General features: G+C 53.1%; 11 protein-coding genes across 11 annotated transcripts; 5 read left to right on the top strand and 6 right to left on the bottom strand.

The window, feature by feature from the left end:
• Positions 1-14,098: 14,098 nt before the first annotated feature.
• On the bottom strand, positions 14,099-15,330 carry MIND_00401400 (uncharacterized protein; the record flags this gene model as incomplete). Its single annotated transcript, XM_037360839.1, has 5 exons — positions 14,099-14,398; positions 14,446-14,633; positions 14,680-14,817; positions 14,871-15,084; positions 15,139-15,330. The coding sequence occupies 5 exons, from the start codon at positions 15,328-15,330 to the stop codon at positions 14,099-14,101; spliced, it is 1,032 nt and encodes a 343-aa protein (XP_037223724.1).
• A 1,535-nt stretch (positions 15,331-16,865) lies between these two features.
• On the bottom strand, positions 16,866-18,608 carry MIND_00401300 (MFS domain-containing protein; the record flags this gene model as incomplete). Its single annotated transcript, XM_037360838.1, has 5 exons — positions 16,866-17,702; positions 17,751-17,944; positions 17,999-18,125; positions 18,173-18,313; positions 18,411-18,608. The coding sequence occupies 5 exons, from the start codon at positions 18,606-18,608 to the stop codon at positions 16,866-16,868; spliced, it is 1,497 nt and encodes a 498-aa protein (XP_037223723.1).
• Positions 18,609-18,709: 101 nt separating this feature from the next.
• On the bottom strand, positions 18,710-19,794 carry MIND_00401200 (uncharacterized protein; the record flags this gene model as incomplete). Its single annotated transcript, XM_037360837.1, has 3 exons — positions 18,710-19,014; positions 19,072-19,533; positions 19,572-19,794. 3 exons carry the CDS (start codon positions 19,792-19,794, stop codon positions 18,710-18,712), a joined length of 990 nt encoding a protein of 329 aa, XP_037223722.1.
• Positions 19,795-26,806: 7,012 nt separating this feature from the next.
• MIND_00401100 (uncharacterized protein) lies at positions 26,807-27,181 on the top strand (the record flags this gene model as incomplete). Its single annotated transcript, XM_037360836.1, has 2 exons — positions 26,807-26,962; positions 27,014-27,181. The coding sequence occupies 2 exons, from the start codon at positions 26,807-26,809 to the stop codon at positions 27,179-27,181; spliced, it is 324 nt and encodes a 107-aa protein (XP_037223721.1).
• Positions 27,182-41,902: 14,721 nt separating this feature from the next.
• MIND_00400900 (uncharacterized protein) lies at positions 41,903-43,306 on the top strand (the record flags this gene model as incomplete). The annotated part of the gene is made up of 5 exons (XM_037360835.1): positions 41,903-42,003; positions 42,052-42,324; positions 42,376-42,405; positions 42,453-42,573; positions 42,620-43,306. 5 exons carry the CDS (start codon positions 41,903-41,905, stop codon positions 43,304-43,306), a joined length of 1,212 nt encoding a protein of 403 aa, XP_037223720.1.
• A 4,654-nt stretch (positions 43,307-47,960) lies between these two features.
• Positions 47,961-49,226, bottom strand: MIND_00400800 (Short-chain dehydrogenase/reductase family protein; the record flags this gene model as incomplete). Its single annotated transcript, XM_037360834.1, has 7 exons — positions 47,961-48,023; positions 48,071-48,176; positions 48,224-48,353; positions 48,401-48,755; positions 48,802-48,937; positions 48,988-49,090; positions 49,142-49,226. The coding sequence occupies 7 exons, from the start codon at positions 49,224-49,226 to the stop codon at positions 47,961-47,963; spliced, it is 978 nt and encodes a 325-aa protein (XP_037223719.1).
• Positions 49,227-50,039: 813 nt separating this feature from the next.
• Positions 50,040-50,708, top strand: MIND_00400700 (Rad60-SLD domain-containing protein; the record flags this gene model as incomplete). The annotated part of the gene is made up of 6 exons (XM_037360833.1): positions 50,040-50,139; positions 50,195-50,253; positions 50,309-50,330; positions 50,386-50,444; positions 50,480-50,617; positions 50,673-50,708. Exons 1-6 carry the CDS (start codon positions 50,055-50,057, stop codon positions 50,706-50,708), a joined length of 399 nt encoding a protein of 132 aa, XP_037223718.1. The 5' UTR covers positions 50,040-50,054.
• A 639-nt stretch (positions 50,709-51,347) lies between these two features.
• On the top strand, positions 51,348-52,413 carry MIND_00400600 (uncharacterized protein; the record flags this gene model as incomplete). The annotated part of the gene is made up of 5 exons (XM_037360832.1): positions 51,348-51,416; positions 51,464-51,540; positions 51,595-51,660; positions 51,710-52,280; positions 52,333-52,413. Exons 1-5 carry the CDS (start codon positions 51,366-51,368, stop codon positions 52,411-52,413), a joined length of 846 nt encoding a protein of 281 aa, XP_037223717.1. The 5' UTR covers positions 51,348-51,365.
• Positions 52,414-54,769: 2,356 nt separating this feature from the next.
• Positions 54,770-56,019, bottom strand: MIND_00400500 (uncharacterized protein; the record flags this gene model as incomplete). The annotated part of the gene is made up of 5 exons (XM_037360831.1): positions 54,770-54,890; positions 54,941-55,180; positions 55,227-55,457; positions 55,505-55,762; positions 55,814-56,019. The coding sequence occupies 5 exons, from the start codon at positions 56,017-56,019 to the stop codon at positions 54,770-54,772; spliced, it is 1,056 nt and encodes a 351-aa protein (XP_037223716.1).
• A 780-nt stretch (positions 56,020-56,799) lies between these two features.
• On the top strand, positions 56,800-59,467 carry MIND_00400400 (Amidohydro-3 domain-containing protein; the record flags this gene model as incomplete). The annotated part of the gene is made up of 13 exons (XM_037360830.1): positions 56,800-57,082; positions 57,132-57,206; positions 57,260-57,331; positions 57,398-57,522; positions 57,801-57,975; positions 58,028-58,215; positions 58,291-58,414; positions 58,465-58,490; positions 58,538-58,805; positions 58,856-58,883; positions 58,931-58,964; positions 59,017-59,189; positions 59,242-59,467. 13 exons carry the CDS (start codon positions 56,800-56,802, stop codon positions 59,465-59,467), a joined length of 1,797 nt encoding a protein of 598 aa, XP_037223715.1.
• A 4,625-nt stretch (positions 59,468-64,092) lies between these two features.
• MIND_00400300 (uncharacterized protein) lies at positions 64,093-65,394 on the bottom strand (the record flags this gene model as incomplete). The annotated part of the gene is made up of 8 exons (XM_037360829.1): positions 65,125-65,394; positions 65,030-65,077; positions 64,860-64,942; positions 64,740-64,798; positions 64,577-64,703; positions 64,424-64,507; positions 64,154-64,379; positions 64,093-64,105 (listed from the first exon to the last, which is right to left on the bottom strand). Exons 1-8 carry the CDS (start codon positions 65,148-65,150, stop codon positions 64,093-64,095), a joined length of 666 nt encoding a protein of 221 aa, XP_037223714.1. The 5' UTR covers positions 65,151-65,394.
• Between the last annotated feature and the right edge of the window lie 3,983 nt (positions 65,395-69,377).

Genomic DNA, 69,377 nt, shown 5'->3' with positions numbered 1-69,377 from the left:
GCACTATCTTAACTGAGTTACAGATCGTCCAGCCGGTGATAAGTACACTATGAAGCAGGTCAAGGCGATGGTGCGCGAGGATCCCGAGTTGCTGTCCGATATCACCCCGGAGCAACTCTCGGAGGCTATCGATGCGATTGAGGCGAAACGAGAGAACGAGAGAAGTGGGGTCCATGGTGACAACATCTCGGCAGCTTCAGATGCTACTTCGACAATCAAGAATATTGGCGAAGCAGTAAGTACTTGCTGTCGATGACTGCTCAGTAACTTATACAAGTTCCACAGATGGTCGAACTCGAGAAGCGGACCGGGATTATTGGCGCGGCCTTCTTTACCCGTGGCCATATGAACGACACGGTTTCACCCGTCGCGCTCGAATCTGGTGGCGCACTACGATTCTTTTTGGAGATATTCAAGAAGGACGAGGCTCAATTATGTGCCTTGTTGGAGCTTTGGGCAGTGGCGAAACGGAAAGGTAGGCAATCTCTACTTTTCTATTTCAGTGTTGCTGACCGACATTGTTCTAGGCTCTATTGCTGCGCCAACGGTGTCGGAAATGAAGGTCAAGGCATCGGAACTTATCCAGGCAGGGCTAGGTATATTCTCTCAGTCAAGATATCTGTCATCTGATGTTTACTTGCAGAGGATGTCGTCGGGAAACGGGTTCGTATGAACTTCGAGAATTACGCGGAGAAGATCGTCGCTGGTCATAACGTTGCATTACGCTGGCCTGATGCGCCGTTCAAGCGCATGTCGCTCCAGAACAACACCGATACCCGCCTCATCTACCGCGCACTGAAGGACAAAACCTGTAAATGGGAGAAGCTTACCGATGATGGAGTCGAGGAGGAGCTCAAGCGTTTGAAGGAGCTTCAAAAACGAGGGGAAATACCAGCTCCGAAGACGAGAAAGCCGCGGAACGACAAGGGGTACGACGCGGAAACGCAGGGTTGCGGGAAATGAATCCGACTCAGAAGATGACGACCACAATGACGACGAGCACCAAGAAGATAGAGATGGTGGTTCCAGGAGCTCTATCGAGCAGAAACGGAAGATGCTCACCACCCTTTCGCGGGCAGCCGCTGCTCGAAAGACTGCGAAGGCTTCAACATCCAAACCCCGACCCAAGCCTGCACAGAGGCCATCTCGCCGCGACACGACAAGCAAGCCGACGCCGCAAAAAGACAGCGAATCGATGACGACAGCGGGAATAGCACTGATGAAGGTGCACAAGAGAGACACCTTCGCAAGCGTAAACGGGATCATTCCGAGGAGGAGGAGGAGGAGGGTCAGCGGGGCAATAAACGGAAACGTCAGAGGAAGGGTAAGGAGAATAGAAAGGATGATGGAGGGAATGCGCTCAGACGGTTGCAAGAACGTATGGGAAAGGGCTCTAAAGCACCAGCTGGCCCTCGTCCGCACCCTCTATGGCTAGATCTATGCATAAAATGCTGGTGAGGTCCACAGAAAGCTATCCATAAGATATGGGTGTTTCACCAGAGACCTATAACTGAGACTTGTGACAGGAATTGTGACAGGAGATCAAAACTGATATTACACAACAGGATTAACAGATATCACTTATGTAATATCATATATAATATCCTTAAGTCCTATTTCTTCAGGCCGATGACCCGGTATGTAGTTAGGGGGACTGTGTGATAGGGAAAAGAGATTATCATCCTAATTGGGATGAAATTGATGGATCTCTATATAGCCATCAGAATCACTGATGCCAATCAAAAATGGTTCCACATCAAGGTATATATCTAGATGCCATCACTCCATCACTGATAACCCTCTCAGGTAGTCTAATAATAATAAATTCAAGGGCTGTTATATATTACAAATAGCTGGACCCATATCTTATGCATAATATTCCCTGGACACCACCCATATCTTATGCATAGATCTGACTATAGGAGCTGTCGTCCGAAACCTCGGCCTGCATTTGGAAGTCACAGGGTCAATGAAGATACCGAGAGTCGCGCATTTGTCAAGGGCAAAAAGAGACAAGGCCCGCCTGGTCAGAGAGAATAGTAGTTTACATTGTTGACAAGCCTAGACATACCATACTTACTTGATTTTTCTACCCTAATTACTTTGTTTAGACTCTGAATTGAATGTTTGTCTTGTTTTTGTGAGCACCTGTTAATCCCATATACCCTCACATATTAGAAGTGTCGACCCATCTGATCACTGATGGGATCAAAATATGCTGATTTGCTTCTTCTTACTACAATAATATGAGCACATTTCTTTTTCTTAGTTGAATCTAGGATTGATGGGATTGATGGGATCAACATGCATTGATTTGGTTCAGAAGAGGATAAAACCTGATATCTACTGAAATTTCTTGAGCTGAGTCTTATTTCCTTATATAGCAATATGGCTGATCGCATCAAATAAGTTGATATGCCACCAGATATGCACTTAACACTCAAAACAGGTCTCAAGCTGCAGAATTATTGCAGATTTTTCCCCCCAAATATCACAGCATAGGCTCCTAAGACACTTCCTTTCATGCAAGAGAGGTCACCCAGATGGGTCGACACTTCTAATATGTGAGGGTATATGGGATTAACAGGTGGGCTTACCACCCGCAAACCGACGGACAAACCGAACATGTTAACCAAGAGCTCGAGCAGTACATCCGGATCTTCACTAACTACCAACAAGACGACTGGGACGAGCTCATCCCTGCCGCTGAGTTTGCCTATAACAACCACATTCACTCCTCCACTCAACAGGTAATGGTCATTCTAATTGGAGAGGATATGTGGAATCCACAGGTGTGTCAGGGGAACCCCCCGCTTCGGCCTCCTTCGGACCCTCCGAGCGCATCCGAGGTGCATCCGACCGGCGCCCCCCTCGGACGCTCCGACCCACCCCGACCATCGTCCACGGCCTCCTTCGCCCGCACAATCACCGATCCGTCAAGACCCTCCCAACGATCACCTTGGGACAGAGCCTGCGACGCCGCTCAGGCCTTCTGCGCTCTACGTCGGCAGTTACGGACGACCAGTATATAGTTGGCGCCCTAGCAGGCGGACCCTTAGAGTTTCTTCTCTTTGGATCCTCCCCTGCTAGGTCGGTCCCTCCGTGTATTTCCCGTAGCTTTTATTCACGCTTTGGATCCTCCCCTGCTAGGCTTTCGTCGGAGTCTCCAGGGTTGCCCTTACAATAGTTCGCTTGCGCGTTCCCAGCTGTTCCAGCTCCTCCACCCTTGCTATACCAATCCAGCACTCGTTGGTAACGCGACACGCCAGACACCATTAGGCAACTCCTCTAACGAGATAATCACAATCTATCGTCGAGTTGTTAGGTTGAACGGTTACGGTTTAAGGTCGCCGCAATCTGCAGCCAAGCCCTCGTTTCCACTGAGTCATGTTTCCCGTTTAACCGCACCTCCACATGTCCTTGTCCTTGCATAAGTTCCGAAACTGTGTTCCAATACTGTCAGGGACTGATCTGTTCGCAGCCTGGTTGAACCTTCATTGGAGCATTCTGAGTTCGAGTCCCAACGCGTGCCAGACCAAATATGCCTTTTAGTTTACACTCCCTTTTGGTATATATATATATCTGCTGTTGTTTTTGGTTGTTGTAAGAGTCGTTCTGAACGGCCAGTTGCTGTCAACAACGGTTGAGTCAAAACGTCTCCTCGCAGATATCTCCCTAACTGGCCCTTCGGGACTCATGCCAGCTCTTAGACGTGCGCTGTACCCATGAAACGAACAAAAACAGTGGTTTTCTGTGTGTGTTCCAAAATGCGGCTTATCAACGTTGCAACCTGTGACTTGTGCTGCTGTACCATAGCACTCCGGAGACTGCCCCACAGAGAGCTTCACCCTACGGAAACGCCTCCAGAGCGCTGCCATACCGTCTCTGTTGACTTCATTGTAAAGCTCCCTGGGGCTCATGGGTACGATGTGATCATGGTCGTTGTCGACACTCTCGGAAAGTGCGCCCACTTCTCGGAGTGTCACACCACGGCAAACCGGACACACCCTTCTAAGTCCCTCCTACATGTCCCAAGAAGAAGAAGGACGGGGAACTATGCCCCGTAGTGATGCACCAAAGGCCTTAATAAATGGCCTTGATATATGGGAAGGCCTTAGCATTTAGCTTAAGGCTTAGCCCTTTAGCATCCCCAAAGGAAATTTTCAGTGCAACAAAATAAATATACTTTACAGTTGGTAAACCTTTTTATTGTCCATTTTGATTGAACTGTTATCAAGTGTATTATCCTCTGCATCCATCAATGCGACAGCCAATTGTCAGCACCACTACCATGGACACAACACATATCAAGTCTGTCTTGGACATTCTTGAGGACGACACTATCCTTCCATATGACCCTGATGGGGCTTCCTACTCTGCTGCATCCCTCTACCTCTCTCGCAACTCTCTTGAAGCACATACATTCATCAATGCCAAGACCACTGTTTGCTGCAAAGCAATTCTGCAAACAATTTTCGAAGCATCACATCTTGTCGTTCCATGGGATTACATTATCCAGCCTATACCACCGCCGCAGTGGTAACTATACTGTCCTTCTTTGTTCACTCACTCGCTCGCATACTCCTGTTCTTGTCGATGGCATGTCACACATTCATAAATTCAATTGTACCAAATGCAATAAAATGCTTAAGCCAAGTCTGCATGATCTACAACATACATATCCCAAAGGGCACGACGAGCATCCGCACACTGCTTCTCTGTTGCATTGATTGCTTGAGGCTCCGGAACAGTGTATTCAGCTCGTTGACCAAGATATGGGTGGCCTTCTACATCAAACTCGGCATCTTCGTCCATGTTGTTCATCAGCTCATGCAGGTGGAGAAAGTTGTGGAGGGCTGATGCGGCACCAACCATCAATGCTTGCTGATGGTATCCCATCTCGGGGCAGAAGACAAGAACACGAAATTGCCGTTTGACAACGCCCGAATACATGCTCAATGGCACTGCGCAGCTGGGCATATTGTAAATTGAATAATTCTTCATGATTCAGTGGTCTGTTGCAGATGAAAATATAGACAAGGGGAGTGATTACTTCGTACCTTTGATTTCCATGCTTCCACTCTTTGAGGTGATATCGAACTCCACGGTATGGTGTCATGAGCAAGTTGCAGTTGGTGTCAGGGGAACCCCCGCTTCGGCCTCCTTCGGACCCTCCGAACGCATCCGAGGCGCATCCGACCGGCGCCCCCTCGGACGCTCCGACCCACCCCGACCATCGTCCCACGGCCTCCTTCGCCCGCACAATCACCGATCCGTCAAGACCCTCCCAACGATCACCTTGGGACAGAGCCTGCGACGCCGCTCAGGCCTTCTGCGCTCTCGTCGGCAGTTACGGACGACCAGTATATAGTTGGCGCCCTAGCAGGCGGACCCTTAGAGTTTCTTCTCTTTGGATCCTCCCCTGCTAGGTCGGTCCCTCCGTGTATTTCCCGTAGCTTTTATTCACGCTTTGGATCCTCCCCTGCTAGGCTTTCGTCGGAGTCTCCAGGGTTGCCCTTACAGCAGAAGAAACTCTCTACGGGATTAACCGGTCAAGATTGCCAGGTTTGGTGCTGACTCAGGCTCGGAGTACGAGTCCGTACCCCCCTCGTCACCGCCCCTGCCACTTGACCCCTCCTCCTCTGCTCTTGTCGTCTTTACGCCCGCTATGTCTACCGGAGCTGCTCCGGACGCTGACGCGCGCATGGACGCACTTGAGGCGAAACTAGACAACCTCACCAATCTCCTCACCCACCTTGCTTCCCAGGCTTCCGCTGCCGCACCACCTCCGGCAGCTCCCCGACCGCCCGGGCATCTCCGAATGCCCCGACGGGATGCGTTATTTGGTGACATTACTGTCGCCTCAAAACTGGTCTTACGACCAAACCCCCCTTTGCGTTTAACGGAGATCGCAAACGCGGCCGCCGCTTTCCTATACGCGGTCAAAACCTACGCTCGGCTTGCCCCGGAGGCCTTCGTAGTTAACGGAGAGCCGAGCGAAGAAAAGGCCGTCCGCTACGCCATGTCCTATATGGCGGAGGGACCTGCTCAGCAATGGGCAGAGCGTCATGGGAGCAAAAACCCCTTCCCCTTCCCTCGGTGGAGCCAGTTCCTCTCCGAGTTTCGCCTTCGGTTCGTCGAGGAGAACGAACAGGACCTCGCGCTCGCTAAGTTGGAAAGCGCGGGTTATCACATGGGAACGCGGGATGTCTACGGATATACCGACGACTTCGAGGACTTGATGGACCTCGCTGGCTTCGAAGACGCGTTGGTTAAGGTAACCAAGTACCGCCACGGACTTGACCCCTTGATCAACAACGGCATCACCTCTTCGAACGACCCCCCAGACCTCCGTGACTATCTAGGCTGGCGCACTCGGGCTTTCCGACAATATGAAGCCCTGGTGCGAGCGAAGCTCATTAAGGGAACGGCTACCCCGCGGACCGCCCGGGAGCTCCGCGCGGCGCCTTCCCCATCACTCGTTCGGCAACTCCGTTCCCCATCCGCCCGGTGGCCGCACCTGCGCCACCCGCGGCCCGCCCCCGTCCCGGTACCTCCGGCTCCCGTCCCTATGGAGTTGGATCGTACTAGGGCTCGGGGCGCCCCTCGTCGAGCCTGCTTCAGATGCGGCGACCCCAATCACTTGGCTCGGGACTGTCCGCTCCCCCGATGTTCGCCATATGGACATCCTCGACGAGGTGATCCAGCAACTTGGCGATGAGATGCTAGGAGAGCTACTTGCGCGGGTTGTCCGACACCGCGGCCTTAGCAGAAGCGCATTCGGAGGCTCCGGCAGAGGATTTTGTCCCCCGCGCCGAGTGACTGGTGTGCCCTCGTTCGCGTCCATAAATCGTTTCACTTGTTTGTATGATGAATCAACTCCCTTGCCTTACAACGAGCCTGAAACGAAAGACGCACCCCCTGCCCCCTCCGAAGCCCCCCGTTCGGATACGCCGACTTGCCTGGGAGAAAAAGCTACCTGGCAGTTATACCATCTCTGCCGCTCCTGGCGTTAACTCGCTGCACCTCCCCCTTGAACTTGAGTCCACTGCGAACGCGCTCAAGCTCTCCCTCTCGGGTCTGGTCGACTGCGGAGCCACCCCGGACTTTATCGACACAGAATACGTCAACCGAAACAACGTGCCAGTCCGAAATCTCTCAGTACCCATACCGGTCTACAATGTCGACGGCACCCCCAATGATGCTGGGTCTATTCGCCAAATCGCGGACCTGGTCCTACGATACAACGGACACTCCGAACGCGTTCAGCTGGCTGTAACCCACCTTGGGAAACAGGACTTGATACTCGGGTACTCCTGGCTCAAAAAGCATAACCCCGAGATCAACTGGGAAACAAAGGAGGTGAAAATGAGCCGCTGCCCCGAGCTGCTCCACCTGCCGCGACGAGGAACGGACCGAGCGCTGAGGTTCGCCGCCTCCGACTCCTTAAATCGCGCTTACTTGCGGGCGCCTTCCCCACCGTTTGCGCTATCGATATCGCTGGCCCAGACGATGCCGACGACGAACTCGGAGCTCCTTCGGACCCTCCGGAGCGCTCACCAGACCTTGACGACGACGAGCATCTTGAAGACGGCGACCGCATCTTCTACACCTCCTTTCGCCCAATCGAGGAGATTCGCGCTGGGAGCACCGTGTCCCAACGCCTTGCAGAGGCCTTCGCCCGTAACTCGGCCCCCCGCCTTCGGAGATTCCGGACTGGGCCAAGGAGTTCCAAGACGTCTTTGACAAGGAGTCCTTCGACACGTTACCAGAGCGGAGGGCTTGGGACCACGCTATCGAACTCGTCCCCGACGCGAAGCCCGCTAATTGCAAGGTGTATCCGATCTCCCCCTTGAACAGCGCGAACTTGACGAGTTCATCGAGGAGGGACTTGCCACAGGCCGTATCCGCCCTTCGAAATCTCCGATGGCTTCCCCCGTCTTCTTCGTTAAGAAAAAGGACGGAGGACTTCGGTTTGTCCAGGACTACCGCGCCCTCAACGCAATGACGATTAAGAACCGGTACCCCCTCCCGTTGATTAATGACCTTATCAACAGGCTTAAGGGCGCCCGTTACTTCACCAAACTCGACGTTCGCTGGGGCTTTAATAACGTCCGGATTAAAGAAGGAGACGAGTGGAAGGCCGCCTTTCGGACCAACCGAGGGTTGTTCGAACCTTTGGTGATGTATTTTGGCCTGACGAACTCCCCCGACTTTCCAAACGATGATGAATGACATTTTCCAGGATCTCATTCTCTCAGGAGACGTCATGATCTACCTCGACGATATCCTTATCGCGCATTCGGACCTCCGTAAGCACCGCGAGATCGTCCGCGAAGTCCTTCGGCGACTCCGAATGCACAAGCTGTACCTTCGCAAGGAGAAGTGCGACTTGAGAAATCGTCAATCGAGTACCTGGGGGTTATCATCTCTCACAACCACGTCGAAATGGATCCCGTTAAGGTTGCCGGAGTCTCCGCATGGCCTCCGCCCGAGAACAAGAAGGACGTCCAGCAGTTCCTGGGGTTTGCTAATTTCTACCGCAGGTTCATTCGGGATTTCTCGGCCCTAGCGCAACCCCTCTTCGCGCTCACCAAGAAAGACCAGAAATGGACCTGGGGAGACGCCGGAGCCGCCGCCTTTCAAGCTATCAAAGACGCGGTCGTCTCAGAGCCCGTCTTAGCGATCCCGGACGACTCCCGGCCTTTCCGACTTGAAGCAGACAGCTCAGATTATGCGACGGGGCGGTTCTTTCACAACAATCCGCCCCGGACGGGAAGTGGCACCCTGTAGCGTTCTATTCCAAAAGCTTAAATGATGTCCAGCGCAACTACGAGATTCACGACAAGGAGATGCTCGCGATCATCCGCGCACTCGAGGAGTATCGGCATTTCCTCGAGGGCGCCGCGCATCCGGTCGAGATCTGGACTGACCATAAGAATTTGGAGTATTTCCGAAAGGCACAGCACCTTAACCGTCGGCAAGCCCGATGGTCGTTGTACCTTTCCAGGTTTGACTTTACGCTGCACCACGTCCCCAGGTCGCCAGATGGGCCGTCCCGATGCTCTCTCTCGCCCGGCCCGACCACGGTATCTCCGACGACAACTCGGATGTCACCCTCTTACGCCCCGAACTGTTCCACGTTCGCGCTTGAGGCCGTCACCGTCTCTGGGCCTGGCTCCGAACTTGTCCGCGACATCAAGGAAGCGCTATCCGGTGAGCCTGACCTAGAGGAGCCCGTCGCGCTTGCGGCCCGGCAACTCTTGAAGGTCCGAGGTCAAGTTCGGGGCCCCGCTCATCACGTTCGGACGAGTGGGCCGTCTCCGGCGACCTCCTGTACTTCCGCGGCAAGGTTGTAGTCCCTAAAGACAAGGACCTAAGGAGGCGCATCATCGAGCTCTGCCACGATACGCGAGTCGCCGGACACGCCGGGCGGTTCAAGACCTTAGAGTTGGTTTCGCGCAACTACTCTGGTGGCCGCAGATGTCTCGCCATATCGGACGCTACGTCGCGACCTGCGACTTATGCTGCCGCACGAAGGCCCTCCGAAGGCTTCCGCATGGAGAGCTCCATCCGACCGAAGTCCCGCCCGAACGTTGGCACACTGTCACTGTAGACTTCATTGTCGAGCTGCCCGAGGCCCATGGGTATGACGCGGTTATGGTAGTGGTCGACGCCCTCGAAAGCGCCCCACTTCACTGAGTGCCATACGACAATAGACGCGGTCGGAGCTGCCCGCTTGTACTATCGGAACGTCTGGAGGCACCACGGAACCCCGAGAAGTACATTTCGGACCGTGGCTCGCAGTTCATCGCTGACTTCACGCGAACTCTGGCGCTTAATTGGCGTCAAACCGGCTACCTCCACGGCTTACCACCCGCAAACCGACGGACAAACCGAGCGCGTTAACCAAGAGCTCGAGCAGTACATCCGGATCTTCACCAACTACCAACAAGACGACTGGGACGAGCTTATCCCTGCCGCTGAGTTCGCCTATAACAACCACGTTCACTCCTCCACTCAACAGGTACCCTTTATGACGGACACTGGCCGGCTTCCCCGAATGGGTTTCGAGCCAGGCGCCCGCTCAGAGTTGGAGTCGGTAAACGAGTTTCGCGATCGGATAGCTAACGGCGTCTCCGAGGCAAAGGCCGCACTCGTTAAAGCCAAAGACGAGTATAAACGGTACTACGATCGGAAACGTTCGGACGCTCCGAAGATTCAAGTTGGTGATAAGGTTTGGTTGGACGCCTCTGACATTAGAACGACTCGGCCCTCCGAGAAGTTCTCCCACAAGCGCCTTGGACCGTTCAAGGTGCTCGCAGAGGTTAGCAAAGGTGCCTACAAGCTAGACCTCCCCCCGCGTTACTCCAAGCTCCACCCCGTCTTCCCCGTTGTTAAGCTCGAGCCCGCTCAGGACGACCCCTTCGACGGACGACCCGGCTACGACGAACCGCCCCCCGAACTAGAGGACGGAGTTCCCGAATGGGAAGTCGAGGAAATCTTGGATGCCAGGATAAGGTATAAGCGTCTTAACTATTTCGTCAGGTGGAAAGGCTACGATGCTTCACACGACTCGTGGGTTCGGTTCGACCGTGTCTTTGCGCCAGACAAGATTGCGGACTTCTATCGGAGATACCCGGGTAAACCACGGCACATCGCCTCAGCAACCTTCGACTCGCTGCCCTTCCGTATTATGCGTCGGGACGCCGCATTCAAAGGGGGGGTGATGTCAGGGGAACCCCCCGCTTGGCCTCCTTCGGACCCTCCGAACGCATCCGAGGCGCATCCGACCGGCGCCCCCCTCGGACGCTCCGACCCACCCCGACCATCGTCCACGGCCTCCTTCGCCCGCACAATCACCGATCCGTCAAGACCCTCCCAACGATCACCTTGGGACAGAGCCTGCGACGCCGCTCAGGCCTTCTGCGCTCTACGTCGGCAGTTACGGACGACCAGTATATAGTTGGCGCCCTAGCAGGCGGACCCTTAGAGTTTCTTCTCTTTGGATCCTCCCCTGCTAGGTCGGTCCCTCCGTGTATTTCCCGTAGCTTTTATTCACGCTTTGGATCCTCCCCTGCTAGGCTTTCGTCGGAGTCTCCAGGGTTGCCCTTACAGTTGGCAAAACCAGCATCTGCAAGGAAAAAGCGACCCGGAGGGGGAGATAGTGAGAGTTGCCGTGCTCGGTCAAAAAGGGCGCCATCTGCTGCAGTTCCCTCCTATCCTGCAAGAACATATACAAAGTGGAGCTCGAAGTCGCATGCTGCAAGTATGTTCTGTGTTACGTTGCCATGTCGGTCACGATATCGAGTAATGTCAACTTCACGGGCATGGGCATAAATATGAACTCCATCAATCGCTCCACGACAGCGCTTGAAAAAAGGGTACCATTTGTCGTTGAAGAGAATCTTGTCAGGTGTCTCATCTAGTGGATCCTGGATGTACTTTGTGTAGAATGAACCAGTGAGAGCATAGACCACGGTTGAGATATTGACTGATAGTGTCGGGAGACCTTTGGAAGTGTTCACATAGTTCCCGCTGGCTGCTGCCATGAACAAGCCAATAGATAACAATGCCGAGCTGCTCGATAAATCCAACATGTCGTCCGTCAAGAAGATCTCCAGAAGCAACAAGCTCAAGATGCAAGAGTGCGAATACAGTTGCTGAGATGCCAAAGTTCTCGGCGGCAGCGATCAGGGTGGCCGTCGAGAACATCTTTGACCCACTGTGCACCGGTGAGGCTTGATGTGTTCTTTGGCCGGGTATGGGTGGTATACTGTATCAAAAGTTTTTCACAACTTTCAACTCCTTTTTGCACACTTTTTATGCACAACTTCAAACAATGTATTCCCACATGTTTCAAGCTAAAACAACTCCTAGAGGGATTAATACAACTTGTGATTCACAACAACATCTTTCATTTCCTCAACTACAATCTTAACTTTTCACATAGCAACTTTCTTCTAGAGTAACTCCAGCTTTGAATGTGTTTGCTGCATGTTTTCAACATGCAGAACAACTTTAAAGTCATCAGCTGCAAATTTTGTTTGCCACAACTACAACTTTTCATATTACATATTGCAACTAAGTTAGCTTAGCAAAGTCTTATGTTAGTAGAGACTGTTGTTTATCCCCATATATCTTATTACAGGGATTAAAGGCCAGGGAACTTCAGTTGTTACACCATAAAGAAATTACTTCCTACAGACTAAGACATATTGAAGAGATATGAGGGTACACCTACTATACAGTTGACTATATACTGTGCTGTTGCTATACAAAGAGTGTTTGTTACTCTGAGCAGTATGACTGTAATGGGAGGTTGGCAGAAGCTTGTAGAAGGTATCCTCACATTACGATCTGGGTGATCAATCTGACAAGACACATTACTAACTGAACCATTAGTGATGACCAGGTCCGGTTCGGTCTGGTTTTTGTCCCATTTTGACCTAACACCAGACTGCTGGTTCAGTTCAAAAACTGGATCTGGCAAACCTGAATGCCAAACTCCAGTTCGAACTGGTCCTAAAACATTCTTTTTCATGCAAAAAAGGCCAAACCCAAGCTCCGGTTTGGTTCAAAAACATTTTGGCCAAACATGAATGCCAAACCTTGGTTTGGTCCAGTTAAGTTCAGATTAAACTGAAAAGCCAGACCGAACCTGGCTATCACTATAAAACATACAGAAGAGAAAAAAAACTGCCCTCGTATAGGCTTTGTACTTGTTTCTGAATACGCTGATGTTTCATTGACTCCCAGGAGACTCCAATATTAATCATGGAAATAAATTTGATGATCTGATTGAAATATATAATATTTCATAAATAAATGAAAAACTCCCTTCCAGGAATTTCTAATTTCTGCTTATTTCAGAGTCAAGTTAAGTCAAAAAAAATGTTGCATTGCACCTATTGGAAGTTGCAGTATAAGAGAGATGTATAAGAGAGATTGAAAGTTGCTGCAAGTGAATTGCAAGTTGCATATGCATGTTTAAAGTTGAAAGTTGCATATCTAAAGTTGCAATAAGTGGTTCAAAGTTGTAAGTTGTTCCTGTCAAGTTGCTGCAAAGAGTAATACTTGTCAGCCATAAATTTGTGCATGAAAAGCTGTAAGGATGTCATTGAGTTTTGAGTAAAATCAAAGTTGTACCAGAATTTTCAGTGTTTTTGAACGAAGTAAAACTTTTGATACAGTATACCTTCCATAGCCGGGGTAGCTCTTTCCAGAGACCCAATCCTTCAGATGCAAAGAACCTCGCAGCCAGGACAGCAGCATTCACGGTCAAGTGGCGTTGCTGGATGAGGGCTAGGGTGTCTTGCTGTTGTTGGTTGTCATGGTTGGCCATTAGTGATGGCCAAGTCCGGTTCGGTCCGGTTCTTGGCCCTTTTCGGCCGAACGCCGGACCGCCGGTTCGGTTCAAAACGGGATTTTGCCGAACGTGAACGCCGAACGTCGGTTCGAACCGGCCCCGAACCGGCGTTTTTGGACCGAAAACGGCTGAACCTGGCCGAACCGAGGGCCAGGTTCGGTTCGGAAACGGCCTTGGCCGAACCTGAACGCCGAACGCGCGTTCAGTCCGGTCCGGTTCGGGTTCGAACCAAAATCCCGAACCGGACCTGGCCATCACTATTGGCCATATGTGTGTGATTACGCATCCAATAACCCTACAGCCGTAGGCAAGAGATGAATCTAGATGAATTCACGACACGACGTGACTTCCCGCCCGCGGACCCACCCATTTCCTGAACCCGCCGGAGCCGATCAGGGCCTTAAAATGTGTATTTTATCGGCGCTTTTGATCGCATCAACAGGTCACATGATGTGCGATCATGGGAATATATTACCCAATATGGTAAGGGGGAGGGGGTCCCAGATGGCCTGAAAAAAACTTTTCGTAAGTATATCCGATTTTTGAAAGTTGGGACCCCCTTGTTGAACCCCCCCTTAGCTACAGTGCGTCAAATAAACACCATCCGCTAGGCGTTCGATACCGAGGTAGAACAATCAGATAGATACTCCTCAGTCTTTCCATACACATACTCAAAAAAAAAAATAACCAAATAAACAAGATCTCTTCCCATTTCCCAAATCCCAGGGCTCACACCTCCCCGTGCCCCGAATGCCACATGTCCCCTCCCTTCGTGTACACATACTGCCCCTCGCCGCTGTCGCCGTCGTGCTTCACCTCCTGCGTCGTCGTCACGCTCACGCCCGCGCGCGGGCTCAGCTCGAGCGTCGCCGTCGGCCCGCCGCTCCGCGCGCCGGAGACGTGCGAGCGGAACTTCGGCCCGCTGCCCGCGCCCGAGCGCGAGCCGGCGTACGTCGTGATGTCCGTCGCGAGCCCCATGCCGACGCGCACGATGATCATCGTGAAGACGACGCCGACGATCTGCGTCTCCTGTGTGTGCGTTAGCCAAAACTCGATAGCCTAGGGGGAAGACGTACGGCGTCGAGGAGGATGTACTGCGCGTAGCTCCCTTGGACGTACAGCGCGAGCAGGATCACGAGCGCGCACGAGTAGATGGCGCCAGATTCGACGATGATCATGATCGCCGGGCCGAGCCCGCGCCCGAACACCGTCGCGGACGCGGCCGTGCTCCGGTTAATGAGGTAGATCCGGCCCGCGATGAGCACTGGGGTCCGGATTAAAAAAGAACGGGCAATGAAGAGGAGACTCACGGGTGCAGGTCGCGTTGGTGAAGAGCGTGAGCGAGAAGAACGACACGATCCAGTTGTGCAGGTTGATCAAGAAAATTGGGTCGCCCGTCGTCGCATGCTTTGTCGCCGCGAACGACTGTAGCGCGCCGGCCCCCGCGGCTATGTCCCCATCAGCGCTGCTCCCACTCCTGAAACAAGTCCAGAACACGCACCGAAGCCCCCGAGGAGACACACGAGCAGCGGGAAGAGCACGCGCTTGTCGCCGTTCCAGACGAGGTAAACGCGGTAGATCATGAAGCTGTCCCCGACGAGCGTCTGCATCGCGTACGCGGTGCTCTTGAGGAGGTACCCCGGCGTCGACACCGGCGCGATGTTCTTGTGGTACAGGAACGAGTCCATCGCCCGCCGCAGGTCGATCGCGATGTGCTGACAGGCGTCTCAGTTGCCTAATTCGGGAGGGAGGAGGAAGGGGGGACGCACTATTGTGCCGAGGATGAACATGGTTATGCTGGCCACGAGCAGCGGCCGCGTCCCGCTCGCCGAGCGCTTGCGCTTCCCCAGCAGCACGCTCATGGCTAGCGCGAACAGGAGGATGAACAGGCCATACAGCACCGCCTCGACGAACAGCGCAATCAGCGTCGACGTCGCGATGTCGACCGACGAGGGGGCCATCGAGTCGCCGTACTACGAGTGGTGGAGATAAAGGAGGGTGGTGGTAGCGCAGAAGAAGCACGCATCTCGCCCGGGGTAGCGTATATATAGCCCTGCATCGCCCTGCGAGCCAATCGAAGCCCGCATCAGCTGTGCGCTGGCGTGGGAGCGCCCGCGAGCCTAATAGGAAGGGGGGCTCTAGGAGCGGCCAAATATAGACGGTGTCGTGATCGCGGTCCGGTGCGGCGAGATGCCGGCGCCGCTGGGGGCTTCGATTCGCTGCACGTCCGGCTGTGGCGCTGGGTCATCACCAGAAGTCAGAGAAGGAGAGGGTAGCTTGAGGCTTGACGCAGGGTACGCATGTGCTGCCTGCTCTTGCGCTCTCCTAGGACTGTCCGTCTGTCGCTGTCGTATACGTACGCCATCCTGACTTGTCTTGTACATGACACACGCTGATCATCGCGAAGCCCCCCGCGGCGCTTGCAGTTGCACTCTATCGCTGGTGGTCAACTGTATTGTCAATGGAAAGATTGTGGATGGTAAAGATTGGCCAAGATATTGCGCCACTGAATAGCACATCACGGGCGTTATCTGCAAATTTTCACAGTAGCGGTAAGCAACTACAGTCTACTTCGACGGCCAGCGGTACCGGCGACTCACCGACGTGGGGCTCCAGCCGCTAGCGCGGGCAGTGTCCGAGACGCGGGTCAACAGAGACGCGGGTGTTTGAAACCAGTCCCGTTCCGGCTCCAGCGCTCCCATTCCCTCTGCGCGAGCGCGAGCGAACAGGCCAGCATGCACATCGTGGAGCAGATCAAAGAAGGAGAAGGGCGTGAGTCATGACGTGGCGACGTACGTACGCGTCACATCAGCTGATGGAAGGGTTACCCGCAAACATGCTGAGAAGGCGAGATGATACCGATACTGGAGCAGCATCAGCATCAGGATCCGCCGACGCGAGTACTACTAGAAGACTGGGAGGCTTCGGGCTATATATACATCTGCGGCGGCGCCGACGAGCTCCTATGGTTGCTGGGACGAAAATTGGATGGGGGTCTTCTTGTTCGAGCTTCGCGACGCCCTGCCAATGCCCGTACGCGCACATCTCGCAGGTCCATAAATCAGAGCCGAGTACAGCGCTCTTCGTCTGGGAATCTGTCGTGTGTCGTCCGTCTTCCGACCCATGCCAAAACCTGCCGCCTATTAATAACAAGGTTCGAAACTCTGATCACACACCCGCAAATCAATCAAAATTAAGGACGCACGATCTGGACGGGCCCGCAATATCGCTGATAGCGACGCAAAGACAAAGCCATAAGATTTGCACAAGATAATCGCAAAGAACAGAAGGCGCGACTCGCGATGCGCCCGCAGCTCACCTCACCGCGACGGACCTCGGCGTTAGAGGGAAACGGGTGCGCTCACCGAAATCACACGCCGACCCGCAGGAAGGAAAGGACCCGCAAGGGAAACATTACAACGATGCGATTCTACCGTATGTACACAACCCAATAACCAATAACCACGACCAGGTATATACGCCGCACAGGGGCTTTTCACAAGCTATACACAAACCACGCGCTCCGATCTCCGAGGCTGCTATCCTCCTCCTCGCGCGTCGTGCTCTTCCGCACCTCCGCCTTCTTCCCGTTCTCGTACTTGAGGTACCCGATCGTCGCGAGCGCCATCACGAGGATGCCCACGCTGAAGCCGAGCAGCAGCCGTGTCCCCTCGACGTAGCGCGGCGGCGGCGAGATGCTGCCGAGCAGCCACGTACTGAGGATGCCCCCCGAGTTCGTCATGCTGAACGCAATGGCAATCGCCGTCGCGCGCCGGATGTGCGGCGCGCTGTTGTTCGCGTTCCACGTGCTCAGCGTCGGCGCGACGACGTACGTGCCCGTGATCGACAGGAACAGCGACGCGTACTGCACGTGGTGGTTCGCGCTGCCCAGGAACATGCCGAAGCCGACGACGGCGAGCACCGAGCCGGCCACGCTCACCCACCCGCGGCAGCGGTACTTGTCCGCGACCCACGCGGTGCCGACGGACACGACGAATGCGACCGAGTACGGCGGCACGCTCATCAGCTGCGCCTTCGCGGCGGTGTAGCCCAGGCCCTGCAGGATCGACGGCGTGAAGTAGGCCAGCGAGAAGAGCGTCGTGCCGCTGAAGAAGAACGCGACCGCGAGCAGCAGCACGTGCACCGACTGGAACGCCTTCGGGATCTCGCTCCACCGGAACCCGTCCGCCGCCTCGTCCCGGTGGATCGCGCCGTCGGCCCGCAGGCGGCCCGTGACGTACGTCTTCTCCTCCTCCGTCAGGAAGCGCGCCTTCTCGACGGACGGCGGCCACAGGAAGAACGAGATGACCCCGATAAACACTGTGATCACGCCCTGTTCCAATTATCAGCGCCGGAGATAGAAGCAGAGGCGGAAACGCACCTCGATGATGAAGATCCACTGCCACCCCTTGTGGCCGTGCGTGTGCGCGAGGTTGTTGACGATGCCATACGCCATGATGCCGCCGAACGCGCCCGAGAACGCCGCCGCGGAGAAGAAGCCTGCGATGCGGAGTTGCAGCTTCGCGCGGGGGTAGAAGTACGACAGGTAGAGCACCAGACCGGGGAAGACGCCGCCTGTTATCATTACACGGTCAGTCGGATAAGGGCGGAGGGAAAGGAATAACGCACCCTCGAGCAGCCCGAGGAAGAAGCGGCACGCGAGCAGCCCGGAATACGACTTGAGCGTGCCCTGGCACGCGGTCACGACGCCCCACAGCGTGAGCATCGTCGGCAGCAGCCGGTGCGGGCCCACTTTCTGCGCTCCCGTCAGCTTTCCATCAGGTAGACAATCATGGAGCCCACCTTGAGGATGAGGTTCGACGGGAGCTCCGCGACGATGTACGGGACATACGTCACCGTGAGCGCGATCGAGTACTGCTTGTTCGTGAGGTGCAGGTCCTTCATCAGCCCCGCGACCTTCGCGTTCCCGATGTTCGTGCGGTCCTGGCGGGGGCGTTAGCGCGGAGCCGAGGCGGAAAGAAAGGAAGCGCAAGTGAAAAAAGGAAAGGGGACGAAGGTGAGTAAAGATAAGCGGACTCACGAGGAACGAGAGCAGCCAGAAGAGGGTGACGAGCGGGAGGACCCACCAGTCCATCTTGGCCCACACGTGCTCCATGCGCGGGTCCTCCGCGACGTCGTCGTCCGCGCCGAGCTCGCTCCCGCGCGACGAGTCCACCGCGAGCTTCTCGTCCGTCGACGTCGTCGGCGACGCCGGCTTCTCCGTCGTAGCTGCGCTCATCGTAAGGAAAAGCGGAAAAGGAAAGGGGAAGGGAAGGGAGGGAGTGGGTGGAGACGAGGGCACCGGACGGTTTATATGCGCAAAGATAGAAGCCCCCACGATCAGGCTTCTCGCGTGATCTGGCGTGGCGGCGTGGGAGCGCCCACCCGGCAGCGGATGCCGCGGGCCATGTGATGCGTCAGCGTCAGCGGTGCCACCGAGATAGCGTTGCCGCTAGCGCTGGCCAGTGGCGCTGGCGAGGCACGGTGGACGCTAGGGCAGGGGCCCAGAAGACGGACGGCGGTGGATGGAAAGGGCAACCCGACTTCCGCCGAAGGCACCAGAATCCAGAACCCCCCCTTCGACTTCCCTTCCCAGGCCCGCGCGCGATACCGCTTGACGCGCGAAGATTGGGGCCTACACGGGCCTGACCGGCGGGTGGCACTGGCAGCGGACACACTGCAGATCAGTCAACGCCACGTACGCGTTAGCGTTACGCCGAGCGGGCGAGCGCCGGACGGGGTTTTTCCGGGCCCCGGGTGCTGGGTGGGCAGGGTGCAGAGGGTGCGGGTGCGGAGATGACCTGGGAGTTGTGGGAGTGCAGCAGCAGGTGCGCAAGAGCTGGCAATATCGCGGGTGGATACGCGCAGGGAAGGAACCACGGACACTGGCACGACCGAGCCCTCGGCCTTTCCCCATGCAATACATTTCCCTTCAGGGACGAACAGATGCAGCGACGACGTGAGCGTGTGTACGAAGTGCGTGATGCCTCGCTTGAGCTTGAGCCTTCGCGTTCTGCATTCAATTCTTGATTCAATTGCTCTCGCGGATTCAATTGCCACACGCAATTGCTCGCGCGAATTGAGAGAAGCCCAGCCCGGCCTGTCGCGTCGCGTCGCGTCGTGTCTAAGTATATCTGTCGTGTCGCCGCCAGAAGCCCAGAAGCCTGTCCGTGTCGAGTGAGCCATCGATAGCGACACCGACAGCCTGAGGCAGCAGCGACGGTTTGCTCCTCGCACCACCCACCATATGTTATCTCGTCCGCCGGCCCCGATGCCGCGTATGCGCTCTTCCCAGGCCAGCGCTGCGCTGCGCCATCGAAGAGCGACCCGGTCGGCGGCGCACGCGAGCCTGTGGGGTCGGAGGGTGAAAAGGAAGGAAGGAAAGAAGGAGGAAAAAAACGCGAGGAGGCTGACGTCAGCGCCATGAAATGATCCGGTGATCACATGTATATGATCCATATCAATATCAGTTGCAGCAGCGAACTGACCAAGGGGCTGGTTAGCACTTGTCATCTCTATGGTCAGCATCCATTCCAATTAGAACTTTAGAAGAGATGTCTCAAAACTCTCTACACCATCAGGAAATTTGCGCTATCCTGATCAACGATGGTCAGCGCTGACCAACACCCCCAGCATGACCAGGCTGGTGAGTCAGTTGGCCACCGCTTATCGAATGCTCACCAACGCGACTCACTTTCGCCAACACCCACCATATTGTGACCAGCTGGTGGATTTTCCGCCAAATGCATAACAGCTGGTGTCGCGCTGTCATATCTGGGGGAGATGTGGCGGGTGTGGTGAGGGAGTGGGCAGCGTGCAACCCGCTGCATATGGTTTCACTGTACTCGGGTCTTTCGCGGGCCAAAAAATGTATAATTGGGTAAAAAATAATGAATACACGTCGTTTACATCCTATTTGACAACTCCAAAGCATCTCGTTGGGCGCGTAGGGCAGCGCGAGAGTTAACTGATGGCTTGTATGTGTTGGCGGATGCGAAATGCGTCTTGAAAAGGATTCTGTCGTTGAGTTAGAAGGCAGGTACTTGAAGAAATACCACGTACTTACTTGTTCCACCATGCCAAAAGCTCGTCCACTTGCTTGCGTGCTGTAGAGCCTTCTATAGGCTCCTCGAAGTAGTCCACAAGGAAGTCGTACATCTGTGTGAGAGACACACCGCCGTATATTTCGCTCCATTGATGCACGGAGGTGAGCGACATGTAAAGCTGTGGTTCATGAGAAGCTGGGAGGTAATGCATGAGAATTCACGCACCTGTATGGCCCCATAAGCAATAGCTCGCCCAGTTATCTTGCCGTTGAGGCCTGCGAGCTCAGCGCAGCTTTGGCGTGTGCTTGTCCGCTTGGTCTTGGCTTCCTTTGCTGGCGGTTGGTTCTCAGTCTCTGCAATCTTCTGCTTCGACAGACACCAGGAGAATGGCTGAGACAGTCTGCAACTACTATGTTAGTCAACAAGAATGAAGCCAGTTTGCACATACCTGAACGAGGTACCGGGTCTTGAGAAAACCTTTCTCAAGCTCCTCGGGGTTCCCATGAAAGCCAGCGTAGAACGTGCGAACATAGTAGTTCGGCGCAAAGTCTTCAAGACCGGTATCGATCTTCTGCCCGCATCTTTGCTGCTTGACTGGCAGAATAAATACCACGAAATTGACGGCGCAACTTGATGCACTGGTTTCAGACATCCTGCTGCATCCCGACTTTAATACTACTGAACTTGAAAGCTTCAAAGCGGTGCAGGCAGAGAAGCAGGTTGAGAAAGCGGCAGAGGAAGTGTTTCCGCTGCTTAAGCAGTTCAAGCAAGCCTCGGTCGACATCGAGGTACCGTCCGGGTCGCCGGATGTCCCCTCGCGGATAGTTGCTGTTCCAGGGCTATGGTATCGAAGCCTCGTGTCAATTATTCGGACTGCCTTTGCTGATCCATTGTCGCGACATTTCCATTTCACCCCCCTTCAAGTTGTTCCACCGAGTCCAAAGCACAGGCGAGGATATTCGGGTCTTCAGCGAGCTCTACAACTCTGATGCCTAGGGAATGGCACGGGTATACCCACGGGTATCCGAGGGCCTACCCGCACCCGTACCCGCACAGCCACAGTACTCATACCCGCGGGTACGGGTATGGGTTTACCCATGGTTTGGGCAGGCAAGGAGGAAGAGACATCTTGGTTATTGTCCGGAAGGTGGGATAAAAATGCTGCGCGAGACCAGAGTCGAACGCAGAGCATCTTAGACACCACAAGGGAGCAAGGCCAGCTGAGTCATCAAGCCACGGATAAGGCCGCCGCTGACCCGTACCCGTACCCGCGCGGGTAAAACCCGCGTACCCGCGCGGGTATGGCCTACCCGTGCCATTGCCTACTGATGCCTTTATCGAAGAGCACAACAAGATCCGACTTCGTGGCGAGCTTCCTCCAGAGTCCCCAGACTGCAAGCTGGAGAAAACTATTGCTGCGCTGATGTTTTGGTCGGACTCCACCCATCTCGCCAACTTCGGAACGGCAAAGCTTTGGCCAATATACCTTCTTTTTGGTAATTTATCCATGATAAGCCAGGGTTTGGGGCGGAGCACCATGTTGCATATATACCATCTGTAGGTGGTATAGTTAGTTCGGATGTTGACGCTAATCAAATTGTAGCTTCCCGACTCTGTTCAGGACATTATTTCCAACTTCCATGCCAAATGGCAAACTCAAAATGACAACATCCTAACCCATTGTCAACGTGAGCTGTGTCAGGGGAACCCCCGCTTCGGCCTCCTTCGGACCCTCCGAACGCATCCGAGGCGCATCCGACCGGCGCCCCCTCGGACGCTCCGACCCACCCCGACCATCGTCCACGGCCTCCTTCGCCCGCACAATCACCGATCCGTCAAGACCCTCCCAACGATCACCTTGGGACAGAGCCTGCGATGCCGCTCAGGCCTTCTGCGCTCTACGTCGGCAGTTACGGACGACCAGTATATAGTTGGCGCCCTAGCAGGCGGACCCTTAGAGTTTCTTCTCTTTGGATCCTCCCCTGCTAGGTCGGTCCCTCCGTGTATTTCCCGTAGCTTTTATTCACGCTTTGGATCCTCCCCTGCTAGGCTTTCGTCGGAGTCTCCAGGGTTGCCCTTACAGCAGAAGAAACTCTCTACGGGATTAACCGGTCAAGATTGCCAGGTTTGGCGCTGATTCAGGCTCGGAGTACGAGTCCGTACCCCCCCTCGTCACCGCCCCTGCCACTTGACCCCTCCTCCTCTGCTTTTGTCGTCTTTACGCCCGCTATGTCCACCGGAGCTGCTCCGGGGCTGACGCGCGCATGGACGCACTTGAGGCGAAACTAGACAACCTCACCAATATCCTCACCCACCTTGCTTCCCAGGCTTCCGCTGCCGCACCACCCTTCGGCAGCTCCCGAACCACCTTCGGCATCTTCGAATGCCCCCGACGCGGATGCGTTATTTGGTGATATTACTGTCGCCTCAAAACTGGTCTTACGACCAAACCCCCCGTTTGCGTTTAACGGAGATCGCAAACGCGGCCGCGCCTTCCTATACGCGGTCAAGACTTACGCTCGGCTTGCCCCGGAGGCCTTCGTGGTCAACGGAGAGCCGAGCGAAGAAAAGGCCGTCCGCTACGCCATGTCCTATATGGCGGAGGGGCCTGCTCAGCAGTGGGCAGAGCGTCATGGGAGCAAAACCCCCTTCCCCTTCCCTCGGTGGAACCTATTCCTCTCCGAGTTTCGCCTTCGGTTCGTTGAGGAGAACGAGCAGGACCTTGCGCTTGCCAAATTGGAGAGCGCGGGTTATCACATGGGAACGCGGGATGTCTACGGATACACCGACGACTTCGAGGACCTAATGGACCTCGCCGGATTCGACGGCGTTGGTTAAGGTGACCAAGTACCGCCACGGACTTGACCCCCTGATCAACAACGGCATCACGTCTTGAACGACCCCCCAGACCTCCGTGACTATCTGGGCTGGCGCACTCGGGCTTTCCGCCAATACGAAGCCTTGGTGCGGGCGAAGCTCATCAAAGGGACCACCCCGCGGACGCCTTCGGGGGCTCCGCGTGGCGCATTCCCTATCGCCCGTTCGGCAACTCCGTTCCCCATCCGCCCGGTGGCCGCACCTGCGCCACCCGCGGCCCGCGCCCCCGTCCCGGCACCTCCGGCTCCCGTCCCTATGGAGTTGGATCGTACTAGGGCTCGGGGCGCCCCTCGTCGAGCCTGCTTCAGATGTGGCGACCCCAATCACTTGGCTCGGGACTGTCCGCTCCCAAACGATGATGAATGACATTTTCCAGGATCTCATTCTCTCAGGAGACGTTATGATCTACCTTGACGATATCCTTGTCGCACATTCGGACCTCCGTAAGCACCGCGAGATCGTCCGCGAAGTTCTTCGGCGACTCCGAATGCACAAGCTGTACCTTCGCAAGGAGAAGTGCGACTTCGAGAAATCGTCAATCGAGTACCTGGGGGTTATCATCTCTCACAACCACGTCGAAATGGATCCCGTTAAGGTTGCCGGAGTCTCCGCATGGCCTCCGCCCGAGAACAAGAAGGACGTCCAGCAGTTCCTGGGGTTTGCTAATTTCTACCGCAGGTTCATTCGGGATTTCTCGGCCCTAGCGCAACCTCTCTTCGCGCTCACCAAGAAAGACCAGAAATGGGCCTGGGGAGACGCCGAAGCCGCCGCCTTTCAAGCTATCAAAGACGCGGTCGTCTCAGAGCCCGTCTTAGCGATCCCGGACGACTCCCGGCCTTTCCGACTTGAAGCAGACAGCTCAGATTATGCGACGGGGGCGGTTCTTTCACAACAATCCGCCCCGGACGGGAAGTGGCACCCTGTAGCGTTCTATTCCAAAAGCTTAAATGATGTCCAGCGCAACTACGAGATTCACGACAAGGAGATGCTCGCGATCATCCGTGCACTCGAGGAGTATCGGCATTTCCTCGAGGGCGCCGCACATCCGGTCGAGATCTGGACTGACCATAAGAACTTGGAATACTTCCGAAAGGCGCAACACCTTAATCGTCGGCAAGCCCGATGGTCGTTGTACCTTTCTAGGTTTGACTTTACGCTGCACCACGTCCCAGGTCGCCAGATGGGCCGTCCCGATGCTCTCTCCCGCCCGGCCCGACCACGGCATCTCCGAAGACAACTCGGATGTCACCCTCTTACGCCCCGAACTGTTCCACGTTCGCGCGCTTGAGGCCGTCACCGTCTCTGGGCCTGGCTCCGAACTTGTCCGTGACATCAAGGAAGCGCTATCCGGTGAGCCTGACCTAGAGGAGCCCGTCGCGCTTGCGGCCCGGCAGCTCTTGAAGGTCCGAGGTCAAGTTCGGGGCCCCCGCTCATCACGTTCGGACGAGTGGGCCGTCTCCGGCGACCTCCTGTACTTCCGCGGCAAGGTTGTAGTCCCTAAAGACAAGGACCTAAGGAGGCGCATCATCGAGCTCTGCCACGATACGCGAGTCGCCGGACACGCCGGGCGGTTCAAGACCTTAGAGTTGGTTTCGCGCAACTACTGGTGGCCGCAGATGTCTCGCCATATCGGACGCTACGTCGCGACCTGCGACTTATGCTGCCGCACGAAGGCCCTCCGAAGGCTTCCGCATGGAGAGCTGCATCCGACCGAAGTCCCGCCCGAACGTTGGCACACTGTCACTGTAGACTTCATCGTCGAGCTGCCCGAGGCCCATGGGTATGACGCGGTTATGGTAGTGGTCGACGCCCTCGGAAAGCGTGCCCACTTCACTGAGTGCCATACGACAATAGACGCGGTCGGAGCTGCCCGCTTGTACTATCGGAACGTCTGGAGGCACCACGGAACCCCCGAGAAGTACATTTCGGACCGTGGCTCGCAGTTCATCGCTGACTTCACGCGCGAACTCTGGCGCTTAATTGGCGTCAAACCGGCTACCTCCACGGCTTACCACCCGCAAACCGACGGACAAACCGAGCGCGTTAACCAAGAGCTCGAGCAGTACATCCGGATCTTCACCAACTACCAACAAGACGACTGGGACGAGCTTATCCCTGCCGCTGAGTTCGCCTATAACAACCACGTTCACTCCTCCACTCAACAGGTACCCTTTATGACTGACACTGGTCGGCTCCCCCGAATGGGTTTCGAGCCAGGCGCCCGCTCAGAGTTGGAGTCGGTGAACGAGTTTCGCGATCGGATAGCAAACGGCGTCTCCGAGGCAAAGGCCGCGCTCGTTAAAGCCAAAGACGAGTATAAACGGTACTACGATCGGAAACGTTCGGACGCTCCGAATATTCAAGTTGGTGATAAGGTTTGGTTAGACGCCTCTGACATCAGAACGACTCGGCCCTCCGAGAAGTTCTCCCACAAGCGCCTTGGACCGTTCAAGGTGCTCGCAGAGGTTAGCAAAGGTGCCTACAAGCTCGACCTCCCCCCGCGTTACTCCAAGCTCCACCCCGTCTTCCCCGTTGTTAAGCTCGAGCCCGCTCAGGACGACCCCTTCGATGGACGACCCGGCTACGACGAACCGCCCCCGAACTAGAGGACGGAGTTCCCGAATGGGAAGTCGAGGAAATCTTGGATGCCAGGATAAGGTATAAGCGTCTTAACTATTTCGTCAGGTGGAAAGGCTACGATGCTTCACACGACTCGTGGGTTCGGTTCGACCGTGTCTTTGCGCCAGACAAGATTGCGGACTTCTATCGGAGATACCCGGGTAAACCACGGCACATCGCCTCAGCGACCTTCGACTCGCTGCCCTTCCGTATTATGCGTCGGGACGCCGCATTCAAAGGGGGGGGGTGATGTCAGGGGAACCCCCGCTTCGGCCTCCTTCGGACCCTCCGAACGCATCCGAGGCGCATCCGACCGGCGCCCCCTCGGACGCTCCGACCCACCCCGACCATCGTCCACGGCCTCCTTCGCCCGCACAATCACCGATCCGTCAAGACCCTCCCAACGATCACCTTGGGACAGAGCCTGCGACGCCGCTCAGGCCTTCTGCGCTCTACGTCGGCAGTTACGGACGACCAGTATATAGTTGGCGCCCTAGCAGGCGGACCCTTAGAGTTTCTTCTCTTTGGATCCTCCCCTGCTAGGTCGGTCCCTCCGTGTATTTCCCGTAGCTTTTATTCACGCTTTGGATCCTCCCCTGCTAGGCTTTCGTCGGAGTCTCCAGGGTTGCCCTTACAAGCTGTTCCACGCCGTCTGGAAGATCCTCTTGGACGATGAGTTTGTCCATGCTTACCGATATGGTATGGTCATCAAGTGTGCTGATGGCATGGAGCGTCGTGTATATCCTCGAATCTTCATGTACTCTGCGGACTATCCTGAGAACTAAGTGATGTCTTGGTTAGCTCTTAAGACCTTTCTCATATTCGCAGGGTTCTGTTAGCAACAATCCGAAGCGGCTTATGCCCGTGCCCACGATGCCTTATTCCCAAAACCGAAATGCATCTGATGGGATTTGTCAGAGATATTGCCGCTCGAATTGGTTCTCATGTTCGCCATTATCTCAAATCAGCCATCAACAATACCCTCGCTTATGGGATTGGCTCCAAAACAGTTGAAGCTCTCCTCAAGCCTACTTCTTCTGTTCCAACAAAGGTATAATTTACCATGGTTAGCTAATATTTTAGTAACAATGATCTCATCCAGAATGCCTTTATAGAGCGACTGGGCAACAACTTTGAGCTTCATCAAATGTTTGTGGTGGACTTCATGCACGAGTTTGAGCTTGGGGTCTGGAAGAATATATTCACGCATCTTATCCGTCTTCTCCATGTACAGCCAATGGGCTATGAGCTTGTTGCTGACTTGAATTGACGGTGAGTCCTATTGTTTATACCTCCATAGTTTTTTTAATCTCGTGTACAGTTATCGAAGCGTCCCAACATTTGGCCTAGACACTATTCAATGCTTTCCAAACAACACTTCTGAGATGAAGAAGCTTGGTGTGCGTGACTTTGAAGATCTTCTCCAGTGTGCTATCCCCATTTTTGATGGACTCTTTCCGGTTGACCATAATGCTCGCATCCTTAAGCTGCTTTACCGGCTGACGGAATGGCACGCCTTCGCAAAATTACGCATGCACACAGACCCGACCTTGGAGCACCTTCGTGTCTTAACTCCGGAAATAGGCCGACTCATCCGTGACTTCAAGCGAACGACATGTCACCAGTTTGCTACGTATGAGCTTCCCAAGGAAGCAAACGCACGGGAACGAAAAGATGCTAGAGATGCCGAGAAGCGCACCGACACCAGCCAATCTAAGGAAGTGGTTGGGGCTGTTCCTATTCCCAAGCAGCTCATATAGCTCCATCTATGTGAAAGATGATGGCCACTGCCTACCAGGCTAATGCAAAAGATGATGGCAAGGACCTAGGATATATTATTTAAAGAAGTATTACTGTGTTTTTAGCACCTGGGAGATTATACCATTGATGGGATTGATGGCAATAAGGTATTTTGACTAATGTGAAACGATTTTTGATTGCCATCACTGCTTTTGATAGCTGAATTCTGTTAGATCAATCTTACTTAAGCCATTATTTATTTCCTTGTTTCTGTCCTATCAAGTCTCTAATATTACATACCGAGTCATCAGCCTGAAGAAAAGGTAATTTATCTGATATAATATGTCAAAACATTAGTCATATGCATCAGTTCCATTAAGAAAATCAGCAAATACAAGAGGTCTGACATCTTTTGCATTAGCCTGGTAAGCAATTGCCAGCATTTTTTGCATAGAATTAGCAATAGGTAGTGTCCCAAGAAACGGGGGAAAAAGCGCAAGACTCTCAACTTGAATACCTACAAGTATCATTCTATGGCCGATTACCCCCCAACCATTCAACTCTTCTCTACGACTGATGTCTATTCAACGCGGCTGGTTTGTCTTTACTTAACTATCTTCCAGATGCTAATTGGAGAACAGGGTGAAAGCCTTCACCGACTTGTAAAACGGCTGTACTCGGTAATAAGCAAGCGCGACCATGCACCTCAAATTGCATGACGTGTTATGCACATCCAGCGAGCACAGTGGTCGCAAGCTGTCGGTGCCTACAAAGTTAAGACCCAGCCTCGTTCTATTCCTCACAAACGCACCACAGGTCCACGCCGCATGCAACAAGCTGAAGTCTTTTTTGCTGACCCATATGGTACAGAAGTACTGGAGATTCATCATTGTATCATTTTATCCCGTCGCCGACCACATCTGTACACTGATTTCAATCCTAACTCCGCAGCATTAAAGGTCAGATTTATTTGTTAATTGTTCTTATCATCTGATATATATTATTTCTTTATCCCACACCTTCAAGACCATCTTCTAGCTCGCATTCTAAAGCTTGACTTTGATGGCGATGCTGACCATACATTTTCGGATGCCGAACGACGCACAATAGATATTCAAAGCGACAAAATTTACGCAAACAAGCTGTTTCGCATTAATTATACGACTTACAATATTCGACATGATCAAGATGTCATGAACTCAAGTGCACTGCCATTTGTAATGGTCCATTCCCCCAATGCACATAAGCATTGTGCCTACCCATACTGGTGCCCAAGTTTTGGGGATCTTTAACGCAACTGTCTCCCGAGTCACTTCCTCAGAACGAACTTGGCCCACCCGAATGGAGTTCTTATGGGTCCGTTAGCTAGGAGATGCACCTGGCTATACTTCAGGGCTGCGTGAAGGTCGACTTCCTGTTGTGGGATTTATTCCGGACACGGACCTGTTTGCATTTGGCTTTCTGGACCCTGAGCATGTTGTTCGTGATGCTCATCTCATACCTACATTTGACCGTGGCCGTACTTCTGGTGCTCCCCCTTGGTGTGATGAATCTGTGCACGGAGTTTAGTATGGTAAGACTCTAATGCCGGATCTGGCTGCAAATCTTATTAGTACTACAACCATCTCTTTAGATGTCACACACCTTTAGTTGAGGCAAGGGCACTCGACACTTGAGGCCACGACTGGTTACCCGAAGGACTGGATTTTGCTTCATCCAGAGCTCAACAAAAGGCCAACCCTCATCACAATCACGGTCGCGCTAAGAAAGACATTAAATATCACTGGCTATAACAATATACAACCATGCATGCACCTGTGTGTCATTGACCCCTTCTCTCACTCCCACACTGTCAGTGCTCAGTCCCACTTCAAGTGATTCGATGGTGGCCTTAGGGATTTCCCGAGTGAGCTTATAACACTCCTTGGGTTGCGACGAGGGGCACATCTAGCTCGAGGTCCTCTGGACACAGTGCTTAGGGCATGAGGGAAGAGAGAAAGAATAATCGCAAGACGTCACATGTGTGACGTCTCGCGATATTTTAAGTGTGATTAAACAGAGTCTCGACTACAGTCTGAGACTCATATTGCAATGTTATTAAGGCTCTATAGCCTATCAATTGGCCCTACTACTACTATTTATTCCCATTCAGCTCATCTAATGTGCCGCTGGCCAACGCTGGCCAAATGACACCTGGCTGGTACGCTGCAGGCCACTGCGAGACCAGCACGGTGCAGCATGGCTAGCGTCGACCAACCCTCCGTCAGCTGATGTGCGTTGGCCATCTTCGCTAACACATATCAGGCTCGTGCAAATTTCCTAATAACCGCAATAGAGGGGGCTATAAAACTGCAACAGTGTGTAAAGACAACCCCAGAGGCCTTAGGTCAAGCACCTACCTCTTATGCTTAATCTACCCCTAGAACCCTGGGCCTAAGAGGTACCAAATGCATGGTATCATCCCTGGGGGTGGTACTATCCACAAATTATGGATGGTACTATGGGTGTCACACAACCCATGACCATGGTTCCATCCATGCAGCCTTGGGTGCATCCATGGCTGTATGGATGGTACCATAGTGCTTTGCCTGATTTGGGTGGCGGGGTATATGGCTTGTAGCTTGCTCAAAAATGGCTCAAAAAATAAGTGCTTTGGTGCAGCTGGTAGGTCTCCTCTTGCCCTCTTTGATCCAATCACCTAGTGACGGGAAGTCACTGGTTTATCTGGAGGATAGCTTTTGCATACTTTGGGAAAAATACAATTGCAATGCTCTTGCCTTGGCTTTTGGGTTGTCTGCTTAGCGCTAGAAAAATGAGAAAGTTTTGCTCTTCAAGCCAGGCCAAGTCTCATGAGATTTACTAGGCATACTACGGAGTTTTAATTTTTTTCTTTTCATTTTTCTGGCTTTTGATTAGTTGACAGTTCAGGCATCATAGATGGGCAGTAGGCAGCCTAGAGTATATAGAAAGTGGTATACAGTATGTGGTTAAGGTCCTAGCGGAAGGATCCAAAGAGAAGAAGCTCTAAGGGTCCGCCTGCTAGGTAGCTGCAAGCAGGGTTCAGGACTCAAATCGCAGATATAGGGTCAGAAAGTTTTTTTTCTAACCCTCTGGGGACCCCTCCTGCCATATAGGGTAATATGTCCCTACGATTAGCATCATGTGACCACTGAGGTGATTGAAAAGTGGCACAAAAAATTCAATCTTTGTGAAACTTTGTTTTTCAGAAAAATTTATGTGTGTGTATATGTATATGTGTGTAGGTATATTGACAAGCCTTTGGCTTGTTGTTGCTTGTTTGGTCTTGTTTGTCCATAGTTGTTAGTTGTTCCTGATCTCTCCCTTTATGTGTTCCTTAGTTCCTATATGTTTCCTTATAGTTCCTGTTCCCGTTCCTTCTCCTAGCTCCTAGTTAGTAGTGTATATAAGCCTGTCTCTAGTTTAGTTTCCATATCATATCATAGTTTCCCCTAGCAGAGTTTCCCTCAGAGTTCAAAGTCTTCCTTCTTCTTCTCCCTCTCTGGTTGTGCTGTAGCCTTTGGTTGCAGTTAGAGCAGTTTGAAGGGCTCTTGCTTTTCTTGTTCTTTCTCACACCAGTGAGAAAGGTTGTCATTTGCGGTCCTCGCGAATCTGTGGGCAGACGCGAATGAAGTGCGAGATTCCGCTGCAGTATGAGCAGCCGGGCGGGCGCTGGACAATCGCAGGGCTAGGGACCGCATGGTAGAAGGTTTGGACTGGAGTTTGGACCACGGGCTCGCGTGTTTGACTGGCGAGGAGAGGCGACGAGTTGGTTAACTGAGGTGAGCAGCACTTTCATGTCTGTTTCGAGTTGGCTAGCAGAATGCGGCTTTTCAGAGCTTGGCGGGCGCTCAGAAACAGGCTGCAGAGGTGGCGGGGGCTCCGTACGCGAAATACGAACCCGCGAGCACGAATTTCGCCGCATCGTAGACATCTTTCACGTCGTAGGGGTCGTCGAGGGGAATGCTGGGCCGTAAAATCTGAAGACGCTGTGTGACGGCAGTATGGAGGGATGCGGGCTGAAGTGCACGAAGACATGCGCGGCTCTGTTCGGTCTCGGAGAGCCGGTTCTTCGAGATCAAGAACTTGCCCATGCGGACAAGCGAACGGTAGAAGATGGCAAGGTCGTTTTCTGAGTGTATGCCAGCGGCGGCTGTGGCACTCAGGTGCGCATCCCATTCTTTCAACGTGTAAAGATGCTGTTCGTCGTTGCTAGCATAGTGCGCCATCGTAGCAATCTTCAAGTCGTCGCAGGACTTGGTTGTGTCAGCAAATTCGTCAAGGCCTTCGACCAGTTCTTGGTCGTCCATTGGCAGGTACCGCACGCAAGCTTTCTTCCGCTGTTGCTCATCACTGATTTGCGCCAGATCGAGCAGGTATTCGACATCCGAGAAGTAGCGTCGCAGCTCCGAAGGCTTCGAAGGGTCGAATGTGGGTGCAGTCAACGCGCCGCGTGCGGGCATCGGGATGGCGGCAGGCGCGGAGGTTGTTGGCATGCTGGGAAGTGCAGCGAGGCGAAGCGCGATGAGCGAGGGGCGAGGCGGGGTTGGAGAGGAGGTCGGAGGGGTGCGCTGAAGCAGGGGGTGTCGAGGTGGAGAGCCGAGGGGGAGTAGAGTGAGCGTAGATCCAAGCTGTAGTAGATGGGGAGTAATAGACCGATTTCTGAGACTGTTACGTAGCTGTGCTGTGAACCAAGAGGTGTGTCGGATGCACTTTGAAGTACCCTCGCGGTGGGCTCCAAAATGACAAGCTTTCTCACTGGTGTGAGAAAGAACAAGAAAAGCAAGAGCCCTTCAAACTGCTCTAACTGCAACCAAAGGCTACAGCAGAACCAGAGAGGGAGAAGAAGAGGAAAGACTTTGAACTGTGGGGGAAACTCTGCTGGGAAACTATATGATATGATATGGAAACTAAACTAGAGACAGGCTTATATATACACTACCAACTAGGAGCTAGGAGAAGGAACAGGAACAGGAACAGGAACTAGAAGGAAACATATAGGAACTAAGGCACACATAAAGGGAGAGATCAAGAACAACTAACAAATATGGACAAACAAGACCAAACAAGCAACAACAAGCCAAAGGCTTGTCAATATATGTACCTGGAACCCTTAAATACACATAGCAGGCCATATCACTCTTTAATATGTTCACCTCTCACTGATCACCTGATGATGAGCCTGTCACAGGGTGCCAGTGTGCTATCTAAGCTTATAGGCATATATAAGTATGAGGTTCTGAACTATAGAAATCAGAGTATATACACTATGTTTTCTGTATCTTTACACCCATATAGGGCCTAAATCTTTCATATACAAAAATACCCCCACGTGCCTAATAAGAATCTTAACCCCCCCTCCCCTTAGGTAGCTGACTATATACTGCTTGTCCATAGCTGCTGTCGTGTATAGAAGGCTTGGGCATGTTGAGATATCATTGCCAGCTAGCGCTTACTAAGCTCCAGAGCTCCGGCGTTCTCCAGTATTTATCCAGTTTCTCTTTACTAAGATGTTTCTCTTGTTAAAATCTGTAAATGCGCAGAAAGCGCAGTAAGCTCAGTCTCCCGCTATATGGGATTAAAGACTCTATTAACTACCTGTAAATACACGGAAATAACTAAGTACAGTAGGTATTTATATAATTAAGTAAGTAAAGTAACATATCCTCAGTCTCCTGCTATATGGGATTAAAAACTGAGGGGCAACGGAAAAGAGGTGTCAGTATATATGTAAATATAGTGTAGTCTAGGGTTATAAATCATAAGTGTAGTAACATATGATAATTCGTTGACAAATGATACTTGCAACCCAAGTATTGTATCATTTGGTGATGGATGATTTCTGCACCACTACGAATGCTATCCCTCCTTCTCAACAATTCCAGTATACAGTCGATAGGCTGCGCAAGCATGCTATAGAATGTTCAGCATGCAAAGACAGTGCTGGCGCTCCGTGGACATGTGCTTTGAAATGTTGCCCAGCCTAAATTTACAGTGATGTAAAGCCCATTTGTACTCCTATACTAACTTTTCCTGTCTTTCGCACTTTTTTATAGACAAAATCTCTTTCATTAATATTTGTTCCGCTTGTTGCTCCATTTTACGCCAATGTCCATGCATCATAGCTGCAATCAGTCTCGTTTCTGCGCGGAATTTTGGGTGTCCTCTAGACCAACAGTGGCTGGGGTGGGATAGATGGAGAAGCGAGCCCAGTTGAAATACTTGCTTCTGTGGATATTGAAGTCAAGGGAGTACCCTTGCATGAATCCGGGTTCGTCACCAGGTAGATCGAAGACAGCTTGTTTATGTAAGAGAGCTGGTAGGGGAGGCACTTTGCTGAGGGGACTAGACATTGGTTTCTGGGCATGTCCCTGGGCAGCATGAATTGACATTCCCCTATCCAAGTGTTGAAAATTCAGTCAAGAGTGAGAGATTTAGAGCTTTACTGTTTGCTGTGATTGTATTTCGCGCCATCCCTGTGAGCTGCCGCCTTTCTCTCTGTCAGAGTGAAAAGAAATCATTTTAGTGTCTGTTTTTATTCAGATAAAATATCCTATTTCTTTCAAGAGGAAATATATATTAAAAGGTAATATTTGTGTTTATGTTTCTATTGGAAAAGAAGGGTTTGAATTTACTATGGGTACTGCTAATAGTAGATATATTGACAGTCACCTTCACATGATGTATAGTAGGAGTCATTGTCAGAGTCATCCCCTGGAAGCAGCTCCACAATGTCCAATGGTTCCTGGTACAGTATATATCCAGCATCTCTATCTAGAGGTGGCTTTACCATCTCTGTTGATCCCTTATATGCTGCTGCTTGTAGTTGGCTATCAACCAAGTTCATATTGATATCTTTGTTTAGAAGCTGCTCCACAATTGCTGTTGATTCCTGATGTACTGTATCTTGGAGTGCGGTTCCATATTTGCTACCAGCCAAGTTGATATCAGCACCTTGCTTCAGCAGCAGCTCTATAATCTTTATTGATCTACAGAATATTGCAGCTTGGAGTGCTGTTCCATGTGCACCACCAACCAAGTTAGTATTGGCACCCTTATTTAGAAGCAGCTCTACAATCTCTATTGATGTCCGGTATGCTGCAGCTTGGAGTGCTGTTCCATATATACCACCAACCAAGTTAGTATTGGCACCCTTATTCAGAAGCAGCTCTACAATCTCTATTGATCTATAGAATGCTGCAGCTTGGAGTGCTGTGCCAAATTTACCACCAACCAAGTTAATATCAGCACCCTTGTTCAGAAGCAGCTCTACCATCTCTATTGACCTCCAGTATACTACAGCTTGGAGTACTGTTCCATATTCACCACCAACCAAGTTAGGGTCAGCACCTTTGTTCAGAAGCAGATTGATAATCTCTGCTGATCTCTGGTATGCTGCAGCTTGAAGCGCGGTTCCATATGTACCACCAACTAAGTTAGTATTGGCACCCTTGTCCAGAAGTAGCTCTACGATGTCTATTGATTTACTATATGCTGCAGCTTGGAGTGCTGTTCCATATGCCCCACCAACTAAGTTCACATCAGCACCGTTGTTCAGAAGCCATTCTACAATGTCTCTTGATTCTTGAGCAGCTGCAGCTTGAAGTGCTGTTCCATATTTGCCACCAACAAAGTTCACATCAGCATCCTTATTCAGAAGCTGCTCCAAAATTTCTGTTGATTCTCCATATATTGAGCTCCTGTATGCTGCAGCTTGGAGTGCTGTTCCATACTCTTTATCAACCATATTAACATCAGCACCTCTGTTTAGAAGCAGCTCCACAATTTGTGTTAATCCCAAAGTACTTGCAATCTGGAGGGCAGATCCTAAGTACGCAAAAGGATCATTGACACCTGGTCTCCAGTTTATAGCTGCCCCTGCATCCAAAAAGAGGCAAACAGTTTCTGTGGAGCCCCCATATACTGCTGCTTGAAGTCCTATTGCCAGGTATCCAGCTATGTTGATGGAATTATCTAGTTGACTTAGCAGAAGCTCAATAGTTGTGCTGAATTTGTTCTCAGACATTTCAGCTCTGGAATTCTGCTCCAGACTGAGCTGCCTAGTTCTGATAGCCTTACTATAAGATACAGCCCAGACTACCGCTCTTTCCTCACCCCTGGCACCATGTTCCCAAAGTAGCAAGATAATTGCACAAGCTGTTATTATCTCTTCACCCCTCCAACTGTAATATCTCACGTTTTCAGAGAGCAATTCAACAGCATACTGCAGTAGTGTCTTGCCATATTCAGTCACAATGTTGACACTAGCCTGGCAAGTAAGTAGTATATTGATAATATCTTTCTGTTGCCTTCTCACTGCAAGTTCAAGTGGTGTTCCCTTGGAAGGACAGATTTGGTTAATATCAGCACCTCTCTCCAGAAGCCACATGATAAGACTGATATGATTCTCATCAATTGCAGCATGAAGAGTACTACCAATACGACTAGAGCATGCATTTATATCTGCCCCTGCAGATAGTAATAGCTGCACCATATCTACTAATCCACATCTGCTGGCTAGAATAACCAGCTCATCTTCCAGTACTTCACTCTTAAGTCTCTCTTCTGTCAGGTGTTGTAGATCACCTCCAACAGCAATCCATAAGGGGGTAAGCTCATAGTCGTTTGCCCACTTCCATGGTTGAATTCTCCAAGATCTGGGTATTTCCTTCAGGTTCTGTACACCATGTGACAATTGAGAATAGAGATTATGCTCTGGTGCTCCTTTTGCATGCTGCAAGAAGTATTGAGAATAGTCTATCAGTGGCAAATCCTCATATATGAAGTTAGGTTCCCATAGATGAGCTAGCTCTAGATAAGATAACAGTTTTGATATAATTTTTTCTTCTATTTCTTCAGAGCTGTTCCTCCAGATGTTATCTAAAAAGTCTTGGGTCGTAAAATGAACTAGTCGGACAAGGTGAGTCTCTTCATCCTCAATTACTAGGCCACAACAAGCTTTCAGGATAGTTTCTTTAGGAATCTGTGCATCTGGTGCAGGTAGGGGTGTTTCAGCTTCTTCAAAAACTAGGTATAGCACTATCTGCAACTCCAGCATAGTCAATGGTCGTTTTACATGGCTAACCCATTCCAAGACAGAAAGTGCAATTTCCCTATGTTTGTAATTGAACTGGATCCTTTCCATTATGGCTTCATAGCTTTGTGTCAAGCTGTTTGGCAATTTATTCAGGAGTTTCTTTAACATGCTGACTGATATTGCATCCTTGAGAAGGGTAAGCTGCAATTGGGCTAAGAGAAACCTATAATATAAATGAGACAAAGGGCATCACTTAATCAGGTTCAAGCTAAATTAAAGACTTACATTCCATCAGACATCGAGGTAATCTTGTGTACTATGTCTTCTTGCAACAATTTATCTCCATGGACAAGCTGCTGTAAGTCATCATCTTCAGCTATCTTTACTTGAATATATGTCTCAAGGTCATTTGTATTTGCAGCAATTTTAATTTCTAGTGCAGACCATTCCTTGAGAGGTAGGATAGTGGGCCGGGTAGTAATCATCAAGTTGAGATGTTCTCCAATATCAAGTAGCTTCTTAACAAGGGATAGCTGTATAGGTCCTGGGTACTCATCCAAAGCATCCACAATAATAAAAACTTGAGGGAATTGTGCTGCTGATGATCTCAGAAGTTTCTGAATATCCTTGAAGGAAATATGTTGTATGCCTTTCTTCATGTGAAGATCATTGAAGAGTCTTGTAGCCTCTGTGATATCGTGGTCCAAAGACAACTGTGCCCAGATTGCCCCTAATAAATTTGTATCATCTTGTGTTTCTGCCTCCTTGTAATTGATATAAGCCCATGCAATACCTCTGGTTTTATCCCTGTACTTGGTGAGCAGATAATCCACAACATTGGACCTAAGAATATATTGAGCTTAGATCATAGTTGATCACAATCACTCTTACACCAGCACAGTCTTTCCAGCCCCAGCTATTAGTGACATTAGCACCTAGGTTTGAGTATCAACAAATCTACTTACGGATGCCAGAGCACCATAATAGTTTTCCTGGTGTTGCCTCCCATTCTTGAAATTTGGGATGGGCCAACAACCACTTGCCTGTATTTTCTACCCGGAGTGTGTTAATTTCACTCTGGCGGATGAAAAAATTTACAGGAGCAACCCATGCTCTGACTTTGTTCCTGATATCTGATAGAATATGTGAGAAACAAGAATCATAGAAAATTGGACTTGCTGTCTGTATCTTCTTTGTTGTGTACACTGTGAGAGTTAAGCCAAAGAAACCAACACATCAAGGAGCACATACTGAATATTGGCATGCCCAATGTGGTTAAATTGGGGCCCCTCACCGGCCCCACCAGGACCCGCAGCTCCACCTGTTGCAGGACCACCTCCTCCACCAGTACCACCCGTCACTGCCACATATATGAGCCTGAAAATTTCCTCTGCATTGGGAGGTGCTTGCCAACTGCATTTATGTAGACCACAGGAGGCTGAGATCCATAAGGCCCGGCGGGAGAACTTGGAGAGTGTTGGTACATCGTGGTCAAGAGGCAAGAGTGGCAGCACTAGACCTCGTGTATTCCATGCGGCATTCATACACCATGTCCATCTGTCTATCAGCATATTCATAGCACTGTTTTCCCTCGGCGCTCGTGGCATGTGTCCCATCGGCTCCAATCGGCCTGCTCGCAATCACTTTGTTGCCTGAGAACGACAGCCCACATTATTGTGACAGACGGCGATAAATAATGTGACAGACGGCGATACCTGGCAATGTTAACATGGAGCAGCATATAAGGAATTCGCGCTCTTCAAGTTGCCTGCCCGTCACTGCGAGTGTCGCTCTCCGCATGTGGAACCCGCCCAAGTCCAGCGACCTCTTCCGCCCTCCGGCGCGCAAAACTGCCGCACCCGCCTCTCGCCCCATCTCGGTGGCAACACTATTGCTCCCAAGTAGTGTGCCGCTGACCGTGAAGGGTAGACACCCCCGCGTTTCGCGTTCCAATATATGCGTACCGGTACCCATTTGCATCCCGCGTTCACTACCACATCCACTTCCTCGGCTAGTCTATGAGAACGGCCATGTGACGAGTCTATCGGACACAGTCAAGGCATGCTGCTTCTGAGGCTGGGAGAGCTTCACGCAAGGCGCCGGGCGGGCTCGAAGTGTTTCCGTTCTTCGGCAGAACCCTCGGCGACGTAGTGGGAGAAGGAGAAGGAGAAAATCTGGACCGGAGCATGCTTTTTGATAACCATCTCTTGCTGCGGGCAATGTCGTAGGCCATGCATGGGCTGATGTACCCGCTGTGCCCGGGAGGCCCTGCCGCTGCTTCAACGGCCAGTCCACGTCGATATTCTCGTGAGCCAGGGGCACTCCGTGGTTCGCCCTGTTATGGTGCCGTTTTGCGAAGCCGCCGCCTAATACGACGGATCAGGAGTCGCGTTCCGGTGAGCTTGAGCCACGAGGTTATTCCGCGCCGTTGCCGGAGTTCGGCGGAGCGGTGGCGGGACGCAGGGGGCGGGCTCATCCACGACCGAAGAGCTTCGGCTGCGGCCGCATTGGAATTGGGGGAACTGGGTAACCGGGCCCAGGTGGGCCACCACGACTGTGCGATTGCGGCGCACTGCAGCCCGTGCGTGTGTGCCATCTTGCACATGGAGGAAAGTGAGAAGAAGGGGATGACGTGGCACGGTGGCGACGCGTGGTGATCACGTCATCACCAATCATGACTCATCCACTCTTCGATCGGCTCATGTGAAATTGCTTCTTACCTCTTCCCACCATGTCGCCTTTCCTTCCGGCGTCCGGAGCGACTCATCCCCACGCGTCCACAGATGGCTGTCGACGGCTTAATTGTACTTCGAGCTTCTTTGTTTTCATTACATTGCTCACAGGACCATCCAGAAACAATAAGACATTGTCAGTTAAATTATGGATGGCGCGCAAGATGGCGCGACTCCCACTGAACCATGATGTCCCCGCGCAGTTTCCTCGACCTCCCGGAGGAGCTCCTCGAGCTGGCCTTTTCCCGCCTGTCGCTTGCCGACCTCCTCTCACTCACAGCAACCACCCGCAGCCTGCGCACGTTCATCCTTTCCACGTCCATCCGCCTCCAATACCAGTTCTACCTTGGATGTTTTGCAGTGGAAGAGCAGCTCCCCGCGGGGCCCGGGCCGGACCTGCCGACCGCGCGCAGGCTAGAGCTTCTCCTGGAGCGCGAGCGCCGCTGGCTCAACCTGCTGCCTGCCCGCACGGCGCGGCTGCACTGGCCGCGGGGACTCGATGCGCATGCCGTACGGGCTGGCATAGTCTCCTCGGGATTCGAATCCGACGCTGGCTGGGAGGATCCCGACCGCGAGTATGCGGTCAAAATCGCGACCACCACGGTCGGCGGAGCACGGGAGCAGCTGGAGTGGGTGGAATGCGCCGCCACTTTCCATCTGGCTGCGGTCTATGTCTCGGAGGAGGAGGACCTACTCATTATCCTAGAACAGTTGCGTCGCCTGGCCATCCATTGTCTTTGTCACCTTATTTGTTTCCAGCGTACCTAATCCTGCGTCTGGACTCTTGGTGACGCAGCTCCGCTTCCTTTCGCTTTCGACAGGGTTCCCCCACCCGAGCGCGGCGAGGGCCGCAATCACACTCGAAGCGTACCCAGGCGACATGGCGGATTATACGCTTCTTGAAAGGACGAGCGCGATCCAGCGCGCGGGGACCGTGCTCGCGGTGGTCGTTGATCGCCCCATTTTCGAGGGTCTGAAGCTGCACGTGCTCGACTGGGAAATTGGCAGACAGGTCATCGTAAGTGCCAAGGGTATAGATTGAGACATGTTTGGCTAACGGGGCGGTAGAAGCCAATAGAGTGCCAGACGCCCGTCCTTGCTTTCCTCCGCCCACATTTGCTCCTCATCGCGAACGCCACCGATTGCCTCGAGGTGCTGCACATTCCGTCCCTGCAATCGGAGCCGGTGGCGGTGGTGGCCATGGCCACATTGTACCTTCCCTCGCCCAATGTCAATTCGACGATGATGTCGGAGTTCTTCTTCTGCCGGCCAACAGCGTCGCTCGACCGCAGTGCCGACTCCCCATCACGCGCCAATGCCGAGCTGCGTTTCCTTCCGCGCCACAGCGATTCCCTGCTGTTTCTCACATACCGCGTCGATGTCTCCAGGACGAACACAGTCCATGAGCAGACTTTAATTGTGCGGGTCGCCAAGCTGCTCGCTGTTCTGGCCAGCACAACCGTGCGACACCTCCGCGCGAAAGACTGGCTCCCGCACTGTGCGCGCTGGCTTGATCCCGCGCCGACCCTGCTGCTCGAGCCGCCGTGCCGCAGCGACTGGCATCTCCCACACCTCGCCGACACCGGGCAGCGTGTCGCCGGCTTCCTCAACCCGGCCAACTTCCGCGGACCCGTCCCGCTCGTCGTGATAGATGCCAACCCGTGGATGGTGGAGCTCGTCCAGCGGGCCGCTCGCGCCTCCACCGGTATGGCCGGCGTGCCCAACCTCGATCATCAGTTCGAATCTGATCCACCGGTCTGGCGCCGGCTCGGCATCCTCCCGGGCGTTGCGGCAGACGGGACGCTGCGCACCGAGAGCGGCGCGGTGCTCCGGCTCGTGCGGGCCAGCGACCCCGTGGTCACGCTGCACGCATTCAAGGACTTCATCGACCGGCCGACGCGGTCCGCGCTTGCCTATGTGGAGATCACGGCGCCCCGGCCGGCGGCAGCGGCGGGGGTATGACTGCCGGGTTGTGCGGATGAACAGCGAGAGTATTGTACTCGGCGGTTCCGTGGTGCGTATCGTTCTGTATGGTGCATTGGTGGAAGCTAAGTTTGTTTCTCTTTTTCTTGTCCAGAATGATCCGGATTCGGCTGTGGTGCTGTACTTTGGTTGAGAATGCCTGTAAACTACTTATCAGTTTACTTTTATGACATAAATCTTTTTGCTCTAGTTGGCCATCAGGTTTAAACTGCACCAGTCAGAGTAGCTAAGTAAATCAATTCCCTTTTTCGGTACTATAAATAAGGATTTTGATCATACTGTTGTATAAAACTAGCTTCTTTACTCGTCCCGCTGCGAACTTGATCCTGCACGCGATTCGTAACACCAATCGGATCAATACGCATTTCCACATCGCGTGACTATCAACAGCGCGTCGGATCACGCGTGACGTTACGCGTCTCTCCTTTTCCCTCTTTCTTCACGTTGCTTGCGACACCTCCCCGCGGAAGCTCATCCTGCTATGACCGCCTCCGACGATGACCTCGAGCTCTATGGCATGGACGACTACTCGCCGGCCTTCCTCGTCGCGCTCGACGCGGCGGAGGAGGCGTTTCCCTCCAGGTGCGTGGCTGACTCTCATCAGAGGCGTTCCGCCTGACGGTCTCTCAGCTTCTGTGCGCCCCCGCCGAGCAGCTTGCCGCTACCTACACAGGTGTCGACCGCCAGCAAGGCCGAAGACGACGACGACGATGACGACGAGTTTGGGTGGGACGCGATGCCGTTGACACAGGAGATGCATGACGCGCTAGAGCAGATGGAGGAGGCGTATATGGGCCGGTCGCAGATGAGCGAGGACTCGGAGACGCTGGTGGGGGAGGGAGAGCGGATGAGAATGAGCGATGTGGAGGTGCGGTCGGAGGAGGAAGAGTCTTTAGGGACAAGGTGCGTCCTTTGCCCATGTCCGGAGACTTTCGCGACTAATCTGACGGACAGAGCAGTCAAGACGGAGGTCGATTCAGATAGGTGAGCATTCGTCTGCCTTGCCTTGCGAACGCTCATGTCGGTCATAGTGATGTGGAGATATGCTCCCCAGTCAAGCCAAGGCGGGTGGTCCTCAAACTCGGCGCTCCCTCCAATCCCGTCTCGCGCAAGCGGAAGCGAGCGTCAACACCGTACCCGGTCGGGGACTCGGTGCGTCGTCATCCCATTAATGTTATAGTCCGCTGACGCAATGCAGGACGCAGAGTCGGACTTTTCCGACGATATGGACATTTACACGCCCGCAGAGCGAAAACCGATCATCCCCCGCCGCATTCACTCACCGATCAGTCTCTCCAGCTCATCCTCCCGCTCCCCATCCCCCCCGCCGACACGTGCGCAACCGCCCGCCCCACCCCCAACTCATCTCTCAGAGTTCTTCGGGTCGTTCCCGGAGTTCAAGTACGACCCCGCCGGGCCGTCGACGCAACAATACGACGCGCTGCGGGACCTGTACCGCGCGCGCCGCGAGTGGAACCCCGATGTCGCCAAGCGGGCCGCCGCCGCGTTCAAGACGGCGATGACGATGACGTTCACCGACCTCTACGGCGCGGAGAACTCGTTGGAAAACTGGCAGCGGCTCTGCGAGGAGGTCCGCGCCGAGCCCCTGCCCGGCACCATCGGCGAGTGCCAGCAGGCGATGCGCGATGCGCACGTGAACCTGGTCGACCTCACCGACAAGGCGTACACAGGCAGGCCGGTCGTGCGGTTCCCCAGCGAGCAAGCGCTGGCGAGCTATACGTTTGCGACGAAGAAGTTTTTCCCGCTTGAGAGGGCGCGGGAGAGCCCGCTGCTCAGGCTTCTTCTGCGCCACATCCTGAGCCCGCGCGTGGAGGGACGGCCGCTGGCGGGCGGCCCACCATGCAAGCGCCAACGGACGATGTAGGGATCTTAGGCATCCCTGCTACGCAGCCCATGACCGACGTCGACTGGCATGGGCAGAACACCCGATTTCTTCGATCTACAGCAACACTTAACTCTTCGACTTTCTAGGAATGTACATAGGACCTACAATATCATGATCAGTCTTCTATGTCACTTCGGACTTTCTAGTACAAGACTGTATCGATGACTAGTGGAAAATTCATATAGACAACAATTGCAACATCACGTAGTGCTGGCCATTATTATATTATGACTTTTTTAATACCATTTTATTGTTAATATCATTACGATCATATTATGCCTAGGGGCCGGAACAAATATTATGTCATTCTTTATTGTATCATACTGTATTACAATATTATTATAGCTCCAGCATACTGTATTATAATAAATTATTCTAGCCACTTATATATCGGCCCCTATTAGACCAATGGCGTCAGCTTCGGAAGAGAAGAGAAGCTGACGTAATATGTGACACTAAGGAATGGTATCGAGCGCGTCGTTGGGATAATGGGATGAAAGAAAGGAAAGGAATGTATATATAGTGTCCGTTTATGTACAGTAGAATATAGCTAACAGCCCCCAAACTTATGATTTGTACAAAACCAGTCTTTATACTAACTAGTACTGCTTCTATGTCAGAAAACTGGAAAAAGCCCTTAAGTATAAGGACCTTAGGGGACCTGTGGGGCTTATCAGACACCTATCTAAGCTGATAAGGTCTGACTGGGGAGGATAAGGGCTTATAAGTCATCAGTTGAGAGCTTATAAGCAGCTTATAAGGCTATACAATCAAAATATGGCTTGTAATAATTAGGCCATGCCCTTAGGCCTGTTACTGTCTTGGAGTCAAAATATTGATATTATGACCAAAACATCATGATTTTTCATAAATACAGTTGTTACTCTTATACCCAACTGGCAACTTATACTCTTGTAAATCTTCCACTATCTTAAATTATATTAAATTAATATATAGTCAATAATGACATCTACCCTCCAGTAATACATCAATATAATACTCCCCTAGGATCAGGTTGAATAAGGTCATATAAGCTTCACAGTGAGCATCATATATAGAGGGGAAGTACTTAGGGTGGTATAGTTGAATAGTGTGGTAGTGGTAGTTACTCATGTCTCTACTTATCTAAAGTTGGTACAAGGATGGGTAATGACCTACTACTTCCAAGGGAACATGATAGGAACCTTGCGAGAAGGTAATCGAGTGTCTTTTGTAATTTTAATTTCTTGATTAAAGAGTCCTTATATGGTCTGATAAGCTCAATAAGCTCTGATAATCTCTTAAAAGGACAGTCAGGCCAAATTGGATCTTATTGGGAGGTTCTGCAGCTTATATGCATTCAAAAAAATCTGATAAGCTTATATTGCTTGATTGGGTCATATATGTGCTGATAACCTATTTCTCAGTCTTCTGACATATTCTTGACTTCATAGTAGACATATTCTTGACTTCTGTCAGGGGAACCTCCCTTTCGGCCTCTGGGAGACGATTCCGATTCCGTCAGGCCTCCGGGGTTGCCCTTACAACTTCATAGTATTTATGTCAGGCTTCGGGTCAGGCCGTGCAAGGCTTCTCCTAGGCTTGCTGTAGTTGGTTGTCGGGGTTCGTATCGGGTTGTTTTGGGCCTGATGAGTCAGTAGTACCTCCTTGCATGGAGAGAAGCAGTACTTTAGATGATCTAAGCAATAGAGTACAGGGTACTATTGCACCTTATATATGCAGGCCCGCAAAGGGGTGGTCGGACACCCTGGCATCTCCTGCTCCTCCTCGCTCTCGTTCCTGGCTGCATGTGGGCCAGCCGTTACTCCTAACTAGGGGCAGTTTTTAAATATTTGAGTATTAAAAAACGGTTTATAATTTTTGGTATCCCAAACTAGTGTTTATAAACTGGTTTATAAACCAGGCAACCAAACATGTGATATCTTTGATGTCACGATATAAATTTTTCCAGCCTTACATTCTAGCTGAAAGGGTTGCCTTCATACCTCTTTTCTCTCAGTAACCTGTGGTACAGGTGATAATTTACTATATATAATGTACAGGACTTATAATCAATAATGTTGATCAGTTGGATCACTTAAGTCATGTGACTAGCCAGGTTTATAAACCAGAGACCTAGTGAAATCTTACTAAACCAGTGTTTATAAACACTGGTTTATAAACCGGTTTGTAAACCGGATCAAAAAACTGCACCCTACTCCTAACCTCCTAACACTCCTCTGCAGTCCCTCATGTCGAGTTGGGTCATGTGCTTCCCACCCTCCTACTGGGGTGCCTGTTCCCCCATTGTCACATGCTGCATGTTACTAAAGCTCCTCACGAGTGGCTGGACCTGAGGATGGTTCAACAGGTACCTGAGACCCCCATCCGCAGGTGTAGCCATCCGCGGATGGAGGTACCCTTTTTCCCACGGATGGCAGGGAGTGGAGGTCTTGGATTTAGTTCTTGAAGGTACCTGTAAATTCATTAAAATATCCTCAGAACTGGCCTATAATAGATCATACAGCCTCAGATAGTGCAAGTTATACTTGTATTTTGCATATCAATTTAAAACATAATTCTACTGCTCTGTATTTCCTTTGTTTATACCTAATCCACCTTTGTACCATCTGCAGGTACCCTTAAAGGTACCTGTATCCATGGATAGAGGTACCTGACAAGCATAAATACTCAAGGATGGAGGTATGGCTGAATTGCCTGAAAAAACCTGCAGGTGAGTGGAGGTACCTTACCTGTGCCAGTCGTGAGGTGCTTTACATGTTACAGGCCCGCAATGGCCCGACACCAGTACCGGAGCAGATGGGCCGGGTCTTATCCATGACAATTTATGTACTAGGAATGGTCTTCTTTCTCATTGTGATCAAGCTAATTGTTATCTGTTGGTAATAATACTGTCAGTTGAAGAACATTTATATATAATACATATAGAACTATCAACCACTGGAGTAAGATATGTTCAGCGGCTTCAGCCTGTAGTAGTAGTATACACACTCATAACATTACATAATGTTAACACTGAACCATATACCGAAAACTGAGGTTGAATATACTGAAAGTTTGTTAGAGCAGAATCAAATATTATGATATACATTACAATAAAATTATAATATAATATTTCACATTATCCTTATTACATTATGTTATGGATATATCATGCTGCAGAGGACCATATTATTATATTATTAGTATACATTTGGCATAATAATACTGATCACAATAAGCCAGCACTAAATTATCATGATCAGTACTTATTCTATGTTCACATCTATGATACATCAGTAAAAGGTGCATAAAGTCTTTTGAATCTTTAGTCTTTTTGGAGGATCTTTGGTCTTGGGGACCAAGTCTTTTGAGTCTTTAGTCTTTGAGGTGTGATCTTTGGTCTTGGAAAGCTGTCTTAGGTCTTATTCTAATATGATCTTTGGACTAGCAAAATAAAATCCCTTCAGATGTAAGAAAATGATATTGAATACCATCCAGTGAACCAACATTCATATCCGACAATTCATAGTAAAAGGTTTATTTCATTGTTTCTGAGTTCTGAGTTCACAAATATCATGATATGTCAGTGATCAAATACGGCCCTAAAGTTCTCTGATGTGTGTCACATCGATGACACGTCAATGACAGATGGCTGATGAGCGACGGCGATCGGTCGCCGCTTTTCTTTCTTCCTTTCCCCCCATCTCCCGCCACCTCCAAAGTCCATTCCCGCCCATTATCGACTCAATTCCGACAGCAAGCGTCCCAAAGTGCAAGTTCTTCAACTCTCAATGCCTTTTGGCTTCAAAATGAAAGCTTTTTCTCAAATGCGCGTCAAAGACCCTCAAGCCGTCAAGCCTCAAGCTGCACTGCAAGCCTAGCCGAAGTCCCTCCGCTCGGCGTCTCGCACCCCTTCTCTGCCCCTGCCATTAACCCCAACACCGCGTAGGGAAGCAGGATGCTGACTCAGTGCCGGCGCTTGGTGAGTGTCGTGTTTGCGTTTGATTTTTTCACTGAACCCACCCTTTGCCGATGTCCGCGTGCTCGGCGGGCTCCCGGTGCTGCCAAATGCGGTCTTCGCGGAACCAATGGTGGCCGCCACAATGCCTCCTGCCTCCCGCCGCCACACATCTCCACGCCCGCGCCGCTCACGTTCACTACATTCTGCACCCAAGCGGCCAAGCCAACGTCCTCGCGCTCGGTGGGATCCAGACGGCGCCGAGTCGTCAGAGGAGATTCCGGCCAGGCTGGCCAGAGGGCTCGTGTTAGGCGGTCAAAACCTCCTGCCGGCCCGCAGCTGTCTGCTATGGAATGTAGGATAAGCATAGTTGAATAACCAAATTGTATTAGCTATATTGAATTTACTGCTGCTATTTACTCTTTACATTGCATCTTTAGGAGTCTTTGGAGGTCTTAAAGCAGGTCTTTATTGTGGTCTTTCATAATCTTTGAGAAAGACCTTAGGTCTTTTCCAAGACTGGGACGCTGCTGGAATAAGACCCAGTGTCTTTTGGGTCTTTCAGGTCTTTCAGATCTTTTTGGTCTTGCCCAAAGACCAGAAAGACCTGAAAGACTTTTGTGCACTTTTACTGATGTACAAGTTCGGAAATAATGAAGCCAAGCAGGGTTCACGGGTGAAACTAGCAACACTTCAAAATGTAAACGATTCCCCTACGATTCCTTCAGTGACCTCCCACAGCTTCTTCGCGATTTCCTGCAAGGAGTCCACAGAATATGCCAAATATCAATAAACATGCGCACCGGATTCGTGCTGTGCGTCGCCGCATGTTCATTTGCGATCACACAGTCGTCCAAGTAAGAGCCCGGGCGATCCGCGATGCGTGGGTCAAACCCGGCGACAACGCTCCTGGTAATTTATGAGCGGAGCATAATGGCAAGACCCAGTGGACCCACGTCGCGGCCCCTTGTTCGAGCGTCTTCCAGGCACAGCCCTCGGGAATCGGCTGGCCGTCGTCGTCGAGCGCGCCGAGCGAGCGGAAGAAGGGGACGGCGGTGGCGGTGGCGAGCATGTTGGTGTAGATCACTTCGAAGAATCAGCATCCAACTCAAATAAGGGCGCGGAGAACGAACAGCCGGGATGCAGGCTGTAGCTGTGGATTTTTCCAGCGCCGCGCCGCGTCAGCTCGCCCGCGGTGAGGACGTTCGCGGTCTTGACCTGGTGGTACACGCCGCGCGGGGCGTAGTTTCCCGCGTCGGGCGTCAGCAGCATGTCGAAGTCGACGCCGGTGCCGCCGCGGGACTGGGCGATGCTCGACACGAACACGACGCGCGGGGTCCAGTCCGCGCTGGCAGATGCGCGCAGCTTGGGCACGAGCAGGTGGGTGAAGAGGAACGGCCCGACGTGGCCCGTCGCGAGCTGGCTCTCGAGCCCGTCGGCGGTGAGGGCGAAGTCGCACATGGGCTTGGCGGCGTTGTTGATCAAGACCTGGTAAAGTTCGATGAACAGCCGAAGATTAGACGTAGAGACATACGTGGATGGGTTCAGAGTACGCATTGACCTCCGCCGCGGCCGCGCGCACGGCAGCCAGCGACGCTAGGTCGAGTTTAAGGCAGCGGACGTTGGCGGCGGACACGCTCGTCCGAATACTCTCGGCCGCGAGATTCAAGCTTGTGAGGGCCGGTGAGACCAGGAATACAATGTGGATGGATGGACGCACCGTTCGTCGTTATGCCCCGTTATCACCACGAGATTCGCGTGCCTCGCTATCGCGCGCGCGGTCTCGCAGCCGATTCCGTTCAATGATGTCCCGGTGATGATAACTGGGACATACTTATCGGGAGGAAAATCTTGAAGATAACGAGGCTACACACCGTTCTTCCCGCGAATAAAGGCAGCAAGGGCGGTTGCTGCCTCGCCGGCCGTGGTCAGTGCGGAGAAGGCGGGGAGAGAGGCCATGAGACGGTCGTGGAGTCGTAGCAGCGTTTTATAGCCGGGGCCAAAGATAAGCTGCGAGCGGGACGGAGCTATACTAGGATCGACTCACGGATGTCGGCTCCGGGGCGGCCTCGAGTAGCGCAGGACAGGGGAGCTCTACCGACGCACTGGCAACCGTGTACGCGTTAGGTACTAAGTCACCAACTGCGGGAAACGCATTAGGATGCATGGAAGGGAGGGGCGTATGGGTCTGCTCAGCTAGTGATGGCCAAGTCCGGTTCGGTCCGGTTCTTGGCCATTTTTGGCCGAACGCCGGACCGCCGGTTCGGTTCAAAAGCGGATTTGGCCGAACGTGAACGCCGAACGGCGGTTCGAACCGGCCCCGAACCGGCGTTTTTTTGGCCCAAAATGGCCGAACCTGGCCGAACCGAGGGCCAGGTTCGGTTCAGAAACGGCCTTCGCCGAACCTGAACGCCGAACGCGCGTTCAGTCCGGTCCGGTTCGGGTTCGAACCGAAATCCCGAACCGGACCTGGCCATCGCTATGCTCAGCTGCCCATGACGGCGAAAGAAGAGCCGCGTGTGATCGCCCTTTTGGTTGATTGCAGTCACGTGTCTGATGCCCACTTGCGGCCGATATGTCCGAATGTCCGTTGACGCCCGGCTGTTGGCCATGAGGAGTCTGTACCGTCCTTTCAGTGCGCATTCATTGCCCTTCAGGACTGCTCCCTCGACCGCTGAAATGCAGAATGACCTCCGCGCGGACATCAGCGGATCACCCCGCCCGTCACGACAGCGCCACCTGTGACACCCCCTTTTCTCTTTTCTCCGAACGACCACGACCACGACCATGGGTGCGGACGCCGCCGCGGACAGGGAGGCGCGGGACGCGAAGCCGGGGAAGATCCAGATCGCGGTGACGTTCGGCGGCAGAGGTGCGTACGAGCGCCGGAGAGGCGCGGGGAGAGGAGGGAGGGCTGATGAGGACAGAGCTCAAGTTCTTGTACAGCGAGACGCGCCCGCTGGAGAAGATCCTGGTCAGGTTCTGCGTGCGTCTTCTGTGCTGCTTCGCTTGCTCGGTGCGGTGCTGATGGCCCGGTGTAGGAGGCACACCACCTCGAACGCCGTGCGTAGCGTGGCCTGCAGGTCGAGCCGAGGCGCGGACGCTGATGGGATGGCAGGCGAGATCGTGTTCAACTACAACGGGGCGACGGTCAAGGGGGACACCACCGCGGTCGACGTGCGTCGCGCTTTCCGAGTCGTTCCTTTTGCTAGACAGCTGATCAATTTGTTTCCCTCCTTCCCGCCCTGTCTGCGCGTTTCTCCCGCCCGCCGCTGCAGCTCGCCATGGACGCGGATGCGGCCGAGATGGCGGGCGACGAGGTGCCGCTCATCGAGGGGCTCGTCTTCCAGGTGCGTCGTGCGTTTTCCGCACGTTTTCCGCGTATCGAATTGGACGTGCACGCAGGAGGGCGGGGCCGCGATGGACTCGGACGCGCCGTAGAAGCCGCAGTGGACCACCATTGTAGTATCTGGTGCGTCGACGGCTGGATGCTCGCTGTCCTTGGCGCTTACGTCGTCGGCAGATATGATATCGTACACGCGTCTAACACATCTGTTCATTCCCGGCAGACTTCCCGAGATGAAGCGGTCCCCGTTGCTTTGTTGGGAAGCCTGCCACGACCACCGTGACCGACCGGAGCTTGCGCGAAGCGTTTGTGTGCATATGATGCGATGCGCGGGCGCGATTTGCGATAGGCCGGGCGCGTGGCGCGTGGGGCACAACGTGGAGATCTGTCGCGTATGCTTCGTCTGAGACACTGACTCTGAGCACGAGAAGCGGTGTTACTCCACCTCGTCCTGGACTACCGCAACGGCGTCGCGCCTTGGACGGCCGAAGTGCCAAGCTCAGGTCCGCGCAGCCGAATTTGGGCTGCATGTCTCTTCAGGTCGTGACTCGTCGGGCCAGCATCGGGCTTGCAATGACCCCGGGCGTGAGACGGCCGACGGCCGACGGGCACGCTGCCGACGTCGTGGCCTCAATGTCATCAGCGATAAGCCGGGCGCCGGACCGTGCCACGCGTCGTGTACGGCAGCGCATATTACCCTTTCCTTCGTCATCCCATGCTGCAGCCTGCCTCCTGCGAGTGCCCCGGCGAGGATGCTGCTTAGGACCCTGTTCTGCGGATGCATGGGCAGGGACAAGGAGGACGTGCGTGGCGTTCTCTACGAAGGTACTACTAGTGACGCGATGAATAGGTCATTCCGGACGAGCGGGCGCGGTTGTTGGGCGGGATGGGCGTAGACGCGGGCGGGGGTGGGAGCCAGGGCGTCGGGTGCGTTGCCATCCGCCACTTCCTGCCCTGCAGCGGCTGACATAAACACTCCAGTGCGTCTGTCGTCGACGAGCAGAAGCTGCGCCAGACGATGGAGGGCATCGTGCGCAGCGCCAGCAGGCGCGTGGATGTTACCTCGTGTTGTTCTGCCCGACTGATGGCGGCGCAGCAAAATGGTGAACGTGTACGCCCGCAAGCCGTTCACGCTCACCGCCATCGTGACGCCGCTGCCCAGCCGGCCGGCCAGCCCCGACATCCCGCAGTCCGCGCGCCAACGGCAGCCTGAGTGCGCCACGTGCCACGCCGAGTCCGAGCCCGCCGATGCCGACGCGCCCCCCGGCCCGTCCCCGCGGCACCGCAGGAACACGTACACGGTCCTGACGATCGCGCCCGCGCAGACCGCGCTGCGCTGGGAGGACGCGCACGCGCACGCGGCGGACGCGGATCCGCTGGCCGACATGCACCCGATCTCGCTGCTGGCGCAGTGGCCGCCGGGCCGCGCGTCCCGCTCGTCGTCGCTGCGCCGCCACGCGCGCGGGCCGAGCTGCGGGTCCGAGTTCGTGCGCGGCGCGCCGGCGCCCCCGGGCAGCCCGCTGCCGCGCGCGGGGTTCGATGGGGTGCCCGACGCGGAGGAGGAGGAGGACGATGGCAGCGATGGCGAGCGTGTGGCACTCGACGGCGGGGTGCAGGAGGCGGGACAGGCGGGGCAGGAGGGGGATCTGGGATGCGTGTGTCGCGAGGTACGCCCGGTTTATCGATTCCGCTGATGCTAATTCGATCACCGGGGTTCAGACACAACAGACGCCGCCGATGGAGGAGGACGCCAACGCGCTGCGCCTGGTGTATTCCTGGCCGCGTGACACTGCAGAGTAGGCACTGTAGAGGATAGAGCTTATACTAGTACCTTGGCTTACAATGTCACCAAATTCAGAATTTGACCATAATCAGCTTGCTGCCGACTGGCCTTATAACAGTTTGGATCACCCATAGATGCACCACACAGGTCATTGGAAGCAGCTGAAGGTATACAAAATGGCACTGTAGGGCTGTAATTATAGTGGTTACAACTGGAGCAACCACTAGCCTAGGTGTTACCTCTAATGATGAGGGTCAGCTTGAAATCCAGGGTTACTGTCCTATTTCAATCCAGTGTCCGCCACTTCTGCAAAATTTAGCCTCAAAAAAATTTTTCTCTGATTTAAGCTGATTTTTGGCGAGGACTTTTTTGGCCAATGTAACGTGTAACACAGACACTTGATTGAAATAGGACAGTATTTTTGGGTTATTTTCATCTCAAGTTAAGGCCCTAGATTGGGCTGGAAGCTTTCCTCAGGCCGCATCTACCTGTGTGACCTGGTGTGACCCATGTGATGGAGGCAGACATCAACTGTTGCTAGGCTGTGTCGACAGAGAAAGGGTGTCTAATGGAGCTTCTGCACGCCAAGCTGTAAGGGGAGCATGTGATGTGTGGCTTCCACTCCCATGCAGATTGACGCGGTAGCGCACGGTCGGCAGCGCAATCGACAGACGGCCCAACGAGGGGGCGTACCTGCGCAATCATCGCGTGTTATAGGCGACAACTTCTATTTCCCTGGCGACCCCGAATACGAGTTCGCAGAACCCTACACTCCGCCTATCCGTCGAGGCGACGGATCTTGAGGAGGGGTTGGTGTAAGGGGAGCATGTGATGTGACAGCTGTGACTGATCACGTGACTGGTCCGTGCGCAGATAGCCCTGTACTTAAGTAGTTGGCCGTGGGGCTGTTCCCCCGGCTTTGGTATCAACTAGGCACCTGGACCCTCATCCCCTGACACAAGCATAGCGATGAGAAGCCGGATGCCAGTGCTCTTGAGGGCTCTGTCTAGAAACAGAGGCCCATCTACCAACATGAAGAAGGTCATTGAAAAGATTTGGCTTAGAATTCAAGAACCTGGTCAATTTTGATGGATAAGTAGTTGAAAATCAATTTGCTTTTTTGTGGAATAACCCTTAGAATCACACCCTAAATAAGGGTAAATAAGTATCTAAGACCCTTTAATTTAAAAGCAACCCTCACTTTGGGTCTTATAAATAATGTTGTCTTAGCCTATATACACTAGTTAAATTACACTGCTTATGATATAACTGTTGATTATATTACGTGGAAATTCCTTTTATAAAAGTATCATAGAAAGTGCATGATAACATGATGATAATATCAGTATATATATAGAATGATACTATTCAGTTCATGAGACATAATATAATATAAACTACAGTATAATAGTTATATTCTAATAATAAATTGTTTAGCATCAATGATACAAGAGTATAATACCTGGCCTAATTGTTGCTAATAGACAGCAATCAATGCATGGTTGTTTAATTTTAGCAGTTCCATTAACTAAAATGATAATAACTTATTATTGTATATTTTGTGTGAATTATGAAATAATGTGAGCAGACATTATTACACAAAAAGGCACATCAAAAACCATAATTTCAATTGGCCTTTTTGCAAAAACACCAAGATCACAATTTGTTATAGACAGAAAGTTGGACATCTTTTGATTGCTCTTTCATTATGATGAAAAGAGGGTCTTTTTCTGGTACTTAAAGATGCATGAAAAGAAATCATTTTGGTGTCTGTTTTCATTCAGATATGATTTGCTTTGGAAGGAAATATATGTTGAAAGGTGATATTTGTGTTCATGTTTATATAGGAAAAGGAAGGTTTAAATTTACTGTGTGAATGTGACATGCACAAAGAATATATTATGAAAGTCATTGGGTTATGTAACATGTGAACAGATTAAAATATTACAGTTTGATTACAGTATGGGTTATATGTACATTGAGGCCCTAAGGGAGTTGATCTTTATGTGATATAAGGAAGGTTGGTAAAGCCAATTATAAGCATCTAGGATGGAAACAGGATATAAGCAGCTGGGAGTTGACAATGTGTAGGGATCACAGTTCAACACATTCAGTCCCACCATTGGCATAGATGCCAGCAGCCACATTACTGTACAATGCTGCATATAGGCTGCTGATTGCCGTTGTATGTTGGGCAATAGATCAAAGTACTAATACTTCTATAATCATTCTGCAACCTGGGAGAAGACTCATTTGATGTCAGTCTCCGCCCAGTGTTGCACTTGAATGAACGTGGTAACAGCAGTTACAATGATCAAACTTCGGTAGAGTACAAGTCCATTTGCTGCAAAACAAGAAAACGTCCATGCTCACTCAAGTCAAGACAATACGGAAAGACACGCTGCCTGCGCGGAGGACACTCGTCCTGCTGAGCGCAATCTGGTGCAGCGCTTGCACGGCAGCCCACTTCACCCCATGCCCACAGCACTCCTGCCTGCATGGGCGATTGGTGAGTTAGGCGATGGTAGGACAAGGTGGGCTTACCAGGCCACTTCCTGCAGGCAAAGCATCATCGACTCGAGCAGGAAGGCCTCGCGCGACCCAGACGCGTGGGCGAGGAGGCCCGCAGCGAGGCGACAGGCGAACTCGCGGCGGAGAGGCGTATCGCGATCGGCGTGGACAATGGCTGGGGCTGTGCAGAGAAGGGTGGTCTCGCAGTCGGTTTCGCTCAAATGGATGGTCTGCCGCAAGGCAGCGAGGGCGCTGTCGGCGAGGATGTCGCGACTGGGATTATGGGTCAGCTGAGATGGCTATGTGGATGCACGCGTACGGGCAGATACGTCGGGGCAGCGTCTCGGAAATGTCGTTCGATGTCGTCGGTCGCTCGGGGGAGATAGCGTTGCACAGGTCGGTTACGGTCCAGTGTCCGAGGAGTATCGAGAAATTGTACCGCAGGATGTCGTCGATGGCGGCTGATGGGAGAAGCTGGGAACCGATGGAGTCAGAAACCAGAAGTGCGCTGGGGACGGACGTGCACAGACAGCCGTAAAGCTGCGATGCACTAAATGGACCTTGTTGAGACTTGTGTTGTATTGATACAGGACGAACCTGGAATCAAAGAAGGGGATTGCTTCCAGACAGTGTGAGACAATGTTTGTGGGGAGTGGACCATGCTTCTCGCACAGACGAGTTAGGAAGTAGCACATAGCGCCTCGAATCTGGGATGACGGAGAGCCAAAAAGCTCTGGAATCACATCGTCTAACAGTGGGAAGAGCTGCTCCACATCAGACATCCGTATTTCCGGCAATCGTTTCCCCATCTCCTGCAACAAGTAAGCCTTCGTTGAGGAAGCCACGGATCGGCATCTACGAAGGAAGGTTATCGATGGACGGCGTTACGCGCGCCAGAGCACGCACCTTAGAAAGGCAAAACACATCTCCAAAGCCTCTGCGCTGACCTCCTGCAGACGCGTCGCCTTCACCAGTCTCCGGACCTCGATATCGTACAGCACCCTGATGAGCGGCTTGGCCACCGAGTGGAGGTTGACAGTGGCGCCGAGCGAGTTGGCATCGGACCACCAGCTGCGGACGCTAGTGAAGGAGGGTGAGCGGGTGAGCGACATGGGGGTCGGGAAGGAAACGCCGCCTAACCGTCGACATGGGAGGAAAAGAAGACCGGCGAATCAAAGAATCAAAAAATCAAAAGTGACAGGTCACTGATGGAGGGCTGTGTTGCGGTCGGCGGCTGACGGGTTTCGGCCATTGCAAATATATAAAGCATAAGGCTGTATTTTTCTGGAACAACTCCCCAGTGAGTAGAGTCAGCAGACAGCGAACGGGCTGGCAGGCCTCTGCATCAGACTTCCGATGAACCTTCGCAGATAAATCGTGTGGCATATCCGACATCGGCGTTGATAGAGCTAGCGGTCATTGGGTGGCCGCTTCGGATCTCAGGCGGGCATTTCGGCGAGTTATTTATTTTAAGCGCCCAGGCGCCTAAACAAGCGCCGGCAATGGACGCTTACATCAACGGGCGCTTATTAAAACCTTAGGCGCTCGAAGCCTCGGTGATGCGAAAGGTGCCGTCACCGCATGACGTGGCCCGCACAGCCTCTTTTCGTCTTCTGCTCTTGCCACATCCAGCGCGCCGCACCAGACAACAGGGTAAGTCCCTTTTGTGTTGTTCCCGTCGTGCCCGCCGCCCACCGTGCAACCACAACAGACTTAGAACAAGGACCACCTCCAGACAACAAGGACAAAAAGACAAGACTTCGGATCCCTTGTGTACACGCGGCGTTGATCGAGTGCACCCACTTGCCTGCCTCTTTAAGCGCTCAACGACTTTATAAGAGCCTACCAACCCAAACTTTCGACCCTCCACCCCCCCTTTTGCCCCCCGCAGCATGTCCGACTCCCAGCTAGGAAGCCCGAAGACTGATCACCCATACCCCGCACCCGCGCGGCGCGGACCCAGCAACAGTGTTTCTGGAAAAACGTGGACGGTCTTGGGGATTTCTGTGGGCGTATCGCTCCTTGCTGTTTTGCGTGGGCTGTCCACTCCTTCCAACCCCGGCTTCTACGCTGTCTGCGCCGAGCCGGGCCACGTATACACCGTCGACGATCACAACTCGCTCGCTGACTGCATCGTCGTTAATAACTCTCGTATTGCCAAAGTTCTGTCCCTCGGTCGGCGCTTCGTCCATTATCTTGAGCTAATCGTTGACAAACTTCCCAGATGAGACACGTAAAATTCAAGGCTTGAGTGTCAAGTATGTCCCGCCCGGTGCCATCGTACTCCCCGGACTGAGTGGTACGGCTTACTCGGCCATTTTGAGCGTCATTAACGTTGATTCCTTCCCTCAGATTCACACGGACACATACTGGAGTATGGTGCCAGCAGACAGCTGCCCCTCGAAGGCACGGCGTCAATCGATGGTGGGTATCTGTGTCTTATCTATCGGTATCCCGCGTCTTGCTGACGTCGTGCTTCTTAATCAACAGACACTGTTGCGCGTGTTCGACAATATATTCTCAATACTCCGTCAATCTTGAATGACACCAATGCGTTCGTGCGCGGTGGGGGCTGGGATCACACACAGTGGCCCGGCGCCGCCTGGCCGACGGCGGTAAGCGTCTTAATTTTCCCTTTCATCTGTCCATCTAGCTCCATCCGTGGTTTTGAGTTCAACTCCGCATTGTTCCCCTTTTTCTGGCATGCCAATGCGACCTCATCCCATGATCCACTTCCTTTCCGAGTATCCATCCCGCGCCTTCATTCATCTCTTCCCGGGGTGCAGGCGTTGCCACAACTTGTGGATCTGTCGTGATAGGCGCCCACGATAACACGTGGCCTATTTTAGCCTCGTGTCGATTGGAAGTTCATGATACTGATTTGTTTCTCCAGCGCCATTTGGACGCTGACCCGGTTATTCGCGGGCGCCCTGTCGTCCTTCAATCCAAAGATTGCCACGCCCTCTGGGTGTCGTCACGCGCGCTCGAGCTCAGTACGGCGCGCTTTCCCGCCGATTTAGTAGTCGACGGCGGGATCATCTTGACTGACGAGAAGGGAAAGCCGAGCGGTGCGTGGCTTGCACCGTGATGACGCAGTGCTCATTCGCAATGCATACACAGGTGTCCTGCTCGACAACGCGCAGGAGCTTCTCCTGGCACCAGAACTCACCGAAGAAGACCTTATCGGACGATTCAATGTCGCCATGAAAGATGCGTTGGCGTATGGACTGACGTCCATTCACGACGCTGGACTGGACCCGGCATCATTAGCCTTCTTCCTCCGTCAGGCAGAGCGTGGAGAGCTCCCGGTATGTCGTTTCTCATTGCCCGCGCCCCTGAACCTAATATTCTGCTTTCTCTCTCTTCTTTTTCCCTGCGGATAGCTTCGAATCTATGGAATGCGATTCTTCGATGAGACGGCGCCCTATTGGGGCAACACCTCGCATCCTTTCATCGGAGAAGCTAACGGACGCCTCACTTCGCGCAGCGTCAAGATATTCGCAGACGGTCAGGCACTTCTCTCATTGCATTGTTCAATCTAGCCTTATCGTCCTTAGGCGCTCTACGCACTGGTGGCTCCGCAGTGGGTATTTCCACCGCAGGCCACGTTCCTGTCTCACGTCAATACAGCTTTATGAACCATATGCGGACAACCCAAGCACGAGTGGATTCATGCGGCTAGACGCAGACGTGCTCTTCGAGTTCATTCCCCGTTTTCTGCGCGACGGGTGGCAGGTGAACGTTCACGCCATTGGGGACCGTGCGAACGGTATCGTGCTCGATGCATTCGACGAGTCGCTAAAAAAAACCGGAGTCGACCCAGCGGTGCTCCGCCCGCGCTTGGAACATGCACAGCTTATGACAAAGGAAGATATGAAACGTCTTGGGGGCCTGGGCGGTGAGTTCGATGAATTATTGTCAGCTTTCGTGGCTGACTTCTTGGTGAAGTGATCGCCAGCGTCCAGCCCACACACGCGTGCGTATTCTTGCTTCATTTCTGAGCTCTGGCTCACGCTTCAGCAGGATCAGCGACATGTGGTATGCCCAGGACCGTCTCGTGCGTCCCTTTCCCACTGTCATTACCTCCATCTAGGCTCACATCGCTCTAGGGCCCCGAGCGGGTCAAAGGCCTTTATGCCTTCCGCTCTATTATCGACAGCGGGGCGAGACTTACACTGGGCTCAGATTTCCCGGTTGAAACGATGAATCCCTTGGCCGGATTTTATGCGGCGATAACACGCATCTCGCTCGACGGAAAGTCGCCGCACGGACCGGGCGGCTGGTGAGACACGGGCGCTTCCTACATTTGGACATTCTAATGCTTTCTTTGTTAGGTTCCCTGAAGAGCGGCTGACCCGCGTCGAGGCGCTGCGGGGGATCACAATCGACCCGGCATACGCGTCTTTCACCGAGAGCGATCTCGGCTCGCTCGAGGTCGGCAAGCGTGCGGACTTCGTCGTGCTCTCGAAAAACATCATGGAGATACCGGCAGAGGAAATTTTGATGACCAAGACGTTGGCGACGGTGATTGACGGTGCGGTGGTTTATGGGAAGGTGTAAGATGTTTTGCTGAGTTTGGAGGGAATTTGTGATTTGACCATAGGTAAGGAAGGAAGGATTCCAGCAGCTAGGATAAGTATATACACCAGACGCTTGTCTAGTGCATTCAGTTACTTCGATTTGACCGGGGCCCGTGCTCTGGATTTTCACTCTCCTTGTCCCTGGATGTGAAGTATTTTTGATGCCTAGTGCTTTTGTGTAAAGGGTCTTCTGATCTTATCCTATCAACCACAGAACTCAGGGAAAGTGTTAATGAACAAATGGTTAACAATCAATATCCATAATTGGATGAAAAAAAAGTCAACTGTATCATCCTCAACAGAAAAGTTTGATAATTCTATTCATGTCATAATACTTAATTTTATTTTTCTAAAAGCTTGGGAAAGTCCTTTTTTTTTTCACCTAACCCACATAATAATATCACTTGAAAAGCCAACCTAGTCTTTGTGTGATACATTAGTGCTGACTATTATTATATTATAGCTGCAGCATAATATATTATAAACTGTAAGCGCCTCCTTCGGGGGTCTTACCGTACGGCATGTCCCTGTCCTGGACCTGTCAGCCACTGTACCGTACTGTAGCTGTACAGTCTACAGCCCTAAGACATTTAATAGGAACAGTGGCAAGTCGGGTTATTATGAGGGTGATGATCAGATCAAAAAGGATAGGTATGTGATAGGAATCCACATAGCACACTGAGGGGAGCTATTTAAGACCTGCTTTTGAAGAGAGGGTACATGAGAATGGTTGGAGTGGGTCTCATGCCAGTCCTGCTCCTACCCGATTTGTGGGACTGAGCATGTGCCAGTGGGATTCGTTGATGATGTTGATGATTAAATCATCATTGTTGATCATTAAATCATCATCATTCAATGACAACGGAGATCAATTCTTAGCTCTGCACAGCAGGCCTCAGCAGCCCGTGGTAGTATAAACCCCAGCTGCGATGGCCGCAACTGAGTCAAAAGTACTTGTGTGTCATAAAAACGAAGAACAAAAGTTCCGCGCAGTGGGCCACACAGCGAGCAAAGCCCCCAGGAGGGTGGGTCCACCCTGGTCAGGGTCCGGGGTGGTCCCGGGTGGAAAACCTCGGCCGCCGCGCGCCATACTCTTTTGAAGAGGTACTGGCATGAAATGGCTGAGCATATATTTATATATAGACATATATCATTAAAGCACTACTCCAACTACTCCCAGGAGTCGTCAGATACATAGTGGCAGAGAAGTTGCACGCAAAGGGCAGGATCATGGCACAACAGTGTCACCATCAGTAACAGACCATATTGAGCCATAGCAACAGGAAATGATGTTGATGAGTGATCCGATTGGTTACCAATCACACCGGAGTTTCAGCCAAAACATGGTCCCCTAAGCAGGATTTATATATCGGAAATAATAGTCCAAAACAATGGCCTTTGTTGCTGCTTTGATTGATATCCAATAAAAGCTGCAAAAATTGTATCTAATTTACAAGAAATCAGGTTCTGTCAGACTGCGGGTCGGGCCGTGCAAGAACCTCTCCTAAGAACGCGCGCCCGGAACAGAATAGACGGATAGTCGGGCCCACAAGTGCGGCGGGCGGGGTAGATCGAAACCGAAAGGGCCCGTGAACTCGGTCCCTTGCCGTGGTCGGTGGTCGAAGGTTTGAATCGGGTCGTGTCGGGCCCGATGAGTCGACAACGCCTCCTTGCACGGAGTAAGGTAGTTCTTTAGACGATCTAAGCGATAGAGTACAGGGTACACTATCGCGCCTTATATATCGCTGGCCCGCAAAGGGGTGATCGGACACCCTGGCCTCTACTCCTCCTCCTCGCTCCCGTTCCTGGCCGCAGAGGGGACGATCGTACATCCCTTGCGGGCCAGGCGCTACTCCTAACCTCCTAGCACTCCTCCCCAGTCCCCTTGTGTCGAAGTTGGGCTCGGCGACGGCTCGACGTCGTTCTCGGTCACGTGCTTCCCATGTGTGTTCTCCTCCTACTGGGGCGCATGTTCCCCGTCGTCACGTGCTGCATGTTACGGGCCCGCGATGGCCCGACACCAGCGCCGGAGCAGACGGGCCGGGTCTTATCCGTGACATCACCCCCTCCCCTAGGAACAACTCGTCTCGAGTCGGCATGGCTCGGTCGCCCCGGTTTCTCGGGTTAATTTGAGTTTAGCTCGTCCTTCCAATCGCATATTCCATCCAGCCCATAAGCTTAAGCTAAGCGTCGGCTGCGCATTTTAATCTCCCGCGGCTTCTGTTGCCTCGTGGCGTCCGCAGATCGATTCTTCCTGTCCATCAAGTGTTTCACCGCGGTCACGTGCGGTACTGCGTTTCGTGTTGACAATATATTTCGCCTCCTTTGTCCTCTTCTTGCTATTCCGGGCGTCCTCGGGGTGTCTCACTTCGCCCTCCTTTTTGCGAGGGTTTCCATATGGAATATTCCCTGTTTCGGGCCATATATAGGCTGCGTCAATTCTCCTTTTCCCTCCGTTTTTCGTTGTCTCCCCGTCATGGCCCCCCACTATTCCTTCGTCGACGAAACACTGCCGCTGTACTCCAGCGCTGTCCCGCCGTTACAGGTAACGCCTGGTTTACTCTTGGAGCACTTTCTCTTTTTGGACGCCCTGGCCTTCCCGTCGTTTGCCCCAACCAGCGACCCCAACCATTCTTCGTTCCCCGTCCAACAGTCGGGCCTTGTCGATTTGGCGGACCTTCCCGCTCGTCAGGTCATCCGCCTCCCCGTGCATGGGGTCGACCTTTCGCGCGTTTTCGTCCGGACCCACTTCACGCGTCACCCTCGTCTCCACCATTCTCGTGCCCCCCCCGCTTCTCCCGCGGGTACTTTCGGGATCCTGCATATCGGTTTTCCCGTCTCCATCGCCCTCCCCTCGTCCGCCCTCCCAGTACCAGTCTCTGGGATTGGGTGCAAGCGTCCTTTGACGTGGCCATGGCAGCTGCCCTCTGGCGCCCTTCCATATTCGGTCCTCGCGACCGCTTCTTCGGCGTCCTTTTTGATGCTTACGAATCGTCTTGTCGGTGGAATTACCCTGGTCGCGGGTCCGGCGGCCCCTCCAACCTGCGCGCGAGTACTTGGCCGGCCTCGCTCGTCAGTTTGTCGTTGCTTTGGCGCCGTGTGAGGAGGACGGGGCGGACCGAGAGGCGTTCGAGGACCTATGGCCCATCCTCGTGCGTACTCGGCCGCCGCTCTCCTTTCGTGTTCACTAAGCCCTTTGGCAGTGCGAGGTCATTCGTTTTGTTTTCTCGTTGTCTTTGGCGGGCCTCCCCGTCTTCTTGTCCCGCGGCCTCTGGAATCTGGCCCTGGACTGCGTGGGTCGCGTGTTCCCTTCATCGTCCCGTACCGGTCCCGAGCTACTCCTTCATCATTTGCAGCAACCCCGCCCCCTCCTCGTTCCCCATTACTTCGCTTGGGACCCGGTGTTGGAGTTTGGGGTGCGATTCTGGGAAGGTCCCGACCCCCGCGATGCGGCGACGTTTGCGGGCGCCCGCAATCTTCAAGAGGCGGAACTGGGGACCATTTTCTCTTTCCTGGGTATGGCGGAGCGCTGGGCGGAGTGGTTGGATCCTGGCACGGAGCCTTCCCCACCCCTGGTTGTTCGTCAGGACGCTCCCGAAATGGTTTTCCCGGATGCGCAAGTCGTTGAGGAGTTGGGGTCTGTGGTCGGTGCCGGACTACTACCACCCGGGCCGGGGGTGATCCGACATCGGGCCCCGGTAGGTTTGCCTGAGGACGACGTCTGGGCTCCGGCCCTCTCCTTCCATCCCCGTTCCTCGCCACTGGCGCCCGACGTCATTATGCTCGACGTCGACGACCAGGATGTAAGAGTTGTGTGACCGCTTACAGCGTGATGACAGAGTAAAATCGCAGCAATGATGGGACAGACTAGCGGACCGGTAGCGGGTGCGACTCCCGCATGTTCCATTTTCATTGGCTGTTGGAATTGTTACATCATATTTTGAACAGCTCGCTCATCTATCTACGCTCTGTCTGGCTACCTCGGTCGACACCACCATTGCTGCCGCTCTGCGCTGATAACCAACTCTCTCCACAACCCAACGATGACTTCCTCTGGCTACCCGACCCGTGCCGCGACACGCGCTGGGCGCTTTCCCGCGCCGAACATCCCCCGCGACACCCCTCCGACCTCGCGCTCCTCCACTCCGACCTCCCGTCCCGTCAGTCCCGCACTGTCTTACAGCCGCGTGGTCGCTGGCGGTGACACCCCCGCTTTCGAGCGGCGCGCTTCTAGCGCTCAGCTCTCTGAGCTGCCGTCTCTTCGAGACGCGGACTTCGGTCCGGCCTTCCGGGCACTCCGGCTCCGCCACACACGATGTCCCAGATTGGACTCGTGTTACTCCTCGTAACGCACGGTCGCACCGTTCGCGGTCGTCGTCGCCACGTAGTCAGCATCGTGTCGATACCAATCGTACTAGTAGTAAAGCGGAATTTGAGTCCGAGTCCACCGTGAGGCGCGCGATGCGCGGAATGAGTCGAGAGCAGTGACGACAACTAGCTCGTCGGCATGAGGCTATAGCGCGTGAAGCGCTGAGTGCTGCCTCGCTGCCATCTGACGATGAGCCGATCCCTGAGCCAGTTGGTAGTCGTCTGAACGACGACGACTCAGATCGAAATGCTGAGAAGCAGTCAGATATTGAAGATGGTGAAGCGAGACACAGCTCACCTGATGACTTGATCCATTTCCGCGTGAGTCCCGCCATTCCGACTGGCGAAGGCCCTTCCCGCAACAAGGGGAAAGGCGCCGACCCTAAGAACTGGGGCGCTGTCGAGTCCTTGCTGGACTTTGACGACGATGAGCTTGAAGCCCAGAAGGCTGCACTCTCGAACTACGAAGTTCAGCATGCAATTAAGCTCGAGCGAGTGTCCCCAGCTCGTGATAAGACCCCCGACTATCGGCACTCGAAGCCGACGATGCCTCGTGACGAGGACGAACCCCTGCGACGTGCAGAGGTTGCTTCAGAACGGCGGTTGAAAGACCGCCGCCCCCAAGATCCAAAATTGCCTGGCCAGGCGCGATCTGAAAAGATTGCTCAGTTAGAAGATAAACTGAGACGATTGAAGCAATCGGAAAACGAACTGCACTTACCACGACAACCGCCGAGCAAAGCAAAGCTCACGGTTGAGAAGAACCTTGACCACATGATCCGTGGTGCTGCCGCGGCAAAGTCGCGCTCTCGGGCGAGAGAGGCGACACCCCGAATAGCCGCCGGCAGCTTCGTTCACAACGCCATCCATGGCACGCCGCGTACTCGGCGCCGCCATGACCCTCCATCGTCCGACCCATCCGACTCCAGCTCCTCGAGTTCTGCTGATCATCGTCAGTACAATTCGTCAAGCGGATCGGACTCGGAAGCGGACGAGGGACGGACCTTGGTTCCCCATTCCCGTGTGCCGGCTGGCACTAGCACTGGTCCCCACTCGCGGCACCGGATGCTCTTGAAGCCGATCCCACCTACAAAATATAATGGTGAACCAAGCGCAACTGCGTTCCATCGCTTCGTTCGCGAAGGAACCGCATATGTGAAAATGGGACGCGTACCTCGTGAAAACCGGGTGTTTATCTTGTCTTACTTCTTGGAAGGGAAGGCTAGAGATTTTTATAATCAAATAGTCGTGCAAAACGAAGACTCGTACCAATTGACGGCATTTTTCGTGGCCATGTTCGAGTTTTGCTTCCCGATTGATTTCCGGAGTAAGCAGCGGAAGCGTTTGAACCGCTGCACCCAAGGCAAAAACACAGTTGCCTCCCATATTGCAACGTTCGCGCAGTTGTACAACACGATTGGCCTTGTTGACGACCAAGAGAAAGTCGTAAAGCTGTGGAACAGCTTTCGCGCCGAAATTCGCCAGGAGATGTACCGAAAGGACCTCGATCCGGAGGTCTCGACATGGGACGAAGTCGTTCATGCCGCAGAACGAGCGGAGATGCTATTGAGCCTCAGCTCAGATGATTCCAACTCGGAATCTGACGATTCCGCGTCCTCTGGAGACGAGAAACCGCCCAGACGCGGTTCCGGAGGGCGTGAGCCTGATTCCAAGTCGAAAGACGATTCCCGCCGCAGTGGCGAGCGCGCAAAAGCGCAGTCGTCGATGCGAACAGCGTCCGCTGAGATCACCTCAGCGAAAGACCCCTCGGAGCGACCCAGAATGTCGCTGAAGCGCCGCAATGAGATGCTGGCGAAGGGCCTGTGCTTCACCTGCGGAGAGCACGGACACCTCTCCAGAAATTGCCCAGAAACGACGACTATGAAGTCGAACGTCAAAGGGAAACCGCCAGGCTTTGCAGCGCATGGCGTTGACTTCGATGAGCACGCCTCGGCGCTGTACGAAAGCACCGAGGTGTTGGAGACGCTCCCTGTTGGAGCACTCGATTTGGGCGTCGTCCAGCCGGTAACCCGCGAATTATCGCGCAGCTACCTTCGAAACGCAACCGAAGGCGCTCGAATGAAAGTCGAGGAGGGCGGGGAGTCCACCCAGCCTTTGAACGATGAAAATTTCGACTTTTTCGGCGCCGAACACGCACGTAGACACCCAATTGGCGATTTACTCGCCGCGAACGCGGCTCGAGCGTTGACTCGTGCCCAGCCCTACCCAGGCGATGAAGAACATCTGGGAAACGAGGTTAGATTCGTTGTCCATCGAATCTCCGACCAGACCTACGTTGTGCAAGATAGCGCGACGCGAGACCGTGCATTCATTGCCTCGGATTGCCTTGAAGACCCAGACTTTCGGTTGGCCCGTTGGTACGCGATTTTACGCGCAGAATCGCTTGGCTTGTCGACCCAGACAGTTGCCGAAGACCCCAGATAGGCAGCGCCGCTGGGAGATGCGCTCCTCATTGGAGCGCAGAATCTGCTTGACACAGCCTTTGGCACCGTGCTGGAGGGCGGAACATGCCAGAGTCAGTTCCTCATTCAAAGATATGAGAGCTCACTCGCCATTATCCACTCCGAGCGCGAGCTTCAAGTCGAAGTGCCGACGACATGGCTGTTAGAGACAAGCTTCGATCTGATCACGTGGATCTCACGTCAGATGAAGATCACGTTCGCGCACGATTCGAACGCGAACCGGAACAATTCAAATGATTTTCTAACTTGTGAGATAGTCTCTGAAGACTATCTGGAGGGCGCATGTAGCGGACCGGAGCGGATCTCCGCCGCCGCTCCAGTGTAGTGATCTGATAAGTGTCTCCTTGTGATATCTGAGCGCGTTGGTGCTGATCATTGCTCCAATGATGTCATTCTTTTTCAGTAGTATATAAACAATGTAGTAATTTAGTGTTCGGGGAGAAATACCTTTACGCCTGTTCTTGCGCCCTTGTGATCCGTGTGGCGGCACCTTAGTCAGCTTCCGTCACACGTGTATGCTCTGTTGGAGATGGATTCGCGGTTTGCGGACCTTCAAGCGGTGTCGGAGAATTTCCTCTATCGACGTTTTTGCTTCCGTTTTCTACCCCGCTCCAATACGCTCCGGGCGCAGCATTGGCGTCGTTCGGAGGACAAGGGGCACTCTACCCGTCCCAACGTTCGGAACCGGCATGCGGGCCGTCAACCGTCTCCGCGACGCCCCCGGGCCCGGTCACGGGATCCCCGAACTGGGCCGTCGTGTCGGGCGCTCCCGCTCTCCTCCTCCTCGGCGATCGGCCTCTCCGATCCGTTGGCCAGCGCTGCCTCCTCACGCGCGATCTCCCACACCCCCCCGTTCCGCGCCGGTCACCCCGATCCGTCCCCCACCCACTGGGCCGCGTAGGGGACGCGGGCCGCCCCGAAGCGGGAACAAATTCCGGTCGTGTGGGCCCCTCAACGATGGGGGATATGCCTTTCCGCCCGGAGGATTACCCGGACGTGCTGCTCTGGTTCGGCGAGCCATCGCCGGTTCGAGCCGCTGCCGAGGCGCACCGCTTGTTGGACGACCCGGATGTGGCCCAGTCGTGCCGGTTCTCCGCTGTGGGGGTGACGCTTCTGCACCAGTTGCTCACCCGGCCCCAGGACAATCCTCTATTCCTCGGTGTCTTCCGTTCGATCCGGTCCGAGACTCGCATGTTGATGCAGCCGGCGGATTTCGAATTGATGGATTGCCTGGGTCACCAGTTCTCCGCGGCTCAGATGGTGGAGCTGTATACTCGGGTGATGAGTGTCTTCGGGGCCGTCGATGACTCGGGATCGACCCGGCTCGGTTTGTGGGAACAGAGGGCTGTCGCGGATCGTCGCCAGGCCGGTCGCTCGGGCCCCGTTCCTGGGGGTACTCGGCCTGGGTCGGGATCACGACGTTCTCCCCCGTCGGTCCTTCGGCGGGTCGAAAGGGAAAAGGCCGGGCGTAGCCGGCGGGGGTTTTTTTTTTGTATTTTATTATTTTGTACCTTTTTTTTTTTTTTCCTTGGACTTTTTGCAATAAACCGTGTCGCCCTCTCGTGTGTTCTGTTGTGCGGGCGTAAGGGGATCGCTTAGATTCTGTCAGACTGCGGGTCGGGCCGTGCAAGAACCTCTCCTAAGAACGCGCGCCCGGAACAGAACAGACGGATAGTTGGGCCCGCAAGTGTGGCGGGCGGGGTAGATCGAAACCGAAAGGGCCCGTGAACTCGGTCCCTTGCCGTGGTCGGTGGTCGAAGGTTTGAATCGGGTCGTGTCGGGCCCGATGAGTCGACAACGCCTCCTTGCACGGAGTAAGGTAGTTCTTTAGACGATCTAAGCGATAGAGTACAGGGTACACTATCGCGCCTTATATACGCGGGCCCGCAAAGGGGTGATCGGACACCCTGGCCTCTACTCCTCCTCCTCGCTCCCGTTCCTGGCCGCAGAGGGGACGATCGTACATCCCTTGCGGGCCAGGCGCTACTCCTAACCTCCTAGCACTCCTCCCCAGTCCCCTTGTGTCGAGTTGGGCTCGGCGACGGCTCGACGCGTCGTTCTCGGTCACGTGCTTCCCACGTGTGCGTTCCTCCTACTGGGGCGCATGTTCCCCGTCATCACGTGCTGCGTGTTACGGGCCCGCGATGGCCCGACACCAGCGCCGGAGCAGACGGGCCGGGTCTTATCCGTGACAGGTTCCATATCATGGTATCAAGTATCACATACATAATAACTACCCCATTCCAAACCATTTTTCGTAAACAGTAAGTGCACATTATTCAAGCCCAAATATGTGGCAAAGAAATAGTATGACATTATTATTACCCCAATTTGTCATATATAAGGGTGATTTGTCATATATAATGGCAATTTGTCACACAGCCCTCTTGACAGCTACTCTGCCATGAGATTTCCACAGATAACTTAAGCACACCCGGGAACTATAGCTGTGGATTCACACTGGTTGACCTATTAGGTACATTTTGGTGCTGGCCAGGATTTTTGATATAAATGGTATCTTGTAACATATTTGGTGCATTTATTTGTGGCAAATCATTGCCACAAGATTTGGCTCTGAGTTCAGTCCAATCTGATGACTTAATATATGTCCCAATTCAAGTATATTTTCCTGGAGTTTATTTATTATTGTTCCAAGTTGTGAATATATATATATATATATATATTTGTTCACTATCATGTTGTTCCTTTGCTGGCTTATTGCTATAGAAGAATGACGAGGCCAAGAACAGTGGTGAAGAGATCCAGAAGGTGTCGATGCAAACCCTCGGCAAGCCCGCAATCAGCCTCTCGAGTGACGACGAATCAGAGAGCGACACCCACTCCGTTCATACTGTTATCGACATCACAGACTCTGACAACCATCGAGCCCTAATGTCTGTACGGTAGGCCGGATCGATTTGGTTCGATTTCAAGTCGGTGACTGGGTGACTCGGTGGCGCTGGGTTCGAACCTTGACCAAGTAATATGTATAAGGCTGGTATAAAAATAAGTGGTACTGCACCCAAATAGCTACTGCTT

The sequence above is a fragment of the Mycena indigotica genome, assembly GCF_014461135.1.
Source record: "Mycena indigotica strain 171206Taipei chromosome Unknown Mind.scaff0003, whole genome shotgun sequence".
Classification (NCBI taxonomy): Eukaryota; Fungi; Basidiomycota; class Agaricomycetes; order Agaricales; family Mycenaceae; genus Mycena; species Mycena indigotica.
This window is presented reverse-complemented; position numbering and strand designations above follow the sequence as displayed.